At 43.0% G+C, this 72089-nt stretch overlaps 1 protein-coding gene across 1 annotated transcript; it reads left to right on the top strand.

Annotated features, from left to right (window-relative positions):
- The first annotated feature begins 37629 nt into the window (after positions 1 to 37629).
- On the top strand, positions 37630 to 50193 carry LOC306920166 (carbohydrate sulfotransferase 1-like). Its single transcript, XM_079496814.1, has 4 exons — positions 37630 to 37719; positions 46761 to 47121; positions 48214 to 48560; positions 49165 to 50193. Exons 2-4 carry the CDS (start codon positions 46807 to 46809, stop codon positions 49799 to 49801), a joined length of 1299 nt encoding a protein of 432 aa, XP_079352940.1. The 5' UTR covers positions 37630 to 37719; positions 46761 to 46806; the 3' UTR covers positions 49802 to 50193.
- Positions 50194 to 72089: the final 21896 nt, after the last annotated feature.

Here is a 72089-nt window from a genome sequence, read left to right as displayed (position 1 = left end):
GAAATATCGGACAGATCCGACTTGAGCACATGACCATAGAGATACTGTGTAACGATTTGTGAGATTTTTGGACAGAATCTGGAGGAGCAATATCAAAAAATGTGTTTTACAAAAGTCGGCCTCCTGGTGGCGCTATAAAAGGCAGATGCGGAAAATGCAGGTCAAAGGTTTGTCCTTGGCCTCTAGGGAGTGTGCATGCAACGTTTCACGCAGATCGGTGCAGTTTTAGGTAAAAAATGTGAAAAGCTGCCTCATGGTGGCGCTATTACAGGCCGTTCTGGAAAATGTGGGGCAGAGGTTCATCGTTGGCATCCAGGGAGTGTGTGTGCAAAGTTTGGCATCGACCGGGTTAACGGTGCCGGAGATTAGCTGGTAACGGACGGACGGAAGGAAGGACGGACACACACACACACGGACGGAGTGCAAAACATACTCTCTCCCCATGCCTTCGGCCTGGTGGAGACAAAAAGGTAGTGGTTCATGGACCACGGGTGGTTCCCAAACATTTCAGGTCGAAACCCAAACGAGAGATTAAACGTCTGTCTGGGACCAACACTAGTGAAAATAGCACAATAGTGTTGCGAGCTTGTAGATCGGCTATATTCACAACTTATTTTTAATTAATTAAAACAAACATTTTAGATTTGGAAATACAATACAATACAAGTAAAAGTGCCATACAATTGTACCTATGTACAGTACTTAAGTAAATGTAATTATACTTTCCACCACTGTCTAATATTGACTGCAGTCAGAATCTCACACACTCCCAGTGTGCTCAGAGGCTTTGCCTTTCCTTTCCTTTTCATTTCTCCTCTGTAATTGATTTCACTGTTCAGCGGCTCTTAAGCCACGCTGAGAGAAGAGCCACCGCGCTCTGCTGGAGGGGGATGACATTGAGGGATCGACTGGAGCACACAGTTCGCTAGCGGCCCCATAAATACGCAGGGAATATGAAGTAGGGAGCCGAGCTGCATGGACCACTTCAAATGTCCTCGCTCGCCTCCGGGAGCTGTACGCGGTAAGAGGCGTGTTGTCAAAGCTGCAGCGCATCATCAAGGACAGTCGCTATCCCAGCCAGTCATCAGTCCTTATCAAGACCATGCAATGGGCCTGGGCCGTGGCTCAGCGGTCCAGGCACCTTGGCTGGTAATCCAGTCTGGCAGTGTGCCGTGGGCTCGACTCCCGATCCCGACGGCCATGTCACCCCCCCATCTCTCTCCCCATTTCCTACTTTCTATCCCTCCATAAAAAATATAAAATAAAGGCGAAAGCCACAAAAAAACATTAAAACAAGAATTCGTACATTATGAATAATAACCAGCAGCTTCTGTATCTATGTGTGTTTAATATAAGGGGGGTGCGGTGGTCTGCGGCAATGTTCCTTCTAATTTGTTTTCGGTCTGAGTAAACACTCAAACCTTCTGAGCAGACATCAGTAACGGCTGAGAAACCTTGACACCAACTAGCCAAACATTAGATAATGCGAATGTGAATATTCAGGTAGTCTCTAGTGGTTTTCAACCTTTTCCAAATTAATTGCATATTTTTTATCCGTTCTAAATATACCTTAAATCAGTGGTTTTCAACAGGTCCATTATTTATTCTGCATTTGAGCCACGGACCACCATCACACACCATCACACGTCACAGCGGGTCACGCCGACCTCTTTCAGAAGACTGGGGTGACATTTTGTAAAAACACTGTTGAGTTGTTGAGTGGTAATGTGTGTGTGTGTGTGTGTGTGTGTGTGTGCGTGCGTGCGTGCGTGCGTGCGTGCGTGCGTGCGTGCGTGCGTGCGTGCGTGCGTGCGTGCGTGCGCGAGAGAGAGAGAGAGAGAGAGAGAGAGAGAGAGAGAGGATATTGTTGTAAAAGCAATAAGCAAGAAGAATGGAACTGGTGGACACATGGGTAACCGAAGGTGAAGGTACTGTAAACAAAGATCACAGTGACACTTGTGTGAAGTGAAGGCCGTCCAGATTTTTGGGGGCCATGTTGATGTTCTCGCTTGTCATGTCCGTGAAAAAAAAAATTTATTACAATATGTATTTATATCAGCGAGATGACATCTTACATTGTCATTTACATCTTACTTTGCTGCTCTTACATCACATTCCGTGATCAGCCAATCATATCATTTCCGTGTTACACCCACACCCACACAGCTGTCTGCCTATTTCTATGAGTCATCACTTTCAATGTCACTTATTTATTCTGTATGAGTTCTCTTTTCTGATTAAATAAAATCCCAGTCAATTTTTTTATTTTGTTTTTACTATATGGCTGGAGAGACCGGGAGACTCAAACCCTGAACAAACCCTCTATACTAGCAATGACTACTATCACAATATAAAGCTATTCAACACTGTTACTGAACAAACACTAGCAATGACTACTACTATCACGATATAGAGCTATTTAACACGGTTACTGTCAAACACGTTATAGCAATGATTACTATCACAATGTACAGCTGTTTAACACTGCATGTTTGAACACTAAATACCTCTATCACATAGACTAGGTATTTATTTGAACAAAGACTATCACTTACAACCCCCTCCATTATAACTTAATGCTAGTGCTCAAAACACCTAAATGAAACATGCCCACATTATGTTATTAACTTCAGCTACTGTTTATCCATTCATGAAAACACCTACATGAAACATGCCCACATTATGTTATTAACTTCAGCTACTGTTTATCCATTCATGAAAACACCTAAATGAAACATGCCCACATTATGTTATTAACTTCAGCTACTGTTTATCCATTCATGAAAACACCTACATGAAACATGCCCACATTATGTTATTAACTTCAGCTACTGTTTATCCATTCATGAAAACACCTACATGAAACATGCCCACATTATGTTATTAACTTCAGCTACTGTTTATCCATTCATGAAAACACCTAAATGAAACATGCCCACATTATGTTATTAACTTCAGCTACTGTTTATCCATTCATGAAAACACCTAAATGAAACATGCCCACATTATGTTATTAACTTCAGCTACTGTTTATCCATTCATGAAAACACCTAAATGAAACATGCCCACATTATGTTATTAACTTCAGCTACTGTTTATCCATTCATGAAAACACCTACATGAAACATGCCCACATTATGTTATTAACTTCAGCTACTGTTTATCCATTCATGAAAACACCTACATGAAACATGCCCACATTATGTTATTAACTTCAGCTACTGTTTATCCATTCATGAAAACACCTAAATGAAACATGCCCACATTATGTTATTAACTTCAGCTACTGTTTATCCATTCATGAAAACACCTAAATGAAACATGCCCACATTATGTTATTAACTTCAGCTAGTAGTTGTTTATCCATTCATGAATAACGACCATGATGAACTTTGACTCCTTTCTGTCAATCTCACATCACGTCATGTCACATGAAGAAATGGTTGCTATATGAGGTCTCTACCCTGACACTTTCAATAATCTGATTGGCCGCCAGTTTTACTTTGTGGACTGACAGGCAAAGACACACACACATGCATCACTCACACTATCTCTCTCTCTCACACACACACACACACACACACACACACACACACACACACACACACACACACACACACACACACACACACACACACACACACACACACACACACACAGTCTGACTGAACAAGGTCAACGTGTTCAAAGTGAAGTCTTTGTTTCCTACAGTGTGTGATGCTTCCCACTGGACCATTCAGCTGTCTGTCACTATACCTCACCTCAACCATCTCTACACCAGGGGTGACCAACCTTTTTAGAATGGGATTTGTATTTAACACTTTGTCTGTCAATTAGGTATTTTTTCCCAATGGTGCTGGATGCCGCTGTTCGCTAACTTATGGGTAGCCATTGGTTCCGGGGGTTCCCAGGACACCCCGTGACACGTCGATCATATGACTGGAAAAAGAAGCTTTCACAAGCTTGTAGGAGTCGGTAGAAAAACATTACATAATGCATTCCTAGCGCAGCTCTCGTTCTACACCAGAGCCTGTAGCTTTCAAACGGATTGTCGCGTATATGGATCATGATTATTTCCCGATTCTAGCACATCCGTGCGCATCATTTGAGGGCAATGCCCTCAATACTCTCATTTGTGTTTATTTGTGTTATTAGGGGCACATGGCAATAGAAACTTGTATCTCCCTGCTCTTAAATGCCTCTCTTGCTGAGCAATTAAGGACTATCATAAAATCACAGCCTGTATGCCGGCATCAAAAATAATATTCAAATTTCCACCGGTGCTAAAGCTATCGATTGCACCTTCTGTTACTGTAATTTTGTAGACTATAACTATGAAGAAAAATGTTACCTACACTGAAAATCAGGTATTACAACGCCATCGAGGCCAGCCAAAATATTTTGAGTAGAATAAATCATCTGCACATTTAGTCGAACAACATCTTATCTTATGGTACTTTAGATGACTAAAACTACTCTAAAACATTTCAGATTACTAAAATAGCTAAAACTAAATCAAAATGCGCTGTAAATCAAGACTGCCTAGATAGTAGCAGTCAGACAGTGTTTGGAGAGTGCGTTACGTTTGACACAGTGTGACTTTCTTCTTAATCCAATCTCTCTGAGCTGCTGTGAGACCGTGAGGTTAAGCAGAGGTGACTCAGTTCTACCCGGCACCTCGCCACTTCATAGCTGCAGCTCATTGGTTATTATTCTGCCCATTTAATCCCATAGGGGAAAAATGATGGCTGTAATAGCTGGGTGTTTGTTGATTGGTCATGCTGCCATGTAGGCCCTCTGGGTTCGTTACTGGACGCTCACCAATCAGCTTGGAGCTTATTACTCTTATTGCCCATTACTCTTTTATAAGTTCCTTGGCCATTTGGGAGACCCTACGTGTAATTGCTTTGTGGTGCCAATAAAATATGACGATTAAGCAATGAATCAATATAAAATAGTTAGTTTTCTTTTGTTCTTTCTTTTTGTTGCAAACAAGCTGATCCACATTCATCATTTCAGATAAACAAGGGCATATGCATTTCTTTTAACTGCAACAGTTACATTATGTAGCATAAAACAAGTAAGCAAAGTGCTGGAAATTGAAGTAAATATACAGCCCATTACATGGGCGATATTAAACATTTATAAGTTAATTTGTAGGTTCATACTGAGGTTATAAAACTTAATGTGCACCACTGCAGAGGGAAGTTCTATACCCTAAAGAAAAACTTTGTGCATTGCTTTCAGATCTGCTGTTCTTGCGACTGTTGTAAAAATATATAAGGCAATATGAAATAGGATATGAAAAGATGATATTTTCCTCACCCAACCTTGACTTGACTTGAATTCAAGTCAGGAGGCCACAGCAGTCAGCAGGTTCCCCTTTGTCCAAAATCTCTGAATTGATTCAGAGCTAAGACCTCAGAAATGTTCCTTGACCAAACCTTTTTCTTCAGATCTCGTTTTCCGGCCCCACTACTCAATTTCTGATTCAGGGTTTATTATTGGCCTCATAGTCTCTTTGACAAACCACCACCAAACACACTTTTTGATACCTAAAATGGAACACTTCCTGTACTTTTATAGATGTTCCTGGTACTAGTGCTAACATGCGTTTTCCCCACAGCTTCCCCTATATGATCAAACCGCGTGTCAACAGAAAATGAATGAAAATCAGTATACCTGACGATGGCCAGAGGCCGAAACTATAGGGGTGCACGATTATTAAATTATGACCGATATCCGATCTCCGATTATTTGCAGGGTCATATCTGCCGATACCGATTCTGACTGATTCCGATATTATACAGAGGACCACAATGAAAACAAGCCTAGGCCCTAGGGGTTTGGCCCAAAGCCTGTTAACACCCTGAGCGGCAAGGGCGAAGTTCTCCGCCCTATCAATTAGTAACGACCAGCACTCAGGATGGAGATTGATCAAAAGGACGGAGATTATTGATATCAAAACCGATCGCATCGCTCCACAGGCCGGGAGCGTCTGTTGCTCAACACTCGATGTTATTTTCCGGTGGGACGTCATCGAAAATGCCCCCCCCCCCATTTTAGCTGACCATACCATTAACATCCTGTATAAGACAAAAAAAAATCTAAATTTCACCATTCTTTATAAGTATCATGTGACATGTCAAACTAGGGGGTTACAATTTTCGCGTTCTAGGGTTAAAGTTACTTATCCTATAATTAAAGGGTTAAGGTGTTAAGCTTCATTCAAACCTAGCTGGATAGTTCGAGCGGCGGGATTACATACAAAATCAATGCAAAGACGCTTATTAAACTGCCGCGAACGAAGCCAACGACCCAGTCCCGACTCCACGCATCGCATCCTGACAGGCAATCAGTGTTGATGTTGTACGGAGCCCTGTGGTTTTATTCATCCAAAAACAACATACAAGCCCTTTGCAAAGACATAGGAAATTATTTTGCTGCTCATATGATATAGTAGCTGGAATTATGTTAAAGGGTAAGACCACTTTTGTAGAGGTTTGGGTTGTGTAGTTACCTTGCCATGATGTAACTCCAAATGTGGACAAGAAATCAAAAATAATTTCTCCAGTGATTAGAAATTGATAATTCAAAATATGCACACACACACACACACTTACATTGTACGCTGAAACAGCTCTCAAAGTCACTCTTTTAGTACGTAAACAAACACAAACAAAGTTGTTTCAGACAATATAGAGCAACACCAAAACTCATGTGGTTTTATTTCTTCATAAAAATGGTAACTTCCTGTTGATTTTACTATATGAAGATCTGGATCCGGATCCATGGATCCAGTCCGGGTTTTCTTCTGAATAAAAATGGACAAATCAACAGGAAGTTAACATTTTTATGAAAAAATAAAACCACATGAGTTTTGGTGTTGCTCCATATTGTCTGAAACAACTTTGTTTGTGTTTGTTTACGTACTAAAAGAGTGACTTTGAGAGCTGTTTCAGCGTACAATGTAAGTCAATGAGGAGCATATTTTGAATTATCAATTTCTAATCACTGGAGAAATTATTTTTGATTTCTTGTCCACATTTGGAGTTACATCATGGCAAGGTAACTACACAACCCAAACCTCTACAAAAGTGGTCTTACCCTTTAAATATATTGAACCAAGCTCGGTCCAGCTCAGCTGTAGGTGTTTCGAGTTACAAAATGGAACAAGTGGGTCCATTTGGTTACATTCCAAGTTACATTAGGGGTGTCCTTTTAATCACTAATCAATAATATTATCCACCACTCGAGGGAGCGGGAAGAGAGCTACAGTCCTTGCATGGAAGAAGAGAGCTGGAGCGAAGGGACGTTTGTTTTACCAACGCTGACCTGTGCGACCAAAGTGAAGCCATTAAAGCTACTGCAAACAAATCTTTAGGTCTGAATGCACCTTCAAAGTGTGGTTGTTTGGTTGTGTTAGCTATGTAGGTCCTATAATTAAAGGGGACAGGGAGACTTAATGAGACGTGACTAATTTCACCAGAGTCAGCTAAGGGTTGCAAGCAAGCTGCACACATCCTGGCATATTAGCAGAATTAAGCTTGTGTAGAACCATGCTAACCAGTACAGCTGGTACAAATGGCCTGATATATTGGCATATTGATGTGCGCGATGTGCGCACGCGTGCATGCAAGAGATTTTAATTTGTTTTATGGTTAAAAAATATATATACTTATTACAATTAGGTCAAAGTTATTTAGATACTTTTTACAATTAGGTCGGAGTTTGTAGACATTTAGAGGTTTGTTTCGGGGTTGAAGCTTGATTCATTCATTTTTGTTGTGCACCAATGTTACACACAGTGAATAGCGAATCAACAAGCTCAGTCGCGCTTTACGTATTGTGAGCTTCTATATCGGCAATTGTTGTCTCTTTTGGGTGGCAAATACAAAGATAGCATTCATAAAATTGCCGTCCTCACAACTAATAAATATATTACACAAACGTGTGTGTATGCGTGTGTGCGTGCGTGCGTGCGTGCGTGCGTGCGTGCGTGCGTGCGTGCGTGCAGTGGTTGCGAGTCGTTAAGCCCAAAGTTGTGTAAAAATGCTGAGACAAGGGTTTCCTGAACAAAGCATGGATGGAGGCGTCGGTCGTCACACCGTTCGGTACAGATCAACTGTAACCCTGCCAGGAAGGAGAGCACCGTGACCTAATTACTCACTCTCCTGATTAAGTCAACTCATTAATTATTAATTAATTCACACGTACGCTCCTTTCCTTCTCACACATACAGCCTATTTTTAAACCCATCATCCACTCAGCACCAGAACCACGCACTGTTGATTTGTCTTTTTCATCTATGGCGAAACTATGACGAAAATGTTCCGTCGACTACCCTTTCTCACTGACGAAAACTAAAACTAAGCTATAATGACTAAAACTTTAACTAAATACATTGACAATTTTGTCAACAAATAAAAACTAGAGTATATTAGGGAGGAACTAGTGGAGAAGAGATCCAATAGAACTAAAAGACACATCATTTTATGACACGATGTGAGCTTGTTTGGCTTTTTGCTATTGGCTAAAACAAAATCAAAATTTGCTGTCAGAATCAACACAGCTCCTGACCTCCACAGTAGCCCTCCTGGCTCCTGCTTGACGTATGACAGCGGCACACCACTGGACTTAAGAGATTTGCCGATCGCTCACCCGAAACCGGACTTCATCCACTGGGATGAGTCGCTTGAACGCACTGCGTCCCGTCGGCCCACAGAGGCAGCACAGAGCAGGAGGGGAGGAGGAGCGACAAAAAGAGTCAGCCTGTCCAAAGCCTTTAAGCCGGAGACCAAATCATCCACTGCTCCCCATGATGATGAGGCCCCACAATTCTACTCTCCAACGTCTCAACCTAAAAGATATCTCAGTCCATGAAGCCACAGGGCCAGTGGCCACCTAGAATTACAATTTAGGCATTTAGCCTTAATCCAGTGTGATTTACAGTAAGCAAGAACAACAATAGAAATAGTCATCAAGAATCATAAGCAAGCTAAGAACCTAACAATCAACACTATAGAGTGCTATAAAATTATATCTAAATTACAAAATTACGCAAGTTTAGCCTTTGCATACTGTACGCCTGTAAGGTCGTCGATCGAGGCTATAGTGCAAGTGCTACAGGCTAAGAAGGATTGTAGGGTTGTAGGGTTGGATCCGACTTTGTTGATATGGGGGTGCAATGCCCTTGGTGCTGTTGGGAGCCAATGGAGGGTGTGCTGCGTCATTCTGGATCAATTGGAGAGGCTTACGTGCACATGCCAGTAGGCCAGTAAGGAGAGAGTTACAACAGTCAAGTTTTGATATGACTGATGCTGGATAAGGAGCTGGGCTGACTCCTGGGTGAGGAAGGGTCGAATCCTTTGAATGTTAGGCTATAGAGTGTAAACCTCAGGTTGAGTGACCTTATATGCACAACATCTCAACATTACATTGGCTGTTTTAAAGCATCTGTGTCATTTTAGATTTTAACTAGTATCATTTGCTAGATATACAAGCTCATAGCTCATCACTTCGTGCCACGCTATGAGCTTGTAGATCTGCTATATTCTGTATCATGTGTGCAAATGTATACAAAGATATTTTAAAGCAAACATTTTTAACTAAAATCTTTGGTTCTGGGTGTCCCTGGAACAAAATATTTTTGAGTTGAGAGGTCCAAATGTAATTAACATCATTAACCCTTAGAAGATGAAAGACGCCAATTGGCGTCTTCATCAGAATTCCGTAAATGATCAATGACGCCAATTGGCGTCTTCACAGTTTTTGATGAATCTAAACATATTAATATGCTCCGAAGCGCTGTTTAAATTCCTGAGCTTATATTCCAACTACATTACCCAGAAAACCCGTGTCACGTGACACACGTGTACGTGTTGCCATTGGAAGCTGGTCCCACCCCCTGTAAACAGTGGGGGCAGAGGGAGTCTTCATAGTTTTCATTGTTTTGCCTGTTTGCCGTCTCGCCCGAGCGATTTTCTAGCAGAAAAAGTTGAAAGCAGTACTATTTATTTGAGCGAGTTTTGTGGTAGTAGTATTGATCCATACGCGTCCCAGTCGCCTTCTCCAGGCGGAGTAGCCCTGGTCCAGTGCTTACAGCGAGACTCGCTGCTCCCTCCCTCCTTTTTTCATTGTCTCCCCATCGTCGTCCGATGAGCTATACCGGGAAACCATTGAAGAAGACGATCAACCCGGAATGTTTTGAGGTAATCTTATTGTAGAAAATGCCCTTCTATAGTGATCAGAAATCATAAGATGATCGCTACAAATAGATGCTTGGATAATTACTACTACTAGTCAGATCATGACGCCAGAATGACTCACCACGATGGCCCCCAGCCATTAGCCAGCACCGAAGGTGCTGGCTAATGGTGTTGGTCGGTGCATTGGTGCTGGCTAAGGGCTGGAGGGGGGGGTTGGTGTTGATCGGTTGGTTGGTGCAGTACAAATGTATCGTAGCAGGCATGCACGCATGGCAGTACAAGTATTTTATATTGTAGCGTGCCTTATAGGCGATCTGATCTTTAGAGTAATGTTCGCTCCTTTTATTTACTGTCTACAAAGACGGAGAACAAACATGCATCGTTTACTGAAGCAACGCGTGGTTATGATGACGTTGCTACAAGGATCGGAGGGGGGACGGGGAGTGAAGCTAACAGTAGCGTATTATATAAGATCTGTATGACGTTTCATTGACGTCTGAGCTTGCATGATAATTGCATTCATTGTATATTGTATACAATCATGATTGTACATTGTTTAGTGTGTCTCCGTGTGATGATGATGATGACGATGATGTCAGATAGCCTACGTCCCCCCCCCCCCAACTGGCTATTGGCCGGGCTGACTACAGCTAAATGTTTATTTTTATATATTTAGAACTGGCATCGGAGGAGGAGGATGATGATGATGATGATGATGATGAAGACGAAGAGTCAAGACTGCGATGGAGTTCTCCGACACTGAACCGGATGCATTCATTCATTTCAGTTGTTGTTTTTTTTTAAATTTAGCCTACACACACACACACCGTCAAGAACAACTGGAATGCAGTGGTTTGGGGACACTGGGGAGTTTGGGGACAACTGTTTTGTATGTAGGCCTATTTATTTTCTGTAATATTTATTATAATTGTATTATGTTAGTAGTCATACAAAATAAAAGACAAGCTTTTACAATGAGTTAGACCTGTCATGGCTATTTTGTTCACTAGTCTGAGGTTTATGGTTTGACTAAGCGAGTTTCAACTGTGATTTACTCTGTAACGGTAGATGGTAAGAACCCAATTTTTTTGTTATAATACAGTATACATTCAAGTCTATATTTTGATACATATCATGGGCACAAAGTCATATCAAAACAATGTCCTTGGATGAGTTTTTTATCAAAACTGTTTCTTCACAACAGGTTTTTGAGATACATGCATGAATAGACACGGTACTGGTAAGACTATGTAAACATGGTATATATCAAAATGTGCGTTAGAATGTCTAATTTTACCCCAAAAAAGAATTGAGTTTATATGATGTTCCATTTCAGAGCTAGGGGGACTTTTAGCTGGATAGGTCAGATTGATCATGACTGACCATGCTATTTATAGATGGCAAAATATCTACAGTGGTACATGTGAGAAACTTTTTATTTTATTTTAATTGAACTAGACAACTCACCCTTTAAAATGAGATATTGCATGGCTATGTACGCCCAGCAGAAAAAAAGTTATTTAGAAAATAAAACTTCAACCGGTCATAACTTTTTTTGTTGTCCTAGAAACACTACCCAGTGTAAATGCAGGCTCTTTTAAATGGCTTCCAACACCACAACTAAACATTTTATCAACTCAGTTCATTTTTTTGAAAGCCAAGCTTTCTCTGAAGGTCTTTCGTTGTCACACATTCACAACAGAGAATTTTCAATAAATCATTCAAAAACGCCATTCTGCCATAGAGAAGTCTAAAAACTATATAGAAATCCATGAAACTCTCAAAGAGTTAAGTGTGTGTGTGTGTGTGTGGGGGGGGGGGGGGGGGGGGGTTCAGAGAGCCTGCCATTGATTATTACCCATACATTGTCACTATGGGGATGAGACATTAAATCTCCGCAATAAACATAATATGATTATTCCGAGTGTTGTTTTTTATTACACTAAACCAGGGGTGTCAAACTGGCGATCCGCGGGCCGGGCCCGCCGGCCATTTATATATATAAAAAAAAAAAAAGAAAACATGTCAAAAAAATGAATGTAAAACGTGGGCACTCTGGGTTTTTTTTTTTTTTAAGTGGTGTGTGTGGGCACACAAAGTGTTAATTGCTTAACAATGAACAGCTGAGTACCAGGAATGTGTGTGTGTGTGTGTATGTGTGTGTGTGTGCGTGCGTGCGTGTGTGCGTGCGTGCGTGCGTGCGTGCGTGCGTGCGTGCGTGCGTGCGTGCGTGCGTGCGTGTGCGTGTGTGCGTGTGTGTGTGGGGGGGGGATGGAAGGAAGCAATAGCTATGGTCTAAGCCAGGGGTGTCAAACTGGTGATCCGTGGGCCGATGCGGAATGTTGTCACTGATGGGCTCGTTAACAGTCTATTCAACTACTAGTTGAGTTGTTGTGGATTACTCTCCTCACACTCTGATACAGCAGGACATGGAGAGGCTAACCATAGTTGTTACAGCTCAGTAGAGTTTCATTCCCCTTACCAAGTGAGGAATATAGTCTACTTACACACGATAGTCAAAGCAAAGAGATGCAAAGTGTCAGATTTCATGATGGCTACATGTCAATTTGCCATTTTGGATATTTGTAATGATAAAATGATAAAATAATGATTGCATTTTTAACTATTTTCGAGTGGTTTATTGGGTCTTATTTCCACATCTCATACCAAACGTCTTGTAGCCTACAACTGTAATACAAATAAAGTCATTTTATGTCAATAAACAGTCTAGAAAACAAAGCCAAGTATCAAGTAGTGTAAGTCAACCCATGTGAGCTGCAACTGACCGCGGCCCTCATCAAGTCACCTTTCGCGCAATGTGGCCCTTGCCCCAAAATGAGTTTGACACCCCTGCACTAAACAATAATAACAATTATCGTCTCATCCCTAATTGTCACGGACAAAGGCTATAGGCCTGTCACAATATTATTACATAATTGCCTAATCGTAAAAACTTTTTCAACAACTACTCGTTGTTGAAAAACAAAAACTTTTTCGCTGATGCTTCATAACCTGCTGGGGTTATTATCTGTTTATCTTTTGAACACTGTTCTTATCTGACACGATCTAAGATTTATCAATGGGGAATTTCTATTGGGAAAATAATCCAGCGCCCTCTAATGGCATTGATGTTAAGCCCTAACCACACCAAAGGGTCACCAAACTCCTTGGGTCCAAACGGTTGCAGGAGTTAACGCTAAAACCGGCTCGACCCTTTGGTTTTTTGATTGATTGATTGATTGAAGAATTTATTAACAGTTTGCAGAATTACAGTACATTTCAAGCACAAACTCAATACAAAGGCTGTTAACTGTGAGTGGACGACCCAATTAAGCATTACACTTGTTTCCAATAGGGTCCACCATGTTCAAATCATCAAAACATTTAGAGACGTACAAATAGACACTTCTATAGACAGAACAGGAATTCATCATAAAGGAGGTAAAAGAAACATATACAGTGAGGGAAAAAAAGGGGTGGGCGGTGGGGGGGATTCACGTTCAGCTCCGTTAATTAGTTTGTTTTCCTTGGAGGAGCTGCGTTGGGTCCCCAAGTCGGCTCCGTGGCCGTACCTTGAGTTGGCTGTGTGGCCGTGACCGTCTCTTGTGTTGTCCTTGCGTTGGGTCCCCAAGTCGGCTCAGTGGCCATACCTTGAGTTGGCTGTGTGGCCGCGACCGTCTCTTTGTTGTCCTTGCGTTCGTGTTTGAGGGATTCAGATTTTACAGGGGCCAGTTTCAATTGCAGCCGTCCGTAGGTGCCCTTTGAGAGCGGTTTTGAAGGAGTCAAGGGATTCGCATGTCTTAATGACAGTTGGTAGGGCGTTCCACATTTTGGTGGCATAGGAGTGAAAAGAATTTAGTCCCTTGTTTGTGCCGAATCTGGGTTGTACATGGTTCGTTGCACTCCCTCTGGTGTTGTGGGTGTGGACTTCGTTAACATTAAGGAAGTATCTAGACAGGTACATGGGTATCTTGGTGGTGTATCGAATCTTGTGGACCAGACCCATTGCAAGATGCTGTACTCTGTCGTCGACCCTAAGCCATTCCAGCCTGTCGAAGTGGGCAGGGGTGAGGTGGGTTCGGGGGGCGAGGTCAAGTAGGAGCCTGACCAGTTTGTTTTGGGAAGTCTGGAGCCTGGTTTTAAGGGCCTTTGAGGTGCTGTGGTACCAGGAGGTGCATGCATAGTCAAAGAAACCCTGTACAAGGGCTCCTGTTAAGGTCTTCAAGGTGTTTTTGTTGACCAGTGAGGAGATCCTGTAAAGGAATCTTGTTCTATGGTTGACCTTTTTGATTACGTTGGTGGCCATTTTATCACCGGAAAGATTAGCCTCCAGGATGGAACCTAGGTAGGTAATTTCATCTTTACGTGTGATAACATTGTCACCCACTCTAACCAAGAAACCATTTGCCTTGCTGAGATTACTATTAGAGCCAAAGAAAATGGATTCAGTTTTTCCCAGGTGTAAAGATAGTTTGTTATCAGCGAGCCAGGTGCAGATTCTACCGAGTTCAGAGCTGAGGGCCTTTTCAACCTGCAGTTTGTCCCTGTCCGAGACCAGCAGTGCCGAGTCATCTGCGAACAGGAACAAGTTGCAGTCACAAGCTGAAGTCATGTCGTTAACATATATTAGGAACAGTAATGGTCCTAGTATGCTCTCTTGTGGAACGCCACAGCTCACTGGGAGGGGGGGGACAGTGTTCCATTCACCTCCACCATCTGTTCTCTCCCCTCCAGGTAGGATTGCATCCAGCTCACTGATGTGCTATCGAAACCAATTGCCTTTAGCTTGTTAACCAGTATGGAGTGGTTCACGGTGTCAAAAGCCTTTTGGAGGTCCAGCATGACCATGCCGCAGTATTTGCCAGCATCCACCTCATGTTTGATGTGGTCGCTCAAATAGAGAAGGCATGTGTCAGTGGAGTGGGACGTTCTGAAGCCAGATTGGAACTCGTACATTAATTTATTAGTGGCAAGATACTTTTCAACCTGTTCATAGACTATTTTTTCCATCACTTTCGAGATGGAGCTAAGAATAGAAATAGGGCGGTAGTTGCCGGGGTCTAATTTACTCCCTTTCTTGTGCAAGGGGGTTACTTTGGCCAGTTTGAAATCTTGGGGGACCTGTCCCTGTTTGATGGAGAGGTTTACTATGTGGGTGATGATTGGAGCTATAGAGATGGCTGAGTCTCTGAGAAATTTGGAGGGAATATTGTCAGGCTGCGTACACACCTAAAGAACAAATGTTTGGTCCGTGTGCGATGCCTGATTGCTATTTGATTGCTGCTCCAATTCATTTTCAATGGGAGTCACGTCGTTTGATCGGACAAACCTGTCCGATGTGGGGGCGGAGGGCACAACAAACACATCGGACACCTTGTAGTCAAAACAGCCAACGAACAGGGTGGGACTTCAGATCGGACAGAAGGGTGGTTTTTAACCGCCAACTAATAGGAGAGAACTTCCGTTCTTGACAGCACTGGGTGGGGTTTAGGCTGTAGTCTTCTGAGTTACGTGACGTTTGTATGTCTTCTTTTGGCTGCGGCCATGCGTAACTTGGAGAGTCCAAGTTGCGCACGGCTGTCTCCAAGTTCTATTTTATTTTTATATACAGAAATACAGGACGATAGCCAAAATAGCCGTCGGGCCTCGGCAGTTGTGAGGCTGCATTAATAATTAGTTCTAAAAGCATGTATTTTTTACGGGGATCACTATTGATTTTAATAGTAGACGCATATATGTCTATGAGTAGCCTAGAGTAGAAATGTAATGGCAGCGTACGAGGTTCACATGCGCAAATATAACAGATATACAAGTTATCCACACGAATGGTACTTACGGTATGGTACACGATGTAAGCTTGTAGATCTGTTTATTTTAAGCATGCGCCACCGCCACCACGCAAAGTTATGACGCGCGCACATGTGGGGGGAGAGACCCGATATATTTTATAGCTCTATGGGAGAGACGCAGACAGAGAAATATTTAAAATCATCCTGTCTCGCTCTAGCGCACGGCCGCACGCATAAAGAGCCAATGGAGCAATTGTTAAATAAGCTACACAGGTGGTCCTAAATGATTAATTGATTACATCACTATAGCAAAAGACGTGATATAGGTCAACTGCAGCGGAGCTGTTCTGACTTGAAGCTTAACTGACCAGCACGGCTTCAAGTTTAAACCATAAGATGACATGGAAATGCCCGTCGATTTGATGCGTAGAAATAACATAGGCCTATATCGAATCAGATTAAGGTGCACACATGGAAGAAAAGTCCTTTTTATCGGGATTCGGGGATACTTTGTTGTAGGCTATACGTCTCCGGTGAATTGTATGCACCAGCAGCAAGCACATTATTGTTCAAACACATGCTCCTCTGTTCATCTGTTGTCTTATTTGGCTAATAACATAATTATTAAGAATTAATGCAATTTCAAGTTGTTGCTGCAATCATGATTCATGTTGCTGTTCTCTTCTCTTTGTGTGACTGAAGGTTGCGCCCAAAAGATGTAGACAGTGATTTCCCGCACCCCCTCATGTTATTTTTCCCTCCGTCGTAAAATGACCTCTTTTCTTTTTTTCACTATTTGGTTCGCTTAACATGTCCACGTGTCATTTGTTTACATATTTGGTACGCTTTACAAAGTCCAGTGTGAACACCAAACGGACCAAAATCAAAATGCAAATATTTGGTCCTTGGTCCTTGATCCGGACCTTCTAAGTGAACTTTGAGTGTGAAAAACGGCCTCGACAAACTACCGCTAGCTGCTGCTGCAGTCAAGAAAACTACACTGAACATATGTGCATCTATTTCCGCGTGTCGTAGCACCGCCCAAATCGCGCAAAGCATTGTGGGACATGGAGGCATCAAATCATAAAAATGTAATCAGTGGTCAGTCGGACAGATCTGTGTGTCCGAAAGGTGTGTACGAAGCCTCATGGCCTGTGGCCTTGTGGGGTTGGAGGGCACTCAGTTTCTTAATTACCTCATCAGTTGTTACCATAACTAGTTTAAAATCGTCTTTACAAACACCTAGGTTTCTGTAGAAGGTTGTAATGTGCTCTACACCAAAGAGCCCAGAGTGGGAGGGCAGTTTGTTGACCAGAGTTGTTGCTATGTTTGTAAAGAAGATATTCAAGCAGGCCACATCAAGGTTGTCAGTGATGAGAGTGTTGTCCGATTTGATGTTTATGTTTGAAAACCTGGTTTTTAGTTTCTGAGCGCAGCCTAGTTGATTGTTTAGTAGCTTCCAGAGCTCACGAGGATTGTTTTTGTTTTCCTGTGCTTTATCATTGATGAAGTTACTTTTAGCTGATTTGGTCATGGCAGTTACACTGTTTCTTAGCTTGATTCGTTGGGTATTTAGGTTGTTCAAACGAGCTTGGCGAACACTGTCGAAGCGCTTGGCTAGCTTTGACTTGCATTTTAGAAATTCAGAGCATTGTTTGTCTCTGGCTTTCATTGCAGCCAGTATGTCCGAATTCATCCATGGTTCCGAGCGGGTTTTGCCCCTGGTGGTTCTCAAAGGAGCCATGTTGTTCAGTACTGATGTATTTTTGGTTTTGAAGCCAAGCCAAGCTTCTTCGACAAGTGTGGTGTGGTTTGGGCCATTGAATTCCATGCGTTGAATCACTAGGGTCAATGTGGGTCAATGTGCAACAAGACATATCACACCGCAGGGACAACGCTAAAACCGTATTGACCCTTTGGTGTGGTTAGGGCTTTAGACTTCATGCTCTATGGATAGACAGGAAACAGGGAGAGAGTAGGGGAGTGACCACTGGGAAACGTGGTCAGGCATCTGAGCCTACGTATGTGGTACTCGCTATCGGCTGCCCCGGTATAGTATAAATTTATTGAAGTGAACACACTTTAATCCAAAGACTTGAGCCCCTTGAGTTGCAGCAACTCATTTTCACTGGTGTCCTCAATTGAAATGTTCTTGTTTGATTCCCTTAATGTTTTTTTTTCTTCAGCACTGGACTGTATATCTGTATATTCTGTAAAGTACTTTGCACATTTTGATTCGATAAGAACTCTATAAATAAAGATGATGAATTATAACCATAACACAGTAAACAACAGAATTCATTTTGAACATAATTTGTCAGATGATGACAAAGCAGTAAGGTAATTCATTGTGTTCAAACAGCATTCTCTCTCTCTTTCTCTCTCTCTCTCTCTCTCTCTCTCTCCCTCTCCTATCCTTGTGAATGCAGAGTTCCAAGCTAAAACGTGAGATCAAAACGATGTCAGGACACAAAACACATCCCCGGAAGGCTGACAGCGAAGCAGAAGATAACAATCCAATAAAGAACCTAAATTATTTAATATTTATCCCGTCGAGCAGAAGGGTTCATCTTTTTTTTATCATTTGGGAAGGTATATGTATTAAGTAACCTGACTCCGCCAGTTGGTGGCAATATTGAGGAGTCAGGTTATGTATTAATTGGCATAACATTGGGGACAAAAAATTAAAAACTGCATACCGGTAAGTAATATTGTATTAACATACTCTACATACAGATTGTATACCATTAGTGATATTGTATTAACATACTCCAACATACCATACAGATTGCACAATTACATTTATACATTTTATTCATCAAAAAGGTTACATATACCGGTATGTGAGGCTTTAAAAAATAAAGACTTATTTTCACAAATGCAATATTTTCACGTGCAATATGTTTCAACCTCAATCAATGTTACACAATAACAATCCATTCTCACAATCTACACTGGTTTTGAAATAGGATGAAATGATTTTACTTGGATTGTATCCATTCACCCCTTGTGCCAAGCATTCAGTCTGAATAAAACAATGGCTCCCTGCCGACCCTGCATAAATTTTTCATGAATCCAGGGTCCATACAGCCAGAATCCCCATATGCCCCCCAGGGGTGGGGGTGGCCCATCCCCAGCTCCCCTGAGGGAAGCCACACTTATAGCCATGCTAACGCTATAATGCTAATACAGGCAGTGTTGCCATGTCTGCTTATTTAGATTTATATAGCGACTGTGGGCTTGTTTTTCTGTGTAGTTGCTTGCAATTGGTAGCCTACTGTAGTTGCAATTTAAAACCAGTTGACCAGACATCCCCTGATTTGCTTTGGATTGTCCCGATTTCACACTATGTGTCCCAAAGAACCAACAAACATCTACTGTATAATAAAGCGGTTTCACCACATTTAAGAGAGAGAGAGTGAGAGTGAGAGTGAGAGTGAGAGTGAGTGTGTGCACGTGCGTGCGTGCGTGCATGTACGCACGCACAGGAGCACATAAAACACTTGGTTTTTCGCCACATTTAAAAGAGAGAGTGAGGGTGTGTGTGCATGCGTGCGTGCGTGCGTGCATGAGCTCCCTAGAGTGCCATGACCTGTCCAGGGCCACCACAGAATACTTAACCACTTAAACACTCTATACTTATAGTAAGACAGACCACCAAACCTCCTCGTCAAAAATAGCCGATCTACAAGCTCACAATTGTGACACGTTGTAGATCTGCTATTTTTGGTGAATGTTCCTCCCAGAATAAGGATTGCGGGGTTCAAGAGGTTAAGTTATTTTCAATCTGTCGTCATGGAAACTACTATTATGTTTTCCTCGTGACACATACTGAATCTTAGAGGGAGATATTTACATATAAATATATAAATATATAAATACATAATATAAATATAAATATACATATACATATAAATGTAACGCTCTACAGTGTTTTTAAAGAGACAATGTAATTCAAGGGTGCCTTGGATGAAAAGTTATTTACAGGGGTGAGAGAAAAAGGTTTGAGAACCTCTGGTGTAGACATTGCTTCCTTTTGTGTTAGAAATGTGATGATGACCCTTAGATCTTTGACAAATGTGTGGTATAAAAATAATAATACGAGTACAAGAATTACACGTTATCAGTCAGTCTTTGCAACGAGACCCGGACATTTATATAACCGGCCACCACCACCACTCACCAGTATCTCCCTCTAAAATGTTAATAGTCTTGAATGATTCGAGTCAGATAAATGACCCAATCGCTAATCGTTGCATTTTAACATTTCTGCCAAATGTAACAGCTAAAAGCCAGGCGGATAGATGATGTGGTCCCCACAGCAGGAAATCCATTAGTGTTATTCTAATCTTACTGACAGACTAAGAGGAGATTGGTTGTAAATCAATGGCTTTATCATTGGACCTGCATGAACTCTTTGCGATGTGATGCAAGAGTGCAGTCAGCCAACACCAACTCGGGACTCCTGAATCGCTGATCCTCCACACTCTCCTATCTAACATCAGGGTATTGAGCTCTACAGTGTTGTTAGCTAAGATGTGGTGCCACAGTGCATCTACGTGGGTGGTGCTTCTTGTCTTTCCTGGCTTTTCCCTGGGTTGGCTCCCTCAGTGTCAGTTTGCTTGCCACTAGTTCCGGCCTGGTGCCTGACACAGTGCCCTGCCAGCCTCATCCTTCCCTCTCTGACTTTGTCTGTGACCTGTGGTGCCCGTAGAGGACCACATTGTTGCTCTGGGGAGACATTTATTTTTTTATTTTGTGTCACTGTCAAACCATAAACAGGATTGTGTCTATGGTCATGTCCAACCTAGACAAAGGATCTAAATCTAATGTCTCAATAGAAGAGCAGGGAGACCAAATTCAACCATCCCAAAACTAATATTGTATTAACATACTCTACCATACATATTGTATAAGTTATATCATATTAGCATACTCTGCCATACATATTGTATAAGTTATATTGTATTAACATACTGTACCATACATATTGTATAAGTTATATTCTATTAACATACTCTACCACAAAGGTAGACAACCTTTGGCACCACTGCCAGCATTGGCACAACGGAGGGTGATCACTGCCATAAGTGTGTGAGAGAGGATTTTGGTTTAAAATAGACCATTTAAAGAAAATGTAGTCCCTCACATTTGTATGTAAATTACATCCTGCACATAATCTAATCATCTATTCATTAAAACTCTGAACTCTGACTGGGGAGGGAGTCTGGGAGATAGGTGGGTTATTGCTTGCTCTAATGATCATTATAACAATGAAACACATAAAAAGAATGGAAAAGGTATGTGTGGACAATCAAAATTGTTTGATGTGTGTCATTAAAATGTATGTTGACATGGCACTGACTATCTAGAACATAAAAACAAAAGGTTGCTCTACCTTACAGATTGTATACGTTATATATTGTATTAACATACTCTAAAATACAGATTGTTTAAGTTATATTTAAAAAATATCGTATTTTCCCCGAAGATTTGATTGGCTGACGTTTTCAACTCTGTGTATCCACAGTGAACTCAACTCTCTGAACTTACCATTTATTTTGTTTGGTAAATATGCAAAGTTACGTGCGTGCGTGCGTGCGTGCGTGCGTGCGTGAATACATATTAGATGTTGTTTCTGTGTCTGTTACATTGTATCTTTGATCATGTGTTTAGTGCGAGTGGATAACATCATAAATGCACTGACTGCTACCAAGCCTTTGAAGATCATGAATAATTGTTTGGTAAAGTTGTATAATTTACTGTGGAAAATACACATGTTTATGGAGAGAAATGCCAGTGCCAGTGCATATCATCAGGCAGGCAAATCACATTTGTGTTATGACAGTAAAATCCTGAGAGTTCATTTAATTCTGAGAGTGTACGCATGGACCTTAACGGATCCATTTGGTTCCATTTGTGGACTTTCAGAGTTAAGCCGACAAACTAAGAGATCACAGCATCGTGTTTCGGATGGGCAACAGAAGACTAGGATCATGCATCTTATGGTCATATTAACATTTTCTGTTTGTTGCTTTTAAAGCCATCTCCATATGCTCTCAGCCTGAGGAAACGAGGCTACTGCTCGTCAGTGACATTTGAAATGCCAGGCCTACCTATGTGTGTGTGTGCGTGTTCGTGCGCGTGTGTGCGTGTGTGACTGTGCGTGTGACTGTGACTGTGACTGTGACTGTGTCCCTACGGGAACAAGATGATTCAGACTCACACATAGGCTCTTTGTCACCCTAGAATACCGTTTGTTTGTCCCTATGTCAACTTATAGAGCACAGACGTCCTGACGTGACTCTTTCATCCCCTGGTTCGCGGGAGTATTTTCTCTATGCGAGAATAACATTTGGTTTCTTAAAATCGTCTCATATTGGCATTTTGGAAAATAGGCTATAGCTGATACAAGCTATAACGTGTCACATTGTTGTACTCCGCTTTTTTTCCCCTTTTTTAGTTCATGTATTCATTTTTATTGTGAAAGAAATTGGAAAAAGTGGAATATTACAGATCTTCTGTGTGGATCTCTGGTACAATACGGGCTCCATCTTGCGCCACCCTTATCCCTAAACTAATGTGCCATTTTTTACTATTTTAAAAAACATTTTAAAATACTTCAACTAGCCGATCTACATCGAGACATTGTGAGCTTGTAGATCCGCTATTTGAACTATTTTAAAAGGTTTTTTTAAATAGTAAAAAATGGCAAATTAGTTTAGGGATAAGGGTTAAGGGGTGGCGCAAGATATAGCCTGTTACATGTTCAGGGTTATAAACTATCGTTTAGATAAATCAGACGCCAACCAAGCTTGTGTCCCCATAGAAAGCATAACCTTTTATTTTTTCCATTTCCGGCTTGAACCGTTTTTTTTTATTTTCACCTTATCGAAACGGAAATGCAGCTGATCACCGTAATCAATAGTATAGGCGTGATAAGGCGGTAGTCATCGGTGCCGAGGTACATACGAAAATAGGCGTCAATAGGCGAACTTGGAGAAGGGTGAGTTAGTTTTGGGGTCCACTAGTCCAGTCCGTACAGCTGTGGACATAACCTGACTCCGCCAGATGGGGCAGCAGAGAGTAGAGTACTCTCTATACTGCCCCATCTGGCGGAGTCAGGTTACTGTGGACATGCTGCATGCCTGAATATGATACTGATTGGTGTAGTATAGTTTGTGAGAGGATTTGTAGAGAAATAGACACACACACACACACACACACACACACACACACACACACACACACACACACACACACACACACACACACACACACACACACACACACACACACACACACACACACACACAGGGGCGAACACTTTTCGTCACCGCTAAACCTCTTATCCCTAAACCTCTTTGCATTTTTTTACTATTTTGAAAAACATTTTTGAATAGTTCAACTAGCCAATCTACATTGACACGCTGTGAGCTTGTAGACTGGCCATTTTAACTATTGAAAAATGTTTTGCAAAATAGTAAAAAAGGCAAAGAAGTTTAGGGATAAGGGGTTTAGCGGTGACGAAAATGGAGCCCGAGATCTCCGGCCCCAGACAATTTCCACTATAATTATACTATAGTTTGTCTTATCTTGACAACATCTGATAGGCAATTAGTTATTCAAATTCTAATTATAAGTCATTGAATAAAAAACACGCCAATTAAGCTTGTTATAGGGCTAATTATAAATTAGCCAAGACTCACTGAGATAAGTGAAAAAAGGATGATTAAGTAATTGAAAGTGAAAGCATGGCCTCTCCGAAGCATAAAGCATCACACAGAACATACATACTGTAGGAGGAACACATTGAAACACATATGTTTACAGTGTGAGGCACTTTAGATTAGTCCTCGTCAAAATGTTACTCAGTTACAAGTGAAAATTGTTCATACAGTCTGGAGCACGGAAGCTCTGAAAATGATCCAGGCGTAAACAGAAGATATGCGACCCGGTCCGAAGGAAGCCTGGGGCCCTCCTCTGGAGCGAGGCCCGGAGGTAGGGCTGGACAGTGAGCGCCTGGTGGCTGGGCTTACCACGGCCCGGCCACAGCCCGAATAACCAACATGGGCACATATTCTCTAGCCTGGCTTGGCCAGCCTCATAGTGAAGAAGTGTGATGTGATGTCTTCTTACCCCCCCCCCCCCCCCCCCCCCTCTTTGCATCCCCCCTATCCCCCCACCTCTTCTTTGTTTTCTTTTTTCTGATGCAATGAAGCTGAGGGCAGCGCCGAAATATGGCTGCAGCTGTGTAGTTCTAATTGTTGTCTCTATCCCCCGTTACTGCAATGAATGTCACTGAAACAAATTCCAAACAACTCTGTTGACATGGCAATAAAGTATTGAATCTTGAATCTTATTGAATCTATAGCAGGGATTCACTGAAGATTCTTCCCCGCATATGAGTCTGGATTTGGGCTCATTGGCAGAGAGTATGCGGAAGCTGGAGAAATCAGAAAATGATCGGGGCCAATCAGTGACTGTGTTTCAACGGCTGTCTGTACAACAGTGAAAAGCAGCCTCTGATTGGTTGTGTATATATACATGTGTATATGGCGACGTCACATTCATGCTGCAGTACTTTCAAAACCACAATGGCTGCCCTCAACGCAACAAGTTTAAAAGTTTACACAGAAACGATAAGAACAGCAGTTATTTCAGATATAGACTCTGACATATATCCGACATATCTCGCTCACGTATAAAGTAGAAACTATAACAGACCTTGTTGTTTTTAGCGTGGTATGAGGAGCGGACCAGCGCACTGTGTGGTGACGTCAGCTTTTTGTTACGCTGATTAGCTAGATGGATCTGTCTGTCAAGGCAACTACTAACGCCCACTTTTCAAGCTGCCTATGGCCGAAGTCCAGACTCGTATGCGGGGAAGAATCTTCAGTGAATCCCCATATGAGGCTGGCCAAGCCAGGCTACATATTCTCCGCCACGTGGGCCCACCACCCGCGTTCCGACACAGTGGGCTTGGGTGCGCTGGCGGGTGGCAGCGCACCCAAGTTTCCACGAATACGGGGAGGACGGGGCAAATCAGCCGGAGAATCAGAGAAGCATGCAGGGGAGCGGTATTTCAGTCGCTGTAATGGACTGTTGTCTCTGTCTACCAAGCAATCTTCATTCCTATTCTCATATGGTCATGAAGTGTGGGTCATGACCGAAAGAATGAGCACATCTTCTGCTCTATGAGGGTGCATTTAGACACAGTGGGGTTGGGTGCGCTTCCATGAGTTTCCATGAGTATACGGGGAGGACGAGGCAGGACATCTGCCGGAGAATTGGAGCAGCAGGGGGGCTGGTGTTGCAGTCGCTGTACCTCCGTGTGAATATTGTGTGAATATTGTGTGTCTGCTTTCTACGTATATTGCTTTAAGGTTGTGCAGGGAAATCCCTGCTGTGATTGTAATGCCATCACATCAAGGAAAGGGAAACCTTCAAACCACACAGCTGGGTTGAAAACGCAGAGGTGAAGTCAGTGACGTATCACGGCCACAAAGCACAGGCGTAAACGGCGCATCCGCATGCTCCGCATCCGTCATGGTCTATGACTTCACCACCCGAACTGCACAAGAAATAACTTGTTCACTTCTCAATTGTAATAATAGATAGATGTGACATACTATAGCGTCATGTGTACTGGTACATGAAGCCGCTTAACGCTACATAAACACGAGATGGGCCCCTATGGCTTTACTTATTTAAGTCTTGAAATCATCCTGTAAAAGAAGCATGCTGAAAGGAAAAGAAAAACATACATCTCTATCGATCCCCATGTATGAGTGTAAAATATAACATGTGTATAACAACAACGTGTGTGTGTGTGTGTGTGTGTGTGTGTGTGTGTGTGTGTGTGTGTGTGTGTGTGTGTGTGTGTGTGTGTGTGCGTGCGTGCGTGCGTGCGTGCGTGCGTGCGTGCGTGCGTGCGTGCGTGCGTGCGTGCGTGCGTGTGTGTGCGTGTGTGTGTGGGGGGGTTACTGCCCTACTCACTTTGTATGCATTCAGGCTCCTGCAGGCTGGCGAGTAGAGAGCTGAGTGAAACTCTCAGCGGGCCATTGGGGGGGGGGGGGGGAGCATTGCTCGAGGCAAAGCATCACTTAAAGAGGCTTCAGTGTATCGGATGTAAGCATGTCTTCAAACCCCTCCCTCCTCCTTTCCTCCCTCCCCCCCCCCCCCCCAAGCAGCTTTTCAATAAAAGAGTGACAGGGAGGGGTTAGGGGCCAGGCCGCATATTTGTCTGACACAGAATGGGAGGGGAGAGAACACAAAACTGGTGTCCAGCCATTGGACACCTCTTATCCGGCCCATCTGTCCTGTTGAATCAGTGTATACCTATAACGGCCTCCCTTGTCCCTCTTCCTGACATCCTGCCCCGCCTCCTACCTAGCTTTTGAGACCGACTGCTGATAAGACGGAGGGACAATGACGTGATGTGCATCCTTCACTCAGGAGGGTCTCTCTGCATGGGGAGCGAGGGGGTGCAACTTGTATAGCCGAATTGTAAGACAAGGGTTCTCAAACCTTTTCTAGTCAAGACAAATTGTGAAGCTGCATGTGACAACTTCTGAATGTGGCACATTGTGAGCTCGTATCGTAACCCTCTTTTCAAATATCTGATGTTAAGGTTAAAGTGGTTAAACCGATTTTGATGCTGTATGACCTATAATTGGGGACCCCTGGAACCCCCTCAAGCATGGGTCAGCGTTATTATTCTGGCGGTGCATTATTCCGACTCTCCCCATTACTAACCCTGTCCCTAACCGCACTTGAAGCCACATTGTCGTACTATAATGTGCCATCGGAATTATGAGCGGATCCCCTCAATGACCCCACTTTGAGAACCACTGCTGTAAGATGAGTGGTATTGGGTTTTTTTTCTTCTTTGTTTGTTTGCATCTGAGAGGGACATTGTGTTATCATTATTATTTGTTGAAGATTTCAAAAGAAAACAGTGCGTCAATCTAGAACAAAAGCATCCTCACTGCATGCCTTAGGCTTACTCTGTTATAACTGCTTCTTTTCTATAATTCAAGAAGCCCCTCCTCCCTGCCTGCCGTTTTTGCATAAAATCAGTCCATGGCCACACAAAGGGGCTTTATTACATTCAAAGTACAGATTAAATCCTCATTGTCGAAGCAGATTATGCCCGTTGTCACGTTCGACACTTGCTCGTGCTCCCAGTCCCGACCGCTCCGGGCAAATATTACACGTCAAACGTCCGTGCGTGGTTCGTCAACGCGCTGCCTTCAACTTGGACTGGACGCTCCAGATTAAGTGTGCTGGATGTGGATTAGCTGTCAGATTGCGTTAATTTCCATGAGACTCCATGAGGGAATGTGTGTTGGCATATCTGGGTCAGGTTGAGGTTGGTGGAGAAGCGCTGCTAACTAGAGGAATTCAGTTGAAAGAAACTTTAGCAGCATCAGGGGGGCCTCTCAGCCCTGAAAGGACCACCCTACCCCCACCCTCTTAAAAAAACACACTTGAACCCAATAGCGTCCATATGTCACAATTCACAATAATTGTGAATATTCGGGGAACATAGCAAATCTATACCAGTGGTGGGAAAAGTAGCCTACTCAAATGTTGTAGGCCTACTTAAGTAAACTTATCAATGTTCTTCAGAGTTACAGGGGGGCCACCAAATCAATGTTCTTCAGAGTTACAGGGGGGCCACCAAATCAATGTTCTTCAGAGTTACAGGGGGGCCACCAAATCAATGTTCTTCAGAGTTACAGGGGGGCCACCAAATCAATGTTCTTCAGAGTTACAGGGGGGCCACCAAATATTTTCCTTTTTACATTAACCACTTCAACCTTGTGGGAGGAACATTAACAGGAAACAGACGATCTACAAGCTCACACAGCTATGAAAAAGTTTAATTTGCTAAATAATTTTATACTTATATACCATATACTGTATAGTGGGGATCATCATCTCTCTACAACCGTTGGAACGGCATAGTTCCAGATATGTTCTTCTGACGTGTTAAACATTGATACAGTATTATACACAGTACATATTATGGGATGTTCAATCTGGTTGCGTTAAGCGTCATCACGTCAACCATCATGATTTGCGTTGTTCCCTGGGCAACGTGGGTTGTTGACATTTTTAAGCAGGCAATTCTACGGGCATATACTTGTAAACTTCTTCCAAGGTTAACCTGCTATCTATTGATTACATACCAGCCCAATACAAGAAAACATGACCAACCATGTCTGTGAGGTGCAGACACTTTGACCATATACACATACAAATGGAAAATGGATAAGTCAGTCCAAGAGGACATAGCTAAAATAGCCTAGGATGTCATAACTACATTATCCATAACTAATCAATATATATTGATTTGATCACCATTCTTTTTTCATTAAAATTATAAAGACTAAACATATTGACAATTTCGTCAACAAATAAAAAGTAGACTAAAATGTTAGGGAGGGACATGTGGAACAGTCCAATATAACTAAAAGACAAGTCATTTTAGGTTTGGTTGCGCTTTGCAAATAGCAGATCTATAAGCTCACAATGTGTCGCAGCAGGTAGATCAACTATTTTCAGCATGCAACCAAGTGTAAAATCAGCCATTACGACGCTATCAGGGCTTGCCAAAATCAAGTGTAGATCTAGTCGACTAAAACTAGACTAAAGCGAAAACGAAATTGTATTCAGAAGACTGACTAAAATGGAAGAGGACCAATGATAGAACCCTGGGGGACACCCCAGTCAACGATGGTTATTTCACTAGCTAATGAATGCAAAGTCTCCGCAGGGAAAAGCACCCAGGTCAAACGTTTAATGAATAATGCATCGTCAACCACAATCAGGTGAAACAGGATGCAGACCATTCTATAATGTTTTCCTTTGTGTACCTGTGGTTAAAAGGTGATCATGTGAGGAGGTCTGTGAGCTTTGATTTACTTTTCAATACCACAAAGTCTTTTAAAATTCAACTTGAGTAAAAGAATTGTATTGGAATCAAACTATAACCTCTGAGACGTAGTGGAGTAGAACTAAAAGTATTGGAAATTGTAAATACTGGTACGCAAGTACCAGTACAAATACCCCTAAATGTTTAGTTAAGTACAGTACTTAAATTAAGTAAATATACTTAGTTTCTTCCCAGTACTGCCGACACCAACACAGGTGACAGGACTGCATTTGTTCCTAGATTTGAAAGACACCTTGACATATTATTCTCACACAGCAATTCTCTTCACCCATTTAGAGAGGAGCAGTTCAAGTGTACAGTGTGTGCAGTAAGTACAGTACATATGCATATAAAAAGGGAGTGGAACTAATTGATTGAAATGCAATTATTTCTTTCATGGTGCTACTGCAAGGGCGCACACAAGATTATAGATGAACACAATCACTTTACTGTGAATGAACACACGGCCATTTACATTTCTCATTTTCCCTACTGTAAAGTCTTATGCTGCACACAGCTCCTGCCTAAACCAGTAGTTCTCAAACGTTTTTGTGCCGCAACGTCCAAATCGATATGTAATTGGCCGCGGAGTGTATGTGGACCTCCCATCTGAAAAGGTTTTGTGCCAGGGACCTCCCATATGAAAAGGTTTTGTGCCAGGGACCCCCCATATGAAAGGTTTTGTGCCAGGGACCCCCCATATGAAAGGTTTTGTGCCAGGGACCTCCCATCTGAAAAGGTTTTGTGCCAGGGACCCCCCATATGAAAGGTTTTGTGCCAGGGACCCCCCATATGAATGGTTTTGTGCCAGGGACCCCCCATGTGAAAGGTTTTGTGCCAGGGACCCCCCATGTGAAAGGTTAAGGTTTTGTGCCAGGGACCTCCTATCTGAAAGGTTTTGTGCCAGGGACCCCCCATATGAATGGTTTTGTGCCAGGGACCCCCCATGTGAAAGGTTTTGTGCCAGGGACCCCCCATATGAAAGGTTTTGTGCCAGGGACCCCCCATGTGAAAGGTTTTGTGCCAGGGACCCCCCATATGAAAGGTTTTGTGCCAGGGACCCCCCATATGAAAGGTTTTGTGCCAGGGACCCCCCATGTGAAAGGTTTTGTGCCAGGGACCCCCCATATGAAAGGTTTTGTGCCAGGGACCCCCCCATATGAAAGGTTTTGTGCCAGGGACCCCCCATATGAAAGGTTTTGTGCCAGGGACCCCCCATATGAAAGGTTTTGTGCCAGGGACCCCCCAGCAGAGAAGATTTATGTAAAAAATATATATAATATATAATTTATTTTTCAAAAATAGCAGATGTACAAGCTCACATGTGGAAAATAAGAATCAGCATAAAATGTGTTATATATTGTAAAAAGTGTGACAACAATATTAAGGACATCTGAATAAAAACAGTGAACAACATTATCTAGCAAGTTTTTTAAATTGCCCCAGTGAGATCATGGAGTACATTTTTAAAGTGTATTGTAATTGATTCCATGGTAAAGGGAGCGCTAAAACCGAAGGCTGCTTTACAGTACCTATCTCAGTGTTGGCCTTGGTGACCAATAATGCGATGTGTTCCTGTGAACGTGTTTGATGAATGGAAGTATTTGGCTTTTACAGTGATGAAATATAATACACTTGCTGGGGCGAGTTGCCCTCTCACAACGCTGTAGGAATGGGCAGCAGGGGACGGGGGAAAGGGCCCAGGGGCTGCTGGGATCGTTGCCCCGCTCCGGGCGGGTCGATGGTGATTTATTTATCGGCGCTTTGTAAATGTAATGATGGTCTTGTCTCATGGAGAGAGAGGGCCAACCAACTTTAGTGTATAAAGTGCAATGGTGGGTATCGGTCACCTGTGATGAACCTTCGAGCAGAGTGCTAGATGGCATCTAAGGGGCTTAGGTTTTAGAAGTGAAGAAGTAGCATGATAGTAGAGTCACAAACTAAGGTTCTGTGACCATCCTCTGGCAAGGATGTTTTGATGATTGATTCGACCTATATGGACCCATAAGACCTATCTCCTAAAACTAATAGGATGCACCAGGAATTGACAAAATGAGCATTTGGTGAAAATAGCCGATCTACAAGCTCACAACGCAACGTGTTGCGAGGTTGTACTGTATCTGTTGTATTTCTGCCAATCTAAAGGTCCAGGCCGCACACCTAGGTTACGCTGCCGATCCAACCGATATGTCTGAGTCATTGTGTCAGGGGGCTTTGTCAGAGTAGACTACTTGTTGTACCCATCTGCCTGTGTCCGCTGCAGTTGGTAAGTCGGTCGTTCCCATATACAGTATGCACATGACCATATATGGGCATGTAGCTGCGTATCTTTATGTCTGTCAGTCATTGCCTCTTTTATGTCCAGCCCATGTGTGGAGATCGCTGATGTCATCAGTATATGCGCATGCCCCCTTTAGTGCCCATGACGAGACATCGAGGTTAGACAACACACTTCATATTTGGGCGTAGCTGTGTTGGGAACTTCTTTTATGTTGCATGCATGTCTGTTTCAGAAATGTGATGTCAGAGGTCCGCCCACCCTGCCGGCCGCCCATTAGCCAATTTGAATATAGGATGTTTACCTCAGAAAAGGGACACTATGGTTCCTGTGGTTAAAGTCAATTTATCATCATCTCCACAGACTAGCTCCATTAGCTCCATAGATGAGAAATGGAAGTCATGCAGAAACACAGCCCTGATGTTCACCCTCAGTCATCCCGAGGACACAGAATTGCATTTTCTCATTACTGTAAGATATCTTGAAGGTATGTTGAAAATAGACATTTTGGGATGAATTGGCCACTAAATCACAATCAAGGACAAACAGAGATGCTCTTCACACAAATTTGTACTTCACTGAAGGTGGAATTTATTAAAATGTTGAGAATTTAAATCGTGAAATAAGCTTCACTGCTGAGAACGCTCTTCCGCAACCTGTGAGTTAATCCGGAGCTTTCAGATCAGAGGACAACCGGAAGACAAAAGAACATGATCAAAACAAAACCCAGCTGGAAGAGTTATAGTATTATAGGATTTCACTTCTTTCTGTTCCCAGACAGCGTTTCTGGTGAAAACAGACTATACTCAACTGCCAATAAAGTTCTAAAGAACGGAAGGGCGGAAACACACTTTTTTGTGGAGTGGAGACTCTCTTCTTTCAATACGATCTCCACCTGAACAGCAGCGAGTTCTTCAACATAATTACCGTCAACCTCTAATCGCACTCTCCACGCATTGCAACAAGCTGCAGAGATGAGCTATTTAATATCTGGGTAAACTGCTATCAGCTATTAATGGTGTCATTTCTGTATGTAACAGCTATAACTTTTCTCAGGGTAAATATTTTTTTTCTGATGAGGGTCCATGTCTCGGCCCCATACAGCAGTACTGACGCCACTGTGAGGGTCCATGTCTCAGCCCCATACAGCAGTACTGACGCCACTGTGAGGGTCCATGTCTCAGCCCCATACAGCAGTACTGACGCCACTGTGAGGGTCTATACAGCATGGGCTTTCAACTGATTTTGACCCAGGGACGACCATCCTGACTAAGAGCAACCTGGGGACCACCACTATTGTGTCGGGTGGGTCCATCATAGAATCACCTGACAAAATAGTGGTGGGGGTTCATGCACCATTCCATCGGTTAAGAAGATTGTTTTTTTGTGCTTGACAGAGTCGAACGTAATCGACGCAAGAATACATAACCAACGGAGGTTGAGAGAAATTCCTCCCTTGCGTTGCGTCGATTACGTGATCTGTCTCGCTCCGTCGGGTTGAGATCTGATCCCAAGCCAACGCAACCAAATTGCTTGCGTACCTTGCGTCGAGGACACCCTGCCCACCTGGAAGCAGCAGAGAGCTCTTGAAAGAGGACAACACTTCCGCCGGCACATTGAGTTGTACACGTAAACACGATCGGCATGGATATATCACATTGGAAGTTAAACAGGACAACATGACATCAGCGTTCGAAGCACTGCTTTGCAAACTCGACGGTGATTATCAGGCCTGGACTGACGTTATGTCCAGTGGGCAATGGGCCACCCAAAGAATGAGCCGCCCCCATTGCTTTAATATGTTTTTGGGCCAAATGTTAGCCCTTTGACCTAGTCCAGCCCTGCTTTTGAGACGAGAACTCAGCGGAATTAGAGCGGAGAGAGAGTGTGTGTGTCTCCTAATCCTATGCTTCCATTTGGTGACAATTTGACCGTTTACAGACGCGACCAACAAACCGTGTTTTCCGTTGCTGATGATCATCCACTAGCGGCTTCCTTTGACAATGAATGGTAGACTGTAATCTGCCCGTGTGAACGCAATGATTAATTGATTACAGCACTAGCAAAAGACGAAAAACTTTGTCGTGGTGTGAGCTAGCTTGTAGATCGGCAGTGGTATATAGCCTACTTCGATTGATGATATTGTAACGATCCCAGGAACCGGAGACGTAATGCACAATATAAGAATCTCTCTTTATTACTCCTTTGCGTTCAGTACAATAACAACGTTTATGCTCACTTTACTCCTTGTCCCACAACCAACACAACAACATTCCACACACAGCCCACGTCACTCACTCCCCAGTCCCGGAAGTCCCACCTCCAAGCCCATTGGCTGAAGCCGTAGCCGGCCGCTACAATATAGTGTAAAACTCATTATATACAGTTATAACTACATCTCAACTCATAACAAAAAATAAAGTGGCACGTCAGTACAGTTTATCTAAACATATTTGACGCATCGCATCCATGTAATAAAATACACCAACTGCAGGTGCCGGGGGTGTCACAGCTGCCATCTAGTGGGCGAGTAGATGCTTGCACATTAAAAATTATAATAGACCGACGTAAACGACGCAAGAAACGCAAGGAGTATGCATGTCTAAAATAACCTTGCGTTTTTTGTGTCCGTTTGACTCCCCCACGCAAGGAACAAAACGGACTATGTAGAGGCCTTTACTCACTAATCACACTATATCACAGGCTATACATTCATGAGCAGGACAGAAAAAATCTATAGTTTTCAAAGGCATAACACTTTGTTGGATACAAGCACATTTGAATGCATCAACTCTTTAAGAATTTTGACCAAACAGGACAAAAACACAACACACATTAAACTACTGTTTATCAGTCTTCAATTGAAATTTTAAATTTTAAATTGATGGCTGTTATGAAGCCCAAAACCTCTAGTTTGAACTAAAAGGAAATGGCAAATTAATTCATAGGCTTATTGCCATCCATCATTGGGTCCCAATGATGGGACCCATCATTGGGACCCAATGGTGCAGCAGCAGCAAAGAAGCAAGTTCCTACCTTGAGCCTTCTTCTGCTGGACTCCGGCTCTCTATTTAGTTCATGATGAGCCCTCCAGCGGCATCTCCAGTCATCTCCATCCTGGCTAGCCCAGACCCAGTACTTTCCTCCCCGTATCAATGACACCAGACAACCAGCCTTATTCTCCTCAATTTCCTAGCTGCCATCACTCAGCCTTGGATGTTTAGTACTGCACATCGCATTCTGGTGTAGTGCAGTGGTCAGGGATTTAGGGCAGGCGCTAGGGTCCAGCATTCACAGCATGTCACAGGAGAATGGACCCAGGGCTGAGAAGAAGCTGAGCTTGGGGTCTGGGGTCATCACCCTGGCTCGTGTACCTGTGGAGCAGCAGGTTGAGAGAGACACCATAAGCTTTGAGTATACGGAAGTAAGGTAAAAAGAACGAAAGTGAGCTGACCAAGAGCCACATACTTTACACTGCACCCTGTCAAACTCAGCAACAGCATACAAACATACACAGTACATATTATACATAGTACAGTATATGTACAGTACATGTACATCGAACCGTGGCTCATTGTCAGGAGACCAATTCTACAATTGAGACCAATTCTACAAATGTCTTCTAAATGCCAGCCCACTGAATATCTGCTCGGTACAGGAGTGTTACATTTATTCACTGTCAAGAGTTAAAGGATCCATTTGGTTATATCCATTTGGTCTATAGCTTTTGGAGATCAGTTTCAACTGCTTTATAGTCACAATAATGCTATATTGGACTATAGCATGCATCATAATTTATTCAAATTGATTGACAGCATTTGAATTTCAATGATGTGTCCTCATGGCTGAGGGAAGTAGGGGTGCTGGAGGGGCTGGAGCACCTCCTCCCCCCAGGCACACACTTTCCAGCAAACAGAGAACTGAGAACAAGAAATAAAGAACTGAAATCTCAGCCATATGTATTTGTGTACCATACATGGAACTGGATAGAGCTCTCTCATCATTATTCTACTGTAATTATTTGTCTCATCAGCAAGAACTGAACAGTGATGGTGAAGAAAGAGAACTTGGAAAGACGTTTGCGGACAAACCACAAATCATTTGACTAGAACTTTCCAGCAAACAGAGAACTGAGAACAAGAAATAAAGAACTGAAATCTCAGCCATATGTATTTGTGTACATGGAAGAATTTCAACCAGTTTGCCTTATCAAGTCAGGTGCAATCATCAGTATGTTAATCATAAATAATGTTTTTATTATTGTTAGATTTTTTTCATAATTATAGCCTACACATTTTAATTAGTGGTCTATAATAAGATGAAAAGGCAAGGGCTAAATAGATGTCATGCCCACAATGAGACATTGCGGCACGGGAGGCAGATGGTTATTATAGTATATATAGGAAAGTAAAAGCCACTTTTCCGTGTGAAAATGCACAAATGTGCGTGCACGAGGTGTGTGCACGCGCATTTTGCGGCGCACGCTTACACGTGCGCACCCCCTCCTAAACGTTCAGCAGCTCATACTGTAAATACCTTCCCGCGTCCCTGTGTGTCCTAGTATGTTTTTTGAGTGGTGTAAACCACTCCTACGACTGGCTTTGTTAGTTTACGTGTCTGTCTGTCTGTCTGTTCGTACCAAAAAATTAGCATGGTTGCTACGGTCACCCAGTTCACCCGGGTGTGATTTCATTACGTCAGACATGACGTCAGATCACAGCTGATCAGGCTATATAAGACCTTACACCACTCAGTTCACACGGGTGTGATTTTTTAATGCTTGACTGGCTGTAGAGGAATTGTCCATCAACGGAATTACATCTACTTCATTTTCATTAACAGCCCAATATCAATAACGGGGCTGTCTATGCCCTGGCCTAGTGGTTCTGAACCTATTTTATGCTCTAAAATAATCATATTTCAACTGGGGACCCCCAAATATTGTGTTGTGTTGTACAGTAGATCTGTGCTTTTTGCCTCTTTATTATACTTTTATAGTATTGTAGACTTTAGACTTTATTTTCTTTCTTTCTTTTTTGAGCTATTAAAGTCCTTAAATTGTCAGTGTCATCTAGGGACCCACACCCCCAAAGTAATGTGGGGTTCCTCCTGTTGAGAACCAGAGAGCCCTAGAGAGAGGACTCACACAGAACCTTCCGACAGGAATGCTGATGTGAGTCAAAGTCAGAATGAGAAACTTTATGTGCTGAAAAACACCTCAAACACGCAAGCTTGCTCTTTTCTAGATATAGTCAGGCCGATGGCATGACTTCAAATTACGTCAAAAATGCAACGAGAGTACGAGACTCAACATTTGTGTTGCGGATATTGTGCACAGAAACTATTGTATCGTTACAGTGTGTACCGATGTGACGATGGTGGACTTTGTGTTGGTTATTTTGTTTTAAGAATGATTTTACATGGGCTTTTTTTGATTATTTTCATATCATTCATTCATTCATTCATTCATTCATTCATTCATTCATTCATTGTTTGATATGTTTATTTGTTTGTATGTGTAATTTGGGTTATAAAACTGTGTGGCCAAATCTATGGACATAATACGGATCAGAGAGTTGTTCTGGAGACGACCAGACTCGATTCAGTATGGATGCCAGGCCATACTAGCCTCGGGGTGTAAAAGCATATTTGAAAACTGCAAAAAAGGGCATTCATTAAATACATAGTATAACATATCAGTAGGATATGTTCATTTTTGAGCGTTTTACATGTGGTTGCATGCATTATGGTTGCACATTGTTGGCAGCGGTGGACAGTAGCCTCAGCCTATACATAGGCTACTTGATTATAGACAGACAGACAGACAGACAGACAGACAGACAGACAGACAATGCACATTACTGCATCAACAGTAATCAACACACAATACAATAAAGGCGCATGCAGGTTGGCAAAAAGTCTCATCATAACACAATTATTAATTTATGTTGGAAGGCAGTGTGAATTCATACTGGAAACAGAGAGAGAGAGAGAGAGAGAGAGAGACGAGGGGCAGGCAGGTGCAGGGGGAGGGGTATGGGGGTGGTCCAGACCCAGGCTGCTGTATACAGACAGAGTACAGACAGACAGTATCTCAGTGTGCTGGAGGTTGCACCGCATCATTCCACTGAAGCCTGCCGGGGCTGAGAGGCTGTCTGCGCGGCTCTCTGCTCCGCTCCGCGTGGAGCCTGGATCTCCTCCTCTCACATCGATCGACTCCCGTCACTTTTTATACCCGTAGCTACAGCCTCATACCTCCCTCCCTCCCGCCCTATACCTACCTCTCCAGCATCATCCACACGAGGATTGTCTTCTATATGGACCACGTTAATGTAGCCTGCGAGCTGCTGATCATTTTGGCCCCAGAGAGAGAGAGAGGGGACAGCTGAGCTAGAAGAAAACGCGCGGCGTTCCAGGACAGCTGGATATAATGTCTCAGTCTTGATAACGTGGACATGTATAATTATGGCATCATGAGAAGAATACTACGACTATAATAAGGTAATTGATGGCTGGGAACAGCTATAGTGTGCGTTTGTTTTACTCCGTTTATAATGTATAGGACAATGGTTTTCAGCTGTTTTCATATCAATGTTTCATACCAAGGTTTCACCCATTAGGCCTATTTATTCGGCATTTGAGCCACGTACTGATATTTAGCCTCTCAGACCCAAGACTTTAGAATATTTTGTTATCGTTGGATACAATTTTGTCCACAATTCCATGCAGGCTATGTGTGGTATCAGCTGAGATAACAGGCAAAATAGCAATTATTCTACATTGTCTTGAAAATTAAGTAGCCTGCTAATAATTTAACTCTTGAGATATTTAACTGTCAAGAGAGTTAAAGATCTATACCAACTCTCCATCATTTAGCTGGAGACCACCTGGAACCCATCCCAAGGACCACATGGTGGTCCCCGGACCACGGATCTGAGAACCACTGCATGATAGGCTACGGACTATAAGTTATGCGTCCATGGGGTTATTGTTACATTCGGGATGGAAATGGATGTGTTGAATTACGTGCGGCTATAGATGTATAGGCTATATATGTTATCAGTGGTTAATTGTTCAAGGTCTGCATCGTGAAGCACGGCTGCAGTAATATAAAGAGCAGGCTTCATTCTGCAAAATTCACCGTTAGGGGGTCCATATAAGGCAACATTATGAGATCTTAATATTCTAATAAAGTCGCAATTGCCAACATGCAACATTGGGAGGTGGGCGTTCTTCTCAATTAAACTGACATGCAGAATTTGGTTTAAGATAAAGCATAAGGCTGCCCATAACATTCTCTGTTTTGATGAGTAAGTCGGCTTCAATGTACAACATTAAAACGTAACATTTTTAAGCAGCAATGGTCTGCTTCTTTTTTTTTTACAATATGATATGAAAGTTGAAGGAGACGCATCATCATCAGTTCTTTTTGGGGTTTTATATAATCGTAGGCATCTGTATGATATGAGAGATGTAGCCTATTCTTTAGTTATAGCCTATAGGATCTGTTCTTGTCGGCAAGCGGACTCTCACTCTGCATTTAATAACAACCCGTTATAAAGGCCAAGCCAGGGTTAGTTCTGAAAATAAGCACTTATCCGAAATTTAAATTTAATTTAAATTATTCCATATCAGATTGACTAGCTGCCTACTTTGCATGCAGGCCATGCAGCACCTCTTCAATCCAAAATGATTGAAATAAATAAATGATTGGTTAGGTTGGTTGATTAGGTTATTATGGTGCAACATTATATGAATGATAAAATTACATCATATTGTATAATAAGTGTTGATGGAATTCTACTTGCATGTGTTAATTAAGTTAAAAAATATTATAGCTCTGTGGGCCTATATTATACTTAGCATTACTGTTAATGCTGCTTGAATAATAAGTTGCTGATTCATATAGCGACAGTTTAACAGCATCTATCATCAATGTTTTTTATTTACACATTGTTTTAATGTTTTGGATGTGTATTTTATGTAACCACTTATAAACCCTAGATACTTGGTAAACTTGACATTTGTAGTGTTGATTTTGACAGCACATTTTTATGTAGTTTTAGCTTAGATTTTATTTATTATTATTTAGTTTTTCATCAGTTTTACTTTCGGTGAACGTTCCCCCCGAATAGGGATGCTGCATGGGTTCAAGTGGTTAGTGTCAAAAACACTAAGGGGGGAAATGTTTGGACGGCGGACCCCCTGTAATGTATAGGATATCGCCTATACATAATCTATACATAATGTATAGGCTATCGCCTATACATAATGGGCTATCGCCGGGAGGCGAACCCGGGACCTACAGTACGTTACCAGTCGATTCCACACAAAAGATTATTTTTGTGCGATCAAAACGCAAGCCCAGGTGTCACTTCCGGGGCTTTAAGCAGCTGGTTGCTGCATTTTCACGCTAGTGCTGCTTCAACTTGTAGCGTGGGGACCTTTGTTTCCGGTTTTCCCCTTATGGGAGTGGATGGGACTTGACGCATGTGTGGAATCACCCTATAGCCACTAGCCAGCCTAGTCATCTATCATGCCCCTGGAAGCTCGTCCACGTGCGCCAGCCAGGAGCTAGGCTCGACTGACTGGGGGGGACCTCCACAACCAGGCAACTGACGTGCTATCGACTACGCAGAAGGCCACGACTTAATCTGAGTGGCACACGCGGAGAACATGACAACACCAGACAGAACCAAACAGTAGTGGTTCAGATCAATAGCCAAATGCCTCCCCTGGTCAACGGGGAATTCACCTTTAGGCTAGTGGTTATGAGATGTTGGAGACACATGGGTTGGAAATCCCGGGTGTGTTGGATGTTGATCGACTGTTTTATAATAGTCACGGACCCCGGTGTCGGTCCCAGAACCGCACTTTAACAAGCACTGCGTTCATAGTTCATCCAGAAACCATGCTATACCAGGACAGGACAGGACAGGACAGGACAGGACAGGACAGGACAGGACAGGACAGGACAGGACAGGACAGGACAGGACAGGACAGGACAGGACAGGACAGGACAGGACAGGCTGCAGAAAGATGAAGACATTGTGACAAGTAGAATGACAGTGTGATACTGTTACTGTATCTATACCGACACATTCTCATGGACCTCATGATCCATGAAATGCAATTCATAATACATGTGTCCCCGGTATAGTTGTTGTTGTCGGTGTATTGGCCAAGTGCATGTGCCTGGGATAATATGCCCTCTCTCTCTCTCTCTGCTAGATCGTTGTTTCTCAACCTGTGCCCAGTGGGGTGGGGTCCCCAGATGACAGTGAAGTGGCAATTTAATTAATTAAACTTTTTCAATTTAAGGACTTTTTGCTCGCACGCACGCACGCACGCACGCACGCACGCACGCACGCACGCACGCACACACACACACACACACACACACACACACACACACACACACACACACACACACACACACACACACACACACACACACACACACACACACACACACACACACACACACACAGTGTGTCTCTGTCTGTGTGAATTCCCCTCAACCTGTTACATTAGCATTGAGAGGACAGCCCTCAAAATACTGGCATTTCCCTAAAGCTTTGGTGCCGCCCATTCAGTCCACACTATTATCTCTACAGTTTTATCATCTGGGTCAGTACTGAGTCTACTGACTTTTTCATACAATTCTTTCAAATAGTCATACACTAACTCTGAGCGGTCCGAGCTATAGTGTGGCTACTATCGCTGGCTTCGTCTCCATGCTCTGCATTGTTGTGATGACGCATTTGTTAGTGCAAGGGGTGGGCTGTTGCCAGATTGGCCGGTTTTCTGCTACATATTAAGGCTTGTTTATGGTGTGTTTTAGTTGATTTTTCGCCTGGAAGGCTCTATGGAAATCTGGTACACTCTTGAACAAAGTTATACTGTGAGAGAGCGCCGTTCACAAATACCAGAATGAACGCGTTCACAATAATGTTCATCAAGCGGAAATACAGTATATGTTCAGTTCACGTTCGCCCAAAATATTAACGAGTTCAATCATGAACAATCGTTCATTTCACAGGTTTTCAGTGTTTTCAGCAACACTGAAAACACTACTTATTGACAATAGGAATAAACAGTAACACCTTTGCGGTTTAAAGGGAAATTGTAACAATCACTTAATTCAGAAGTACTGGTGTCCAAGTTTAACCTTAATCACTCTGCAAGTTTCAATTACAATGGGCTTCCATAGGGAAGAGTGTCTGATAAAATGAATATCAAATATTAGGGTTGTCCCGATCGGATCGGGTGATCGGGGGGCCGATAATGTCATTTTCAAATGATCGGAATCGGATTGGGAGCCAAAAAACGTGATCAGGACATCCCTATCAAATATCTAAATACAGAATCAAGCAACTTAAAAATCACACTCGTGTGAAGTGACATGATGATGTCATCATACATCATCATAAATCAGTTGAGCACATTCCATGCTCATACAAACAATCACACAAAGCTGTGCATAGGAGGGGTTAGTGCCGCTCAAAAACTGTCAAAAGCCTGAGTAGATAATTTTAAGATTAAAATGACCCCAAGCATGTTTGAATTTCTCCCGTTGAATTTCTCTCCACTCCCGCCCGCTACTGCAATGATATCATTTTTTTTCTAATTTTTTTATCCCACGATTTTGCAACCCATCACACAGTGTCAATTATCTAATGTTATCCTGGGCGCTACACTTCCTCTGCCAACCTAGGGAGAGCAACGGACTGACCTCATGCTTCCTTCTAGAGGAGTCCAAGCTGCTTCATTTATTTCACCTGACAGGGGAGAGTTTCCCCGGCCGGACGTAGTGCGTGGAGGGAACACGTTATTCCAACCAGTTCCTTTCCCCATCATCATCATTACTGCATGTTTTTTCTGCACCCTAGGTGACACGGGGAGAACATGCAAACCTCCACACAGAAAGGCTCTTCCTAACAAAAAAATAAGTCTTATTTAGTCCCGCACCATCCCGCAAAACCAGCAATATTTCCATTGAGATGGAAAAACATTAGGCGTTTACACAAACAGAATGAGATTGAGCATGCGTGCACGAGAGATGGGTTGTTTATTTGTGTGAGGAGTTGCTCACAGTTATAGAGGGAACGTGTTTATATTGCGACTGAAGATATATTATAGGTAGGCCTACTATACTATATATTATATTGACACCTGTCAATATTGACATCATTGACAGGTGCGGCGTCGCTCCTGTTCCGTGTCTGCGGGGTGCGCTCATGCCTGGAGATGTCTCTTGGAGAGAGAGTGAGAGTGAGGGAAATTATGTTCTTCTCAGACATAACATCTTATTAACCCATTTAGGCCTGACCTCAAAATTTAAAAAATCTTCTAAATCATCCAGTTTTCTGAAATAAATATTTTCCCGATTTTTCAAAAATAGCAGACCTACAAGCTCGTAGCGCGCCACTCGGTGGTGCGATATGAGCTTGTAGATCTGCTATTTTTCAATAGCTAAATTATAACATAATGTTTAAAACACCAAAAGGGGTTCCCGCCCAATAAGCTCTGTATCTGGTTAATTGCGGGAGGATGCGGGATTTTGCGGGGCTCGCTGATTTTTATCTTGACCGCCTGCTCCCGCCCGCAGGTAGGGCCTATTTAAGTACCGCCCGTGCCCGCAACATTTGCGTTGGGTCCTGTGGGCGCCGCGGGCTCCCGCTCCCGATGCAGGACCCTAGCAGTCGGCATAGGGTTTAACGTAGAAGTCCGTCTGCAACGGAGCTGCCATGCGTTAAATAAGGCATATCGCTGCACAAACGATACGGCCCCTAGTTATAGAGCCCTGAGGACCCTGTTCAACTAAATAGTGCTGAGGCGCTTCGGTACTATCTGCCCATCACCACATAATCTGGGGGTTCGATTCCACAGCTTTGTCGAGCAACTATACAAACTTAATTGGAGGGAAGCCGGGCAGGGAGGGTGATAATTGACACTATAGGGCGTTCTCCTACGGGCTGGGGGCGGCACCTGTCAGCAGGGTGTTGGGCGGGAGGAGTAGAATGAAGGCTCTACGTCCTCGCGGTGGGGGCTCCTCACTGGTAAGTGAGTCAGTAGGATACAACAGCAGTGACAACACGCAAGCAATGTGTGTGGGGAGGAATTAACAGGCCTAACAATGAAAAAATAAAGCATCACACCCGTGTGAATTGAGTGGTGTAAGGTCTTATATAGCCTGATCAGCTGTGGTCTGACGTAATGTCTGACGTAATGAAATCACACCCGTGGGAACTGAGTGACCACGGGTAGCAACCATGCTAATTTTTTGGTACGAACAGACAGACAGACAGACAGACAGACAGACAGACAGACAGACAGACAGACAGACACGTAAACTAACAAAGCCAGTCGTAGGAGTGGTTTACACCACTCAAAAAAAGGGGGGGGGGGGGGGGGAGTGGTGCAGTGGTTCTCAAAGTAGGGTCCAGGGATCCTCAGGCTTCTGGGGGGGTTTGACTCAAAACTGCATGATGATCATGAAATGATTCACTGACACAGGGTTAGGGTTAGCTAACTTAGCTTTAGGGTTATGCAGTGGTGTCATGCTCGTAAAACGCAGTACCACCTCGTGGTACCAACAAATGGTGACGTGCATGTGCGTGCACGCTAGAACTCGTCCACCTAGATTCAAGAGAAGACATGAGTCTTCTCTTGACCACCTACCCAGTGGTTACTTGCATAGGCGTGCGTGCGTGTGCGTGCACGTGACGTCATTAAAATGCTGTGTACTGAAAAAAAGAATCACCATTACACCACTGGGGTTAGGGTTGATATGCTCTGGATATGATGCTAGAATGTCACAGGGATTTGGTGTGTCGAACCGCCACATCCCAATAGCATTGTGGACACTAACCACAAGGCCACTGCTGGTTGAGTTAGTATGGGCAAGAACAGAAGATGGGTGGAAATATTACCCCCCCCCCCCCTCCATGCCTACAGTAGTATGTGAGAAGGGACCTACCTATCTCTACTAATAGTATTGTTATCCACAGAAAACAAACATATTTCTCACAACTATTCAAGTTGAGGGCTTCAGTTAAACTACTTGACATTTTAAAAATGATATGACTTCTGCAACTGCAACCAGTGCAGCTGGTTTTCACATGAATACATTTTGATTGCACCACTGGAGCCAGCCAGTAGAATCCCATTAATCAGCTGACTCCTGTTGAGGCCAGAACAGCAATTAGTACCGTAGAGTAGGAAGACGGCGTATGCACATCCCCCCCCCACCCCGGAAATATATACTTCTAATCAGTGTTTCTAGATTGGAAAATATGCTGTACAAAATGATGAGCAATGTTAAGACATTTTCAAAATGTCCCATATACCATTTCTATGCAAATTAGAGCTGAAACATATTTGCACTATAAATCAGCCAATGTTGCACTTAATTGAACAAATAGGGGTTTAAGGATCAAGAAGCCAATTATGTGTGATATCTGTGTCTGTGGCATGCTGGTATGCAAATGAGTGCTGCTCTTACAATAATATTGTAAAAATTGCAAAATGTGGTCTTAATCACAATTTTTACCAATTACTATTATGCAAGCGTTTTTAGCCATCTGCGAAGTAATTGCTCGCCAATAGCCTTCTTTACCGATGTGTTCATAAAGGTGTCTTCAACCCGACTCCTCTGGGGAACTTTGTGGGAGCCAATCAAAGTTGAGAATTACTTCCAACCAACTCCTCTGGGGAACTTTATGGGAGCCAATCAAAATTGAGAATTACTTCCAACCAACTCCTCTGGGGAACTTTGTGGGAGCCAATCAAAGTTGGGAATTACTTCCAACCAACATGTTTGGTCTGTCTTTCAGCAGTGGTTATCGATTGAGTTTTATCCAATACTAAGCCTAAATGGTGTGCCAGACCCAATACTTTTCAATACAAAAACTGTCAAAGACATGAATTGCTTTTTCTTCCATTCTTTTTTTCCATTTTGCCAAGGCCAATTTGAACAATGTTGTACTAAACCACTGCTAAACTGTTGTTGTTGTTGTTTTAAAAAGGTGCCTAAATGGTGCAGGCGGCGGTGGCTCAGGGGTAGACTGCCTGGATGGTAACCGTACGGTTACGAGTTACTGTCGAAGTCTCTGTAAATCTCTGTAAAGCGCCTTGGATAAAGGCGCTATATAAATGCACCATTTACCATGAACATTTAACAATGTTCATTCTGAGAGCATGCTGCCTTATACCGATTAAATCCCTCAATAATGAAATCAGGTAATTTTGAGACATAAACTGGTGGTAGGTGGTGATTAATACAGTGGGTGTGATCATTTTGGTGGGGGGTCTGGGTTTGCTCCCCGGGCCCAGTAGAACCTTTTTAACAGAGTATATGCAATACGGGGGGCAGCCATACGTACGTTAGTCCGATGTACCAATAGTCGGACATACGATGTACCAATAGTCCAACATACGTGGCCGGCTAAGACTCACCCGTGGCTCTGACATACATGGCCGGTTAAGACTCACCCGTGGCTCTGACATACATGGCCGGTTAGTACACATCCGTGTGGTAAAAGTATCGGTAAATGTTGGGTCTGATGTATAATTTTTCATTTTTATGCGGTTGTTGATATTTGGTAGCCAGCTTCAGCTTGCCTCTTGTGTGTCAGTTTAGTTGAATTTCCTGGGTCCCTCAGGCAGTCTCTGCAACTTTTCTTTTTGTTTGTTCGATGGCTCATGGTAGCCTAGAAGTCAACAATATTAAGATAGTAGGTTCACCTCGGAATTGTTTACAGTGTTGAGGTCGCAGTGAACCTAGTTGCCAAGATAACGAATGACGGCAGCTGATGTGATGATGGAAGGCGGATATGTGTATAAAACTCTCTGTCAGTATCCGAAACCTCGCTAGTTTGCCTCTTGTGTGTCAGTTTAGTTGAATTTCCTGGGTCCCTCAGGCAAAACATGTGCAGCTCCGTGGCCGACAGTGGTGGAAAGTAACTAAGTACTTTTACTTAAGTACTGTACACTACAATTATATTAAATCTTTAGTTACTAGTTACTTTGTAGATTTGGATTATTATTACAAAACACACTAACCACTTCAGCCCTATATACATTATGAGCTTGTAGCTCTGATATTTTAAAAATATTTGTATACATTTTGAAATGGGACATTCTTATACTTTTGGTACAATAATGACATTTTGATACAAACAAAAAAGTACATTTGTACTTTTACTCAAGTAAATGTTGAATACCAGACTTCTTCAAGTATCTCCATTACAGTCTTGATACTTTAACAAAAAAATCACACCTGTGTGAAGTGAGCGCTCTTATCATCATACGTCATCATACATCATCTCATTCTGGCCAATTTGCGTACTCACTTTTGTCTTCAATGTTTGTGTTTACACACTTTTGTCTTCAATGTTTGTGTTTACACAAACCCTCAAAGCTGGACATAGGATCGAAATATGAAATATGATTTTCCACCACTGTACTTTCCATGCAGGGAGAAGCTGGCATGGCCCACTGTGTCCAGATGAAGATATGTTTTACTGTCCTTTGTCCAGGGAGAAGCTGGCATGGCCCACTGTGTCTAGATGAAGCGCTTCCGCCATGCAATGCTCCTGGAAGGCAGTAATCCTGCTGGCGCTGGTCTCCATCGCCATCCAGTACACGGCCATCCGGACGCTGACCGCCAAGCCCTTCCAACTGTGTCCTCTGCCCAGCAGCACGCACAGCAACAACTGCGGCCCGGCAGGGGCCCTGCAGGAGACCGACCCCCCCTTCGAGCGGAGCGGCGGTGGCGGCTGTGAGGACTACCCCTACGTCTCCTTCAATGCCACGGCCAGGAAGACCCACATCCTGGTCCTGGCCACCACCCGAAGCGGCTCCTCCTTTGTGGGCCAGCTGCTCAACCAGCACCAGGAGGTATAGTGTTGATTTTGGGAGCAAATTTACATTTTCGATTTAGTCGTATAGTCCTTTGAGCAACATTGTATTTATTCAGTTGTTGTCATATTTTAGTCGTCTGAAATGTCCTTTTTCCCTTTTTTTCCCTTTTTTAAGATATTTTTGGGGGCTTTTTGCCTTTATTGATAGATTTACAGTAGTTTGACAGGAAAGGGGGAGAGAGATGGGCGGAAGACACGCAGCAAAGGTCATCGGGCTCGGGACTCGAACCCACGACGCGCTGTCAGGCTGGATTACAAGCCTATAGGTGCCTGTACCACTCGGCCGGCCCAGGCCATCATCTGAAATGTTTTAGCGTTAGTCTAGTTTTAGTCGTCTAAATATTGTAACATTTTAGTTGACTAAATCTATAGTTGATTTTGACGACTAAAATGTATTCTGGCGGTGCCTTGATGACAGATTTTACACTTGGTTGCATGCTGAAAATAGCCGATCTACAAGCTTACAAGGCGTGAAAAGGTTCTTATCCTGTGTGTGTGCAAGTCTTCTACCTGTTCGAGCCCCTCTATAGAGCGTCTCAGTCCCGCCCCCTTTCAGAATGACGAGGGCACCAGGAAATAATTCCCCATTAATTTTCCCCATAGACATTTCATAAAGTATTTATTTAAAGACCTTTAAAGCCTCGGACAAAGCCAACTCGGCAGGTGACAACTCATGACAATAAACAATTTTTTGGGGGGCCGAACAAATAATTAGAAAGAAGTGTTGTACCCTGCCCTTTTTTTCGTCTTTCTAATTATCTGTTCGTCCCAAATAATGTCTTTATTGTCATGAGTTGTCACCTGCCGAGTTTGCTTTGTCCGAGGCTTTAAAGGTATTTAAATAAATACTTTTTGAAACGTCTATGGGGAAAATGAATGGGGAATTATTTCCTGGTGCCCTCGCAGGGGGCGGGACTGTGACGCTCTACACCACGTCCAGACCACGCTGATCCCCTCCTCTAATAGCTCTATCCTTTGTGTGTGTGTGCAGGTCTTCTACCTGTTCGAGCCCCTCTACCACGTCCAGACCACGCTGACCCCCTCCTCTATCCTTTATGTGTGTGTGCAGGTCTTCTACCTGTTCGAGCCCCTCTACCACGTCCAGACCACGCTGATCCCCCGCCTGTCCCACAGCCGCAACACGGCCGACCGCCGCGTCATGCTGGGCGCCAGCCGCGACCTGCTGCGCAGCCTGTACGACTGCGACCTCTACTTCCTGGAGAGCTACATCAAGCCGGCGCCCGCCAACCACACCACGGACAAGCTGTTCCGCCGCGGCGCCAGCCGGGCGCTCTGCCAGCAGCCGGTGTGCGACGCCTTCGGCCCCGCCGACGTCAACGTGGAGGAGGGCGACTGCGTCAAAAAGTGTGCGGCGCTCAACATGACCCTGGCAACCGAGGCCTGCCGCGACAAGAGGTATGGATCTTTGTTTTTAATTTCTTTGTTTTGCTTATTGACAAACAAACGCATTGACAATGAAGGGAAAACTCATGTCATAATGTGTCATTTACGTGATATTGTCTCTTTATTGTTAATGGCGTTTAATGTTTGTGTTTGCACCGTTTGTTTTAACATCACCATTACATCACCTAATCAACATGAGTTAGACTTATATATTAGCGCCCCTCACTTCACACAGGTGTGATTTTTTTATTCGTTTTTAGAGCAGGTTTGCTAGTTTTTATTGTTTTTATTTTTGTAACAACGCTTAGTTTTAGTTTAGTTTTATTAGTTTTAGTGTTAGTTTTTTTCATCTTAATTTAAATTTAAGGGCATTTTGTCTATAATTTCAGTTTGTTTTAGTTAGTTTTGTGAACAGACAATACCGTTTCAGTTAGTTATTTTCTTAACCTTGGTGGAGGTCCCTGCTTCATCTCTCTCTCAGCTAAGGGTTCCCTGGCCTGAACAACGTTGAAGACCACAATTGAGCTTGAACAACAAACGCATTTCACTCACTATTTCTTTTTAAACACCTGCGATGTGACATTAAAAGTCGATTCTGTGATATCTGATCCTGAAGGCACGTGGTGATCAAGATCGTGCGGGTGCCGGAGATCGGCGACCTGCGCGCCCTGGTAGAAGACCCCCGGCTCAACCTCAAGGTCATCCAGCTGGTCAGGGACCCGCGCGGGATCCTCTCATCGCGCATCGAGACGTTCCGGGACACGTACCGCCTGTGGCGTATCTGGCGGGCGACCGGCCGACGCCCGTACAACCTGGACCTCAGCCAGCTGACGGTGGTCTGCGACGACTTCCTGAGCTCCGTGTCCACCGGCCTTGGCCACCCGCCCTGGCTCAGGGGGAAGTACATGCTGGTCCGCTACGAGGACCTGGCGCGGAACCCGCTCCTCAAGACGCGGGAGATCTACGACTACCTGGGCCTGCCCATGGACAAGAACGTGGAGGACTGGATACTGGCGAGCACGCGGGGCAGCGACGAGCCTTCGGCCAAACACAAGTTTGGCACGGTACGGGACTCGGCCGCCACGGCGGAGAGCTGGCGGCTGAAGCTGTCGTACGACATGGTGGAGTACACGCAGGTGGTGTGTCACAAAGTGCTCCACCAGCTGGGCTATAAGAGCGTGAGGTCGGCGGAGGAGCTGAAGAACATGTCCCTCTCGCTCGTCCAGGACAAAACTTTTGTACCTTTTTCGTAAAACAAAGGATAGTTCTGGGTTGGGGAAAAAAAGACTATTTTTGATATATTTATAAATGTTGCCTTATTTCCTTAGTTCAATTATTGTTTCTGTGATTTTCTTTTCTTCAAATTTGCACTAAACTAAAGATCCTTGAATGCACCATATTATGGGAATAACGGATGATTCTCATTTTGTTCTAGAAAATAGCACACTTTTAAGTAAAAATGAGCTAGAAAAACATCTGATTGAAGGATTTTTTTAAAAACACTTTCGTCTCCACGAATAGAGCCAAGACAAGGCACTGTCTCTGTCAATTTTGTGTACATTCAAAGCTGTTGTTGGTCTGTTTAGGCAGACAGAGAATGATTTTTTTAGAGAACCTGTGATTAAAATGGACTGTAAAGCCCTACTGTGCAATAAATAGTGAATGTCGCAGTCAAACCTTTACCACTGTGGCATTTCTATCCTTATGAGAACAGAGGTGTTTCTGACAGCTATGTCGTCGCAGTCAGGGGGTTGAAACCAAAAACTGTCAAGCTTCAGGACATTTTGGAGAAAATAAAATAAAAATAGCCTGTGTTCCAAACAGAGCATGTGCGCGGCGTGAAGCGGGGAAAAAAGCTGCTCCTCACTCCAGAGGGCAGTTGTCACGCTCGCTATTCGCTCGTGTTGATTCCACCCTCCCACCGCTCAACTTCAATTGCGTACCGCTTGCTCCGCTCAGACCCGTCCACTCAGCAGCAATAAAATAATAATGAAAAAATGTAAGTATTTTGCAGTGAGTCAGAAACACGTAACAAACACGCAAGCACGTGTGTCTCTCTGTGTCGGTCCGTGCCACCGGGCAAGCTCAAACATGTGGTGTGCAGCCCCGACCAGAGCGGCCTGGAGACCTAATATGTCCAAAACCGGTACTTTTCAGGATCATTACAAATAAAGCAAATATAGCTGTCAATTTACAAAATACAAAACATAAAAAGTTAAAATATGGTGAGAAGATGTGAGAAGTCGAAATGTGTTTATCACGATGGCTACATTGTACATCGATCAAAGTCTGTCTAAAAACACCCACAACGTGCTTTTCACTCAGTAGTTTTCTTACATTCTCTTCATCTTTTCATTCTTCTTCCCATTTCAAACCTTCGTTTGTAATATCTTTTTTCAATTTTCAAAGTAGCTCTTTGGCGCATCATGACAGATGACACAACTGAAAAGCATAGCAGAGCCTGGATTTTGACTGTGGAAAGTCTATTGTAGCTGTGGGGCAGAACACGTTACTTTTCAGGAAATTAAAAAAATAACCTGTGTTCCACTGGGTCCATTTTAGTTTAGTGAGATGCATTGTTTCAATATTTATAAAACCTAAAGACACATTAAACCACTTTCAACCTAGTGTCCCTATATATATATATATATATATATACATTTTTATACCAACACCTTTGTACTTTAAGTTTACTCAAGTCAATTTAGAAATCCAGACTTTTACTTGTATAACAAAGTATTTCTACATTGCAGTATTGGTGTGAATGTGAGTATACTTTTTCCACCACTGAAAACTTGCTTTTTGGGCAAGTGGCCACGACCTTTGGGCAAGTAGAACATGACCTGGACTTGCCTCGGAGACAACCCCTGGTCAGTGTCTCCTGGTGCCATCAGAGAGGCAGCTTGTTGAATGAAGCACCATGCTAACTCTAACTCTCATCAGTATTGCAGACTGGGCATCCATTGAAATGCATTGACATGCAGCACACAGCCCTTTGATCCTCTCCACTGCAGCGCTGCAGGCGACAGAGCTCTATTACATCTGTGTGTGTGTGTGTGTGTGTGTGTCTGTGTCTGTGTGTGTGTGTGTGTGTGTGTGTGTGTGTGTGTGTGTGTGTGTGTGTGTGTGTGTGCGCGTGTGTATGTGCACGTGTGCACGTGTGTGTGTGTGTGTGTCTCACTCTTTCTCTCTCTCTCTCTCTCTCTCTAGAATGTGCTGTAGAACCAGAGTCATGTAACTGTACTGTACAGCGTGGACAATTCTCGCTTCACTGGCGCATTTCACCGGTTTAGTGCTCCTTCAGCAGCCTTTGTGTCTGAATTTTGGCGCTCTTGCAGCGATAGTATGTTTGTGAGCAAACGTCATGGACTGAAGAGTCACTTTCTCCCTGCCGTTTTCTAACAACATACTCAGAGCACGGAGCACATGCTCCCTCCTTGTTGAGTCACCAGGATGCTATAGTTCAAATTAAATTCCCATCATTTCTCACATGTCTCCATTATTCACTCTGTATGTGCATGTGTGTGTGTGTGTGTGCATGTGCGTGTGTGTGTGTGTGCGCGTGTGTGTGTGTGTGTGTGTGTGTGTGTGTGTGTGTGTGTGTGTGTGCGTGCGTGTGCGTGTGTGTACATATGTGTGTGCTCCTGGTGATTGATTGATTGATTGATTGATTGATTGATTGATTGATTGCAGAATGGGTCAATTCAACAGAACTTTTAGAGTAAGTACAAATATACACTTCTATATAAAAAACAGGAAATCAATGTAAGGAGGTAAAAAGGGAAAAGAAACGTATACAGTAAGGGGGAAAAGGGGGTGGGGGATTCAGATTTTATAACTAAAATTTAAAATAATTAATACATTTAGTCCCTTGTTTGTGCTGAATCTGGGTTGCACATGGTTTGTTGAACTCCCTCTGGTGTTGTGGGTGTGAACTTCGTTGACATTAAGGAAGTATTTATGACCATTTATGACCATTCATGACTGAAACGTGTACAGTATGTGGAGGAAAAAAAGGTAAACCACAAAATAAAGGGTATGTAATAAATATAGTAGGCCTATATCATATTCATAATATATTTTTGTTCACAGAATCAAATATTTTATGGTCATGGTTCACCGGCATCCAGGAGTCTGGATGGCTAGGATCCAGACTTATTTTTTCTTGTGCCCACCGCGCTCTGACTTATGGTGCGTTACCCGTTCATAATCATATAATGCCCTATATATTTGTATTTATTGTATTGTTTTTGATATTTTTGTGGCTTTCACCTTTATTTTATTAAAGTAGTATACAGTAGGCTGACAGGAAATGGGGAGAGAGATGGGGGGGGGGGGGGGGTGACACACAGTAAAGGCCATCAGGATTGGGAGTCGAACCTGCGGCACACTGCCAGACTGGATTACCAGCCACGGTGCCCAGACGGCTACGCCAGCCGTCCGGGCCTGCCCTACTGTATATATTGTTATGCACATATACAGTACAGTATAGGCCTATGTTATAGACTAGTGAACTGTTGGGTTGGATGGTTGACATTCTCTTTGAGTCTTTGCACAGTGCATGGCTGCAGAACGCGCACACACACACACACACACACACACACACACACACACACACACACACACACACACACACACACACACACACACACACACACACACACACACACACACACACACACACACACACACACACACACACACACACACACACACACACACACACACACAGCAGTGCAGTGGTGGAAAACATAGGCTACTCACAATTTATACTTAAGTAGAAGTATCATTGCTGCAATACTGCTGAAATACTCTGTTACAAGGAAAAGTCCGGAATTCAAAATGTACTTGAGTACCAAAAGTAATGACTCATTATAAAGAATGTCCCATTTCAAAACTTCAAACGTATAACAATCTTTTGAAAATAGCCAAAATGTAAATAGGGCTGAAGTGGATAATCAAGATATACAAAGTAACTATAGTAACTATAACGTTTTTAAATAAATACAGTGCAATATTTGGATCCAAGATGTCTGCAGAGTTGAAGTAAAGGTATTGGAAATTGGAAATACTCAAGTAAAGTACAAATACCTCAAAATTGTACTTAAGTAGGCTAAAGTATACTTAAGTAAATGTACTTACTTTACACCACTGGTGCTGTGCATACTGTGTGTGTACTATGCATACGCTGCAGTGCGTTGCCAAACATCAAAGCGGCAGCATTATCAGCTGCTGCAAGCCACAGCTGGGTGGTCCTTGTCTCATTAGATTTACTGAGGAAAATACCCTATGATGCTTGAGACCCACCAGGCACACATCAAGCGTATAAGGACATGGATGGATGGACGCTCCATGTTGATGCTAAAACCCCAAGCTAAACCCTAACTGTAATGAATTGCATTAACATGCATTGTCCAACCATATACTTTGAGACACACATACGGGTATTTCATGGCGTCTCCGAATCTGCTATATTGCTTCATAGGGTGAAAACAACACAGCTTACCATTGGAATTGCATTAGGGAACATACACATGTCTACATTTTATGGGTTTTTTTCTCGTTATAGCGCAATATTACCTGTTACCTATCCACTTTGTGCCTTGTGGCACATAAGGCCTTCACAGAGCGCTTCCACCCTTCACGGTCAGCTGCTGCCATCCTCACTTCAGACCATGACCTCCATCCTGCCTCTTGTCTTTCTTTCTCAACAGTGCGCCTCCAGGTGGTCTTTGGTCTTCCTTTCCTTCGTTTCCCTTCTGGTGCCCATGTCAATGCTATGTTGCAGTCATTGTTGTGGTCCTGTCGTAGTATGTGTCCAATCATCTTCCATCTACGCAGCTTCACTTCCTCACTCACTCAGCGGCTTCATCTCAGCTCTCTCTAGCAGCTCTTTAGTGCTGATGTGATCTTGCCAGTGTATACGGAGTATTCTTCGTAGGCATCTGTTGTGAAACATGTCAACTGCCTTGTTGTCTCCTTTGTTCATTTTCCATGTTTCACATCCGTATAGCAGTACTGGCATCACAGTTTTAGCTTGGTTCTTCTCATGATGTTGTTTGAGCTCCAGGTGTTTCTCTGATGAATGCACCTCTTGCTTTTGACAATATACAATATACAGGTGAAGTATTGTACTGCCGGTGATTGCAACAACCACCGATGCAGTCAAAAATGAAAACGGGACCAGCAGATATTCGAACATGGGGCTAAATATGTATTTTTTTTACAACATTTTATAGCGATTTATTTTTTTATTATTTACTATAGAACCCAGGAAATTACACAAAAGATCACAGGATCTACTGAATCTGAAGGTAGCTTACTGGGGGGAAGCCACACTGTGTGTCATATGCTCAATATGTCAGTTTGACACATTCAGTAGATCCCGTGATCTTTTGTGGCCAGATGTAATTTCTTGGGGTCTAGTAGGTCTATAGTAAATAATAAAAAAATTAATCGCTATAAAAAATATATATATTTAGCCCCCACCCCCCATCTTTTACTTTCTCTAAAAAACACCTAAAACATGAACCTTGGTTGAAAAGAAAACTAACCTTACAACAATAAAACAAATCTATAATCTTTCAAAATGGCATGGCATGGTTATGGCATGGTAGAAAAGGGATGCTATAAAGGTTGATGTGGTTAAATGGAATTGCAGTATGAATGGTAAACTTCTGACTCTCACTCAGTGTGCATCCTCTGCGTGCGTGCGTACGTACGTGCGTGCATGCGTGCGTACGTGGTGAGCAGTGTGTCCTCAGGCTGAACATATGGTTGAGTGAAACTGAGAACACAAAATCCTCTCCGTCCTCCTTGGTTTTTCTGTGCTCAATAATGTGACCTTATCCACTGCCTCTCTTATTGTCTCCACCAGGCCGAAGGCATGGGGAGAGACTAGAGTATATTTTGCACTCCATCCGTCCGTCCGTGTGTCCGTCCGTGTGTGTGTGTGTGTACGTCCGTGTGTGTGTGTGTACGTCCGTGTGTCCGTGTGTCCGTGTGTGTGTGTGTGTGTGTGTGTGTGTGCGCCCGTCCGTCCGTTACCAGCTAATCTCCGGCACCGTTAACCCGGTCGATGCCAAATTTTGCGCACACACACACACACACTTCCTGGATGCCAATGATGAACCTCTGCCCCACATTTTCGGCCTGTTATAGCGCCACCAGGAGGCTGACTTTTGTAAAAACAAAAACATTTATATTGCTCCTCCAGATTCTGTCCAAAAATCCCGCAAATCGTTCCACAGTATCTCTATAGTCATGTGTTCAAGACGGATCTGTCCGATATTTCATATTCCATCCTAATTGTCTAACATTGGCTTTCAAAGTTTGCAGGATTGGCCCGTTTTGAACAAAAAGCCTCAAATCATGAACGCAGCATGCAATTTACGTGAAATCTTTCACATAAATTGATGATATTTGTACACATGTAAGGTCTGACTACTGAATTGTTTAAAAAAATATATTTTACATTGTGGGACTGCAATTTGAACCAATTCGGTAGATTATTATTATAATTATTTTATTTTTTTGGAGAACCACTGCACACATAATTAGTATCAATTAGTAGAGCCTATTTTAGTATCATCAGTAACAACGTTAACACAAGAAATAAGACTAGAGTTATTCGGAGTGCATAGCTTTGCCTATTCTGTGTGTACGTGCGAGTGCACGGGGTGTGCGTGTGCCTCAAAACCTAACCCCCAAACTTGACCTCTAAATGTCTAACACACACACACACACACACACACACACACACGCACACACACAGCATGACAGTCCGTTTAGCTGTAATATTATTCTCTTTCATTTGAAGGATTTGTTTTTCCTATCATTTTTCCACATTTCATACGTCCATATTGGATTACGCTTCTGTCTGTCTCTGAATGTAATGCACGCCTATTGCTGTATATTGATCGTCAAGGCCCATCTGCCCCCCTGACACACGCACACACACACACACACACACACACACACACACACACACACACACACACACACACACACACACACACACACACACACACACACACACACACACACACACACACACACACACACACACACACACACACACACACACACACACGTGCGCACTCACAGAGTATAATCTATAGCAAATGCAGTGTGCCTTTCACATCAGTGAGAGTGCTTTTCTTGGTCCATCGTCATGCTTTTCTAAATATATCAAGCCTCCACAGCTGTTACTGTCAAGAGGAGTGACCTGAAAAGCCAACAAACGGTGAGGTTTTGATACCTGGAACGTAACAGGCTTTTCCCTGACCAATCCAACGCTGTGTGTATGTGTGAGCTAATGCAGCCACCTTGACATTTTTCTTTTATTGAAGTAAAATCATAAATACCACAATGTGGAAATACTCCATTAAATGTAAACGTCAGGAATTCAAAATGTACTTGAAATTTACCAAAAGTAGGCTACTCATAGCCTATGTCCATTTCACAAGTTTTCAAATTGTTTAACCAGTTAGACCCGCTATACAGTACAGTCTCTTCACCAAATAGCAGAATAATAGCAGATCTACAAGCTAAGCTCACAATGCATCACAGCGTGAGGCCCCTGATGTTGTGGACTTTATTAATATGTTATACAAATGTAGTTAACTCCAATTATGTTCGTCTCCATTTTTTCTCCCAATGTAGTCGTTATGCAGGATACATCCTGATTCATACAAATAGCTGACATATACACTACCAGTAAGGCGCCCTGAGGTCGCGTGCACACATCCGCCTGGGTGACGGCAGATTGCTGTGCGAGCGCTGCCGTGTTGGCATGGGGGATCAGATCAACATAAGGAATGAATTCTGTACTGGCCATATATGGGGCGTGTCTTGAGTGTACAGGGTTTCATGAGGTTCAACAACAGATCAACATATGGAATGTCAGAACAGGTCAGCTCCATATATGGAGATCTAAGGGTGGCAGCGGGGGCAGTATCTTGAGTGTACAGGGTTTGATGAGGGCCCAGGTATAGGGCCGGGCCGTCAGCAATATGTGTAGTTATACGAGTAAATTTGGATGGCACCTCACGCTTTAGACAACACGATTGTGCAGCGCATTACGCAATATTAACTTATTACAGACTGCAAAGCTAAGCTGAGAAAAAAAGAGAATTTCTGTTTTCTCCAGCCCTAATATATACATATATAAAAATAAATGAACTCATCGCGCTGCAACTCAAATGTTAATGCCTGAAAGAATCTAGTTCTTGGACTCCAAAAACAAGTGCAACACAGACAGCCTCTGGCCATATGAACTCAAAAGCTTCTGTGTGTGTGTGTGTGTGTGTGTGTGTGTGTGTGTGTGTGTGTGTGTGTGTGTGTGTGTGTGTGTGTTCTGTGTTGTATTGTGTCATGCTGTGCTGTGTTCTTGCGCAATCTGCCCAAGGGACGCGCGCACACACACACACACACACACACACACACACACACACACACACACACACACACACACACACACACACACACACACACACACACACACACACACACACACACACACACACACACACACACGCACACACACACACACACTCTCAACGGGCCCATGCAACACCTCTGTTTCAGACAGTGAGTGTTGAGTCACTATGTAGGACAGGGAGGAGGCAGAGGTGTATTCTGGGTAGTAAATAATGTACTGTATGACAGAAAATAGAAATCTGTCTTATTGTTTGTCTTATTGTTTCACTGCCAAGACCCGTTCAGGCAAGAAGTAAAGCATGAGTGACAAGAGAATTGTGTAACGCAAAGTAATGCTGAATCCAGATTAACCAACCAAACCTTGTTTTCGAAATGCACACACATAGCCTAATATGTGTTAGATACATGGACCTTAAGTGATCTCACCAGGGATATTCAGTTGTCACTGTACAGTACTGTGCAGCGCGAAACAATTTACAATTTTTCATTTTATCCAGAGGGACTTACAATAAGCAAGGCAAACAAATACATCAATCAATGTGTGGAGCCTTCTTGATGAATTGAAGCCATATGGGCTTTTGGTGGCTTCTTTACAATTATTTATGTAATTGTACTGCTGTACTGTTTGTGCAGTTTCTATTCAACCAATCAAGCAAGCAATCAATGTCTCAGTAGGATAGGTAAACCAAGAACCTAGCGTCAGTTTAAACAATATACTAGCAAAAATATTATAATCTATAAATTGAAACCAGGTCAAAAACTGAACCTAGCATCAGTCTAAACAATATACTATCGATCGAAATATTTATATTGAAACTACATAAACTAGGATGCCAGGTCAAATAATGAACCTAGCATGTAAACATGACATCTAAATTATATTTTAACAATTGTCAAGGCTAAGTCAGGCTATAACAATCAGATCCATACAATTGTATGTCTGAGTTATATTAAAGAACTAAAAGAAATAAAGGCACTGTACCTGCGTCAGTAATTCTTTATACTGTAACCAAACTGTATTGCAGACCAAAAGGAAAAACTGCTGCTTTTGAAATTAACTTGCAATATTTTTTAAGGGTATTGTCCTCACCCAACCTTCAAGTCAGGAGGCCACAGCAGGCTCCCCTTTGTCCAAAAGCTCTGAATGGATTCAGAACTAAACCCTCAGAAATGTTCCTTGACCAAACATTTTTCTTATTTCCGATCTCCGTTTACCGGCTCCACTATCCTGTGGTTTATCAATTTCTGATTCTGGTTTAGTATTGGCCTTAAAAGAGTCCCTTTGACAAACCACCACCAAACACTCTTTTTGTTACCTAAAATGGCTCACTTCCTGCAGGTACTTTTATAGCTGTATAACCTATAGACATAGACATAACCTAGAAAATGAATGACCATTATTCAACTAGGCCTACACAAAAAAAAGATCCCCCTAGCCTACACCACATTTTGAGGTTAAATATTCAACCATATTTTAACCAATACATTCCCTTGTTATAACCCAGTATGTTATGTTTCATTTTCTTTCAATATATATACTTACACTTTTTATATATACTTTATTGAAAGTTATTCAGGGTTTTTAAATTGTATACATATTACAAAAATCTATCAAGGCATTTCAAAGCTTTTTTTTTCACAATGTTAATAAGTGCCATGGTGTCAGTTTCTTTTTTTTTTAAGTCCAGAGTTCTTTGTCTTTTCAGTTCAGTTTGTATCTGTTTAAATACCACCTCTCCTGTGATGACCTCCTGGTGAATCACCATGGCACTTCTGGTGTTCCATATTTTGTTAACCACAGTGCAAACAATAGTCCAATAAAATTCGTTCTCCATGGCAGACATTTTTTCAATAAAAACTCCATAGATGACTGCATTATACGTGACATTAATATTAAAACCAATTGTTGACATTTTCCCCCAAACCTCTCTAGACCTCTGGCAGTCTACTAGCAGATGCTCTATAGTCTCATCTGTATTACAATTTAGAACCGGGCATTTCATCGTTTTTACAAAGCAGCTCCATTTTACCACGCCCTTACTGCTAGTCTCCTCACAGAGACCAGCCACATATCCCTCTTTTTTTCAGAGATGTTTTTACTTACCAGGTCAGGAAATACATTTCTTCACACATATTGGGAGTGAGTCTGCTCTACAGTTCTTACTGCAACTGGGAGTTTGTTCCACAGTTTGGGAGTCAGGAGGGAGAAGAGTCTGGGATGTGTGGAGAGTTGTCCCGGGTGTTGAAGGGAAGGTTCAGACAGCTTCCCTGTGTTAGCTGATCTGAATGCTGTATGAGCTGTTGTTATGGCATCAAATATAAATGTACATGAAAGTAAATGTATTTGTGCTACTGTATATGTAGGCTGAGGACCCCTAGGGCTTCTAGATCCCCTTAATTTGGAGACATGCAAATAGCATCTAGGGAAAACAATTAAAATATTCTATTCCCACCTCTAAAAGCGTTACTTTTAGCTCATGACTGCTTGCACTTGTGTGCGTGCGTGTGGGTGTGTGTGCGCTAATCTGTGTTAAGTTTTCAACCTGGGGGGCATGGGGGGCACACCACAGCTCACCACAATGACGCAAGCAACACACACACACACACACACACACACACACACACACACACACACACACACACACACACACACACACACACACACACACACACACACACACACACACACACACACACACACACACACACACACACACACACACACACACACACACACACACACACACACACACACACACACACACACACACACACACACACCTCCCGTCACACCTACCCACATTTCCCATGAGGCACACAGGCGTCAATGACTCCTGTGTGTGTGTGTGTGTGTGTGTGTGTGTGTAGTGTCATTTACATTTCTGTCCACAGTACATCCGTTTGAAAAAATGCAAGTTAAACTCCGTCAAGGTTTGAGAATTTCATACATGTGTAAAAGAATGTTGAAGGTTATGAAAGCAAATGCTTGGACATAAAAAAATGCACACAGACAGACAGACATGGCCGCGGGAAGATGTTTACAGCAGGAGGTGCTGAATGCTTAGTAGGGGGTGCAAAATGTGCATGCATGCGCCTCGTGCACGCGCATTTTCACACATTTTCACGCAGAAAAGTGGCTTTTACTTTCCCTCTCCACACGCATGAGCAAACTGACAGGCAATTAACCAGGATAAGGTGCCGATACTGTGATACAGCATATTTATTAGTCCATTAACAGAAATCTGTTTTGATTAAAATCATTATTATTTTCGCCCTCCTGTCCTGTCCTGTCTCCCTCAGCCATGCAGACAGACATAGGCTGCAGATACGTGTGTGTGTGCGCGTGCGTGCGTGCGTGCGTGCATGCGTGCGTGCATGCGTGCGTTTTAATTCTGGACGACCGCTGATACGACTTACTTCCCGGCCATTTGCTACAATAATCCCTCTTGTCCTCGTATAGTCAGTCGGGCGGTTCTCGAGATATGAGCGTGCAATGCTAGCCGAGCATTCGCTGAGAATAGCCGATGTCTTTCTCATCATTATAGAAGATTTATCATCAAAATTTCACCAACAATCCAAGCTATTTAATATTATGTCTTTGTGGCCCATTGGTTACTGGAGAAATACTATCATTGTAAAATTTGTAGCACATTGGAATTTAACTATGGCACATTAGGGCTTCATAGTGTATCTCTGGTAAAATTATTGATCAAATATTTTGTACGTCTGTGGCAAAAAAATAATATTTATGTCCATCACAAGCTGACAAAATGGTACATGGTGCATTTATCCAAATCACTTTACATAGAATGTGCATCACACACACACACACACACACACACACACACACACACACACACACACACACACACACACACACACACACACACACACACACACACACACACACACACACACACACACACACACACACACACACACACACACACACACACACACACACACACACACACACACCTGTTTCTATGTGCAGGGCATTGCTGAAAATGAGCACTTGTGGTCAGCTACTATACCCTGGATAAATAAAGGAAGAAAAATAAAACAAATGATGTGGAGAAAATAAGACTGCCTTAATGACATCCAGATGCTGCACCATCTGGAGCTGAACTGTCACATTCAAGTCACAAGGCAACGTAGTGACAATGGGACTTCAACAAATATATATTTAATTTGTGTTTTAATACTAGACCGATCTGTGTGAGGTACAGTGCTGCCAGGTGTGCAGCAGTCGGACTCAAACTATAGGGCCAATGCAGCTGCAGGCCCTATATTTTCTCGTTAATACCGCACAACACCAACCAATCCAGCCAGTCTATTATTGAAAGATCTTTTTATTATTATTAGGCTATAATTATTTTCCACCGCCACTCTTCTTCTTCTTTCGTGTATCATCCTCAAATGTCCAACTCAGTATCGAGTAGCCACGCCCTTGTCTCTGGTCCCACGTGGAAGAGGCCGGCCTCCGAAGGAGGTCTGTACAGGGGGCAGGTGTTAATTATGTGCTCGGCAGATTGCACAGGCTCGCCGCACTCGCATGCTGCACTGTCCGCCAAGCCCCACTTCATTGCTGATTTGAAGCAGCCGACTCCAGTGCGCAGGCGGTTCAGTAGTGTCCACTGCCGGCGTGGTAGGTCCTCTCCTTCAACACCATCACCCGGGTCAAGGATGTAGTGGTGCATACGGGAGGGCCCAGCAGACTCCCACTCCTGCTTCCAAGATGCCGCCAGCCATGCACTGGTGGATGAGTCCTCCGGGATGGAACGTAAACATGTCTTGTGCCACCTTGTTGTAAGGGTGGCGGGACTTGAGTCTGTTTGGAGGCTCTATTTCCACTGTAGTGTTGTGTAGGATGTGCCAGTCGTGTATTTTGGCTTTCCTTGCTAGCTTGATGGTAGCAGCCTCTCGTCGGAGGCCGGCCGGGGCAATTCCTGCAAGAACTGGCAGGTAGGACACAGGAGTGGGCTTCAGGCAGCCAGTTATGGTTCGGGAGAGAGTTGTTAATTACTGTGTCCACCTTTTGGACATGTGGGCTCCTACACCAGACTGGGGCACAGTATTCAGCTGCAGAGAAGACCAGGGCTTGGGTGGAAATCCGCAATGTGTTGGCGGAAGCTCCCCAGGTCGTACCAGCGAGGCGACGGATAAGTGAGACCCTTGATGTGACCTTTGCCCTCACGTCTTCAAGGTGTTGATTGAATGATAGAGTTCTGTCCAAGCGCACCCCAAGGTATTTTGGGGCTTGTTGGAACTCAAGGTGCTTGCTGTCAACAAACACATTGATTTCCCTCTTAGCCTCCCTGTTGTTGAGGTGGTATGCCGCCGACACTGTCTTGCCTGTGCTGAGCTACATGGTGCCACCTAAGGAGGTAGGAAGCCACTCATATGTAGCCTACAAGATTGGGATTATAGGCAGTGTTGATTTTGACGGCAAATTTTGATTTAGATTTAGTCATAGTTGTTTGAATAAAATTAAATTTAGTTTTAGTCATAATTCTAGTCATCTGAAAAGTTCTAGTTTTTGTCTAGTTTTAGTCAACTAAATCTACAGGTGCTTGGTTGCATTCTGAAAATAGAATATCTACAAGCTCACAACACGACGCTGCGATGTGGTGTGAGCTTGTAGATCTGCTATTTTCAGAGCACGACCGAACTCGACTTATTTAATTCTAATCTATTGTCCACTATAGTCCCTCCCTAACAGTTTTTGTCTAGTTTTTATTTGTTGACAAAATTGCCAGTATATTTAATATTAGTTGTAGTCATCATAGCTTAGTTTTTATTTCATTTTCGTCATAGTTAACGTTTCGTCATAGTTAACACTGATTATAGGTGAAACAAGTGGGACACAAACTAAAGACAGCATGTACTGTACTGTATAGCCTCATTAACGGCCATGCTGTCTCCAGTGTGTGTCCCAGCTATAGGTGTCACCTTGGGACTATCTGTGGCCCTTAATGCTGGCCTCACCCAGGGACATCCCAGGGGTCCCATGTCCCTCACCAGGGACAATGGAGCTTCCCGGGACACCAGGTGCGTTCACAAAATCCTCAGTACCTCACACTTTCATTCCACACCTCATGTAGGCTATTCCATTTTTGCCTTCGTACTGGCTTAAAGGGATATATCACTTTCAAACATGTTTGGGCTCATTTTAGTGTCTGTGTGTGTGTGTGTGTGTGTGTGTGTGTGTGTGTGTGTGTGTGTGTGTGCCCTTGTGACTGTATCCTGTGTGTTGCTTTCTGTCTGCCCTTGGTGATGTAGCAGAGCCATTAGCGCGGTCGCTCACTATTCTAATCATTATCATCATCAACAATAACCAACAACCAAGAGGAACACTGGCCTTGAATAAATAACACACAATGATTACACAAGAGATTCATTTAAGCTATTTGTCTATCCATATCCAGTGGTGGAATGTAACTACGTACATTTACTCAAGTACTGTATGTACTTATAAGTACAATTTTGAGGTACTTTTACTGGAGTATTTCCAATGTATCTATACTTTTACCAGACTACAGTACATCTCAGATCCAGATACTGTACTTTTACTCAACTACATTTAATTGGCAGCTTTAGTTACTAGTGCTTTGTACATTTGAATTATTATTACTATATAGGGCTGGGACTCGATTAAAAAAAATGATCTGATTTAATTAGAGGCTTTGTAATTCAATTAAAACTGATTTTGGTATACAAGTTAAATCAATGAGTGACTTTTTTAATCTAAATTTCCCATCCACTGGGCCAAGCAAATCGGTCTGATCGGCTTCGCCTATAGACCATATTCACACGGTGGCCATGTTGCCATTTTGCATTAAAAAAGTAGGGTGGCAATAAATAAATTAATAAATAAATATGTTTTCAGTTATTATTTTTTATTTTTCATTTTTCCAAAGAAATATTTTTTGTTTGAAGTTACAAAGAGTTTGTATAGGAAGGGGCTGTGTCTGTTAAAATTAATATCAACAATATCTAAATACTGAATCAAACAACTTAAAAACTGTCTGGGGTGAAACACAAAAGCCTGTTGACATTAAAATTACAACAAACAGAGTTCGTTGTACATTGATTAATAGTATTTGATTCCCTTAGTTATTAGCCTACTGTTTTTTGCTTATAGTTCTTCATTTATGCTGCTGCAATGGCTAAAGAAGTAGCCTACTATTCTTATGTATCTGCACACAAGCTTTAAAGACCATCATGCACCTTGAACTGAGCATGCTCAGTGGTGTCAGTCAGTGGACATATCCACTGTATGTCTTTGTATTCCTTCACAAAGCTGTATCAAATCAGCCGCCAGTATTTCAGTTGTAGGTTGCTATACAATCAGAGAGTTGCATGATTTCACCTGTCAATTTCTCTTTTTGTTCGGCATTAGTTCAAACGTGGTCACTGCCTCTTCATCAAAGCTCCTGCCTCTTGGCATACGGTGTAGCGCACTGGTCAAAAGTGAAAGTAATGACTCTCAAGTCTCAATGATCCCAATCAACAACCTGTCGGCTCCTAACGCAGAGAAGCAGTCGCTCACACACAGACAGCGCTGCATGCAGTGGATACTGGATAAAACACCTTGCATGGATATACAAATAATATGTTATGAAAAGTTATTTTGCTATAATTTGCCCGGAGATAGATAGCATGCGGTTACAACAGCATATCCTCCTGGTAGAGGCTCCTCACTGGCAGCTGAGCCAGTAGTTTGCAATAGCAGTGGCAAAGCACAGAAATATGTGGGGAGGAATTAAGTGGCTAAAAATAATTGGCTAGGCCTACTCTAAATTTTCAAAAAATAATAAAAGACCCCTCGGGGAACGCCGGTCAACAAAGTATACACTGTAGGGCTTAAGTGGTCCCGACTTCAAAGGGTTTTAATCCTGCATAAAGTCCTATTCTCCATATTTCCCATCTATTTCATCAGTTTAAAGGTTGCTGTGCATTGATTATGCTGTTTTTGGAGGTGAATATCTCTGCATCTTTTTTTCACATGGTCTCCACAAGACCACATCTCCTTTGAACTGGCAGCAAAAACACATTTGTCTTGTTTAAGTGTGAGAGAACTTGTGGATTTATTGCAGGCTGGGCTGATGTGGCTGGCATTGCATCACCTTGACTTCCATGCTTACTAAACAGCTGTGGCCCTGCCTTGACTATTAATAAGCAGGGCAGGTATGCTTCTTTCATGTGGGAGCTGTGGGGCCCCCCTGCTTCTTTGGGGCCACTAACTCACTCAAGGCTGAATTGTTTGTTTTTTACCCAGTGGTTCATTAAGTGGTCTGCATAGACTGCAAGAAGCACTTAAAAGAATACCCCTATATTTTCCCAAAGGTTTGACTTGTAAAAAAACAAAAGAAAACTATATTTTTCTTCCCAATCGTTATGCCAATAAATTCCTCCCCACACACACACATGCACACACATCTCTGTGGTCACTGCTGTTGTACTGGCTCACCTGCCAGTGAGGAGCCCCCACCGGGAGGATGTAGATCCTTCAAGCCACTCCACAATATCCTTGTAACTGTGGTGCTAGCCGCTCCAATGTTTGGCTTTTGAAATTACGTCATATGGCAGCCAAGTCTATGGACTTTTAATTGTTTAGAGTATGTTGTTTGTTTAAAGAAGTGAGGCACCCCTCACTTCACATGAGTGTAATGTTCTTGCCAGACGTGCAACTAGATGTCAGTGGGCCCCGACGCAGGCTGATCAGCGAGTGCCCCCGACAGCAGCCCCTGTTGGTTGGTGAGGGATGCGTTAAAACGACCGGAATAAGGTTGGTGAGGGATGCGTTAAGGTTGGTGAGGGATGCGTTAAGGTTGGTGACTGGATTAAGGTTGGTGAGGGATGCACTGCCTCCGTGGGAGGTTATGGTTAGGTTAGGGTTCGAGGTAGGTTGTCGTCGGACCAATGGTATGTCGGAACTAAAGCATGCACCCGGTCTTCACTCGGTAGAAGCAATAGAAGCCCTAGAAGCCTTCTATTCTAGGGCTGTTGACCTGTCTGTCTAGCATCAAATGCTGGATGAGTGAGAACTTTCTCAAGCTAAATGAGGATAAGACAGAAGTTATCATAATCGGATCTAGTGAGCAGAAAGAATCAATAATAAGCAGACTTGGCAACCTGACTGTAGAAAGTGACAGTACAGTAAAGAACTTGGGGGTCATTATTGATTCTGAATTGAATTTTAATTCACACATTAATCATGTTACCAAGATCGCCTTTTTTCATCTTAGAAATATTGCACGAATCAGAGCCTATTTGTCATTGGACGATGCAAAAACGCTAACCCACGCCTTTGTTTTTTCTCGGTTTGATTACTGCAATGCACTTTTTTCTGGACTGCCTAAGAAAACAACTGACAGATTACAACTTGTCCAAAATGCAGCAGCCAGAGTTTTAACTAGAACTAAGATGAGAGAACATATTACTCCAGTTTTGGCTTCATTGCACTGGCTTCCGGTTGTTTTTAGGATTGATTTTAAAATTATTTTACTTGTTTATAAAGCTCTAAATGGTCTCGCACCTTCCTACCTACATGACTGCCTGCCTAAATATGTCCCAAACCGCCCCCTAAGGTCTTCCACTGCTGGCCTGCTCGCTTTGCCTAAAAAATGGCAACTAAAAAATACGGAGAAGCAGCTTTTTGCTTCTACGGGCCGACGGCGTGGAACAAACTCCCACTGTACCTTCGACAGGCAGCCTCTGTAGACATTTTTAAAGCACAGCTCAAGACCCACTTCTACACCCTTGCTTTTAATTGATTTGTTTTTTTAATTGATTTTGTTATTCATGTCCTCACTGTATTGCATTACTGCTCTTGTTTTTTAATGTTTATGCCTTGCTTTTATTTTATTTTTTATTTTTTTTCTCTCTTCATTGCTCTGTAAAGCACTTTGAGCTGCATTTCATGTCATGAAAGGTGCTATACAAATAAAGTTTTATTATTATTATTATTATTATTCTATTGGTTCTACCGAGTGAAGACCTGCCTTCACTGTGTTTGCAGCCAATAGCAGTCGTTTCTGGTTTCTTTTCGGCTTCAAAGCCAGTTCCCTTCCTCCATATTCTTTTACAATCTATGGTTGGAAGTCGTGGCTGCCAGCTCCCAGCTGATGTTGTGTGGGAGTCCAGACTGCTCCAGACCATACTGAATAACTGCTAGCTTACATGTGGTCTTCAGACTAGGACTTAAGTTTCAGATGAACAGGTAATTGCACTCTTCGAATCCTGAAAAGATGACTCGATCTCCCACCATGCAGCAACAATCCTCATCCATATCTCAGGGGCCTTGGGCTCAACCGTCTTCCAGGAGAACGTTGTTGGGTTGAATTTCCACATATCACTTAAGTTCACCCAGGTCCACCGTCATACCTGTGCAACCTTGCATTCAGGAGGTAGGGGGCAAAGAAATGATCAGAGTGGGGGACAAATTGCAATTTCACTCACTTATGGTTGTTGGATTGACTTCCGGTCCTTACGGTTGGATTCCATTTACCCAAATGTGGGGCTTCTATGTCCACTTCCTGGTAAAACTGGAAGTGAACCATTGAACTCCACACCACTAGAGTCTCGTGAAGTTTCAAGGCAATCCAACACACCAGAAGTAGGAAAACCAGTTTTCAAATAATTGTAGTGGAGTAAAAGTATACAATATTTGCCTCTGAGGTGTAGTGGAGTAGAAAATTGGAAATACTCCAGCAAAGTAAAAAAAAATACAGCTAAATTGTACTTAAGTATACAGTACTTGAGAAAATGTACTTACTTAACGGTAGTTAGTTTCACCACTGCTTCCGTGGCTGATAACCGCTGGCGCTGCTATAGACGAATCCACAGAGCCGTGCCCTGTAGGCCAGTTGTAGGCAATCCATGCTGCGGTGTCAAGATGCACTTACTGTGACACCGCAGATTGCGCCCAGGGCAGCCTGTGTGGATTTGTGTATGAGGGAAACAATTGGTATTTTTTATATAAAAATCACACCTGTGTGAAGTGAGGGGCGCTTTAATCAATTATTGACCTTATACCAACCTTGAAACATACCTTAGTTATGTCGCCAAGAATGGTGGTCCCTTATTGGCCAAGGGTTTCCATCGTCATAGCGACTTAGCCTGGCTAATAAGCCAGACTAATATCACACAACACTGTCGCGGTATATCAGTCTGGGCTGGCTCCACTTGGATTTCATTTCCCGGGGGGCGGGTTCAAACATTTTCTCTTTGACGCAATTGGTCAGAGCTACTGTCAGTCAAAAGTCTCAAGCATTGAACGTCACTGTACCAAAGCCCGCCCATATTGCATTCCGTGTCCCGATTGGTCCGACCTGTTCTCGATTGTAGGAAAGAGGCGTGCTACTGAGCCTCGCCAGACCGAAATCCGCTGGTAGGCAACTTTTTTTTGCCAACGGCTGATTCGGTCTGGTTTATTAACCAGGCTAATAGCGACTGACATACCGACAGCCGATTTACTCAGACACATATGACGTAAATTCTCCATTCATTGTCAATGGCATTTCATGTTTGTGTTAAGACAGAATCTACACTATAGCAGTTTATAAATGTGGTACTTGAGTAAATATACGTACTTAGTTACTTTCTGCCGCTGTTAAGCCGAGATGTGTGCAATAAAACGTGAGTGCAGTGCGTGCAGTCATTATGAGGCAAATGTCAACAGTGCTCACCCAGCCGCCAGCCCAGGGATGTTGAACACTGAACTACGCCGAGCAGACAAACCATCTGCTCCCCGCTCGCTTTCTGTCTCTCTTCTTGCTTAACCCATTAAGAGCCAAGGCAGATTCTGCAAATGTCTTCTAAATCTGTAGTCCTCAAATGTTTTTGAGCGAAGGACCCCCAAAAATGATTATGTATTTGGTGTTGTTTTGACAAAGTGGCGTGCTGTGAGCTTGTACAACTGCTATTTTTGATTAGCCAGCGCTAAAATCTAAAATGGCACAGATGATTTCCTGGTTTTTAAATACACAAGCAGAAAGCGCGCACGCACGCACGCACGCACGCACGCACGCACGCACGCACACACACACACACCTTTCAGAACACCCATCCCAGCTCCTTGGGGAGCATATTGTTGCTGTTGGTTGGAAAAAACATATATGTCCAATACCATTTCTTCTTAAATTATAATAATTATATAAATAAAGAATCGGGCAACAATTTACTGAAATATGTGAAAAGTTGAAATGTGGAGATGCAAGGTTTGATTATGGAGACGATATGCTACATGCAGCGGTCCGACACTAATACCTCTGCTCTGAACAATACAATCTGTTCTTCTGGGGGGGAAGAGAGGGAGTACCATGTAGGACTGTCACGAGTACACATTTAAGTTGACGATTAATTGCCACACAAATAATCGTGATTAATGGTTTAATTGTGTTTGTGGCAGTGAACATTGGAGCATATGAATACAATTTTGGTTTGGTTTGGTTTTTAAATGAAATTAAATCTAATTTATTTATATAGCACATTTAAAAACAACTCTCATTGTACCAAAGTGCTTCACAAGGCAGAATATAGTGGAATACAATACAATACAATAAAATGCAATACAATACAATACAATACAATACAGTACAATTCAGTGCAGAAGACGTCAATAATAGAACAACAGGCAAATAGGACAAAGTAATCTAAAAGGAAAGGTGCAAGATCATGTCGGTGATGCAAAGGCTTGTGAATATAAAAATGTTTTAAGTTGTGATTTAAAAGACTCAACGGAGGGTGCAGACCTAACGACAGCAAAGGCGGAACCCCTAAGAGACCCCTGTCAGCTGACCTGAGGGTCCTGGTAGAGGGGGGATAGTATAGGAGGTCGGTGATGTAGGAGGGGGCCAGCCCATTAAGGGCTTTGTATACAAACAGGAGGGTTTTGAACTGGATTCTGAACCGGACCGGCAGCCAGTGGAGAGAGGCCAGGACAGGGGTGATGTGATCTTTCCTCCTGGTGCTGGTCAGGAGTCTGGCTGCTGCATTTTGAACAAGTTGTAGACGGGACAGTGTAGAGGGCATTACAGTAGTCTAACCAGGATGATATTAGTGCGTGGATGACTATTTCAAGGTCGTGTGTGGAGAGAAATGGTTTGATTTTGGAGATGGAGCGGAGGTGAAAGAAACTGGATTTGACTATTGCATTAATTTGTTTATCGAATTTAAACGCAGTCAAAAAATACTCGACAGAAGTTAAGGTGCCGAGATTGTTTTGGATTTGAGTAGTGGAATCAGGTGGACCAAAAAGTACGACCTCAAACTTGCTGTCATTCAGTTGGAGATCATTTTGGCTTCATAATCGCAAAGTTTCCTCCCCAATGTCGTTATGCCAATTGATTCCTCCCCACACACATTGCTGTGTGTTGTCACTGCTGTTGTATCCTATACCCACTTCACACAAGTCTGAAGTGAGGGGTTTCTGTTGGTAGTCATGGCTTCCACTTCCCACTGTATGCCGTGCGTGAGTTCTGACTGCTCCGCATCGTATTAATACCATCCCCAGATGTGTGTGGCCGTGACCCTCAAGGGGACCTTCTCCTCTTCCAGTCGTCACTGGGGTAAATGTGACGACTCCACATTTACCCCAGTGACGACTCCAAAGGCGTACACCTTGTGCTCCACTGCAACAGCAGTGTGGTCCAGCAGAACATCTCTCCTGAAGGTTTCATCTTATTGAAACGTCTATGGGGAAAACAATTGGAGAATTATTTCCTGGTGCCCTTGTCGTTCTGAAAGTGGGCAGAACTGCGGTCCTCTATTGCTTATGTTGGTTCAGTGGCACAAATGTCTCACAAATCCACAAAGGCTGGAGGCCGATGACTGTTGATAAGATAATTGACTCGCCAGTGGAAATCACAGTTGTGGTAATCCGCCAACACAGCAGACAGTCTGCCCAGCAGTGTTAACAACTACTGTTCAAGTGTTCAAGTTTCTATACCAACATCAGCTGGCCTTTTTGATAAAAGTTGCTAAGCTAAGTTGTTAAAGTTGTCTGTCCGGTGCTCCGATGCGTATGTCGTGGCTGCATGATTTGAGAGTGACGTATTGAAGATATGTACCTTTAATCCACCCGACACTGAAACA

The sequence above is a fragment of the Electrona antarctica genome (genome assembly GCF_951216825.1).
Source record: "Electrona antarctica genome assembly, chromosome: 3".
NCBI classification, from domain to species: Eukaryota; Metazoa; Chordata; class Actinopteri; order Myctophiformes; family Myctophidae; genus Electrona; species Electrona antarctica.
Note: the sequence above shows the minus strand (reverse complement) of the source record. Positions and strands in the feature narration are given on the sequence as shown.

Coding starts and splice junctions, on each gene's coding strand:
- LOC306920166 (XM_079496814.1), top strand. CDS start 46,807: ATGCAATGCTCCTGGAAGGCAGTAATCCTGCTGGCGCTGGTCTCCATC. Junction 47,122..48,213: donor TGCTCAACCAGCACCAGGAG/GTATAGTGTTGA, acceptor GTGTGTGTGCAG/GTCTTCTACCTGTTCGAGCC. Junction 48,561..49,164: donor GAGGCCTGCCGCGACAAGAG/GTATGGATCTTT, acceptor CTGATCCTGAAG/GCACGTGGTGATCAAGATCG.